Source organism: Orbicella franksi, chromosome 15 (genome assembly GCF_964199315.1).
Source record: "Orbicella franksi chromosome 15, jaOrbFran1.1, whole genome shotgun sequence".
In the NCBI taxonomy this organism is placed as follows: domain Eukaryota; kingdom Metazoa; phylum Cnidaria; class Anthozoa; order Scleractinia; family Merulinidae; genus Orbicella; species Orbicella franksi.
Window position 1 is genome coordinate 19,911,444 of NC_138159.1, and position 60,948 is coordinate 19,972,391.

A 60,948-nucleotide genomic window follows, 5' to 3' on the forward strand; every position below is an offset into this window, starting at 1 on the left:
TTTTAATAACACTAGAAATTAATTCTCACAGCAGAATAGACCATTGATTTTTTGTATTTGTGTTATTAGACTGGAACTACGTTGCAATGGAGGTTTGTGTGGGGGAATATTGTTGAAAAGAGATGAATGTCATTTGCATTTGAAAAGACTCCCCACATTAGCTGCAACTGTGACCTTCTTCCATTCCAATACTAAGAGTACAAAAATGGCATATTGAGAGGCTAGGATATTGTGAGTAACTCAGAATTATTTAAACAATGGAAGTATTGTCTGACTACTATTTATATCACAACTACAAAGATCTCATGAATACCCAAGTTACTGTGGCAAGAAATTTAACAATAAACAGTGATGCACTGTAGAAATTGAATACCATAAAATATGCAGTACTTCAACAGGCAAACTGTTGTTGTAATGATTTTCATGTAATCACTGACATTTTTGCTGCTAGTCAACCTTAGAGAGAAAGGCCTTTTCCCCCAAAAAATATTTCAAGGCATGTAGGGTAAAATGGATAGAGTCTGCATAGGAGCCAGTTTCTGTAGCATGAAGCAACTAGGAGTATTTCTACTCACCCCTGCATGAGATGCTAGTCCATTGCAGGGTTACCCCCAGCATTAGGTTTGCCAGTACCCATTTATACACCTGAGTGGAGAGAGGTACTGTGAGAGTAAGGACACAAGACAATCTCCTTGGCCAGGGCTCTAATCCAGACCGCTCGATCCGTAGACGAATACACTAACAATGAGGCCACCGCACCTCCCACTTAGGATATGTAGGACCAGTCACTAAATAATATTGTTTTATTTTTGCCCAAGGTTCAGGTGAAACTAATCCATCAATGACAGCTGATGACTTGCTGTTCGGATCCCCGACCAGAGAGGACAAAGCAACAGAGAGCAAGTCAGACCTGGATATATTGAATGAGATCCTTGGCTCAAATGGCTCTTCTGCTATGCAAGGCGCAGAAAACGACAACAGTTTCAGCAAGACGTGGAAGGACATGTTTGGCGATGAGCCACTTGAGACCGCTCAACCAAATCAGGAGCCGAACCAGTCGTGGTCTAAAGGAGGGACCAATTTTATGATGCCATCTGACCTCCTAAACAGCATGGCCAAGTTTGACCCATTTGGGGAGGTACCCTCAGGTGCCCCACCTCAGCAAAGCTCAGCCATGCCTTCAAAGTCATTAGGGCTGCTTAATACTCCACCAGCTGCAGGAGGTAAGCGTCCACATAATCTTCCGCCATCGCAAGCTAAACAGGCTCCAATTCTTCCAGGAAAGGGAAGTGAAAAGGGAAAAGCGAAAGGGAAAAAGGGTGCAGACATTTCCGCTTGGTTCAGCTTGTTTTCTGACTTGGATCCTCTGGCTAACCCTGACGCCATAGACAAACAGAACAAGAAGAGTGAAGAGGATAGACAATGCTGAATGAGACTTAAATTTAATCTTAGAATTAATTTATCTTGGACAGTTTTAAGACTTGCATTGTTGACCTCTATATTGTCAGATTTAGACTGTAGAGAATGGGTACAGATGTAACTAAGGGCAAGGGCGATGGGTTTGCTGTCAATAATCATTGAAACCCTAATGCAATAAGCAGGTGTACTGTACATCACCGCTCACTGATGCACTATTATTTTTGTTTTGTATGTTATGAAGACGATATCTGGACTGAGAAATTGGTCAGTGACAATATTTGTGCATGTTAAATTTTCTGGGGTTGTTCTTATCATGTAATCAGTATTTAAAAGACATAGGAACTAGCCAGTGTTATAAAAATGCAAATTGTAAGTGGACTTAAAGTAAAAATAAATCCTCATAAAAGTAAAACAGGTAAAAGGTGATATCAAAGTTATTGTAAGTTATTCAGGGTCACATATTGTTAAGTACGTTTTCTAAATGTTTGTCACATGTACATAATAGTCACGACTAAACTAGCCTGTGAACAGGCTCTGGCTAGACCGACTGCGGCTGGTAGGGCCGAGAAGGAACTCGCGGAGAGGGAAGTGACCGAGTGGCTGTTCACAGACTACAACTAAACCTTCTTAATACAGACACAGTTACAGTTACAAGTGTAATGGATGTCTGCATTGTAGAGGTGTCTGTGTTATGAAAAGTCGTCGTGTTAAGCAAGGTCAGACTGCACTTCTTGAGAAGATATTTTGTCATGTTTTAGGTGTGGACCCAAGGTTTTAACTACTATATCACTCGTGGATGCAAATTAATTGTCGTTATCATTTGGTTTGCTTTTGTGGCAGACGATTGAGAATCTTTATGGATATTGGGATGGCTTGTTCTTACGACCAGGAAAAAAGATGTTTCCTCAACTGAATACACTAGTAGGGTGCATGGCCAGAAAATTCATGAGTTGGAAATAATTGTGTAAATATAATCAAATTAGAAAAAATGCTATTGCCAAAAATAAGCAAGTTTACAAAGTTTGGTGATGTGTTAGATAATAAACAGTTTCTTAAGTTCCTGAGAGATCATAGAGTGGAAAGTGACCAGTTGAGCGGGAGCAATGTCTATGTAAAATCTGGTGTGATGTATCTTCCCTACTTTGCTTTCCACAATTGAGTGTTTTTGCCTGGTTATAATCTCAAGCCCTGTCCTGTTCATCTTGGGAAGTACTAGTCAAAAAAGTGTTAAATTGTACAGCACTAGAATTTGAAATGTTCAAGCTTAAATATATAGGTAAAACTCTGAGTGGCAGTTGATGGCTAAAATCAATAAGTGCTTTAGCTTGCTAAGATTACTATACCAGCCATGTTTTTACAGGTAATTAAGTAAATTTTAGACTGGTATTGGCTTGACATTGGAAGCAAGCCGATACTTACTTTTGTCTGCATATATCTGAAATTGTTTTGTGTCAGGACAATTTCTCTTTTACACTGTAGTTTTGGTTATATATTTCGTTCAAGAAATTAATTTATATAAGTTAAAAGTTATTTAACTTAAAAGGGAAGAGGTTTCTCTTGTTGTAGGTTTAACGTTTGACAGTTTCACAGTTAAGAGAGTCGCGTGATGGGTGCGTTGCGTGACGACCCTGGTAACGGCCGTGAAAGCCTCGGGGGGAAAGCGACAGATTTAGAGTAATTGATCTTATTATGACTTGAATTCATGGAAGTAATAGTTTCAATAAACTAATACAAAACAGTACTGTGTAAGAACTTTACCTGAAGTCCCTTATCCCTCATCTCATATTTTACTGAACCTTGTTGAACTTTCTCCTCGCTGATAACTTGCCAGAGATAGCCTACGTAGGTTTGCCAGTTGAGGTTGAGATTAGTTGTTGCTATTTGGTAAAGCATAGAGACCAAAGAGCCGCGCCAATGTATAACTGATATGTGTTTTGTGCCGTTTAACATAAACCTGTCACTGAAATGAGGTTATGGTGTTATGGTGTTTGCCATTTTGCACTGGCCCAAGTTCGAAGGATGGACAAGGCTGTCCTCTGGACAGATCACTATTTATCCAGCGGATTTCAAAGTTTCTTTTCGTATTTTAGAAGTAGAACGAACAATACACTGGAGAGTGACTTATCCGATCCACCCTTTAAATATTAGCCTGAAGTATGGGACATCAATTTTTCAGAGGAAATTATCTGACGATTTGCTTTCTTCTTTCTCAACGACACTCTTTCTTTTTTATAAATACATTTTATAAGAATATTGAGGCTGAAATTTGCGAAATTTTCAGAATATTTTTGGATCTTAGGCCTCGTCCACACTACGCAGGAGAAATTTGAAAACACACCTTTTTTGACGGTTAGACCAACCGTCCATACTAATCCGTCGCGAAAACGGGGCTTTTCGGTAACTCGCTTCAAACCGGAGGAACTTGAAACACTTCCTTTTTGATGAAGAACTGGGAATTTTGTTACAGTTCTGCAACCAGTTCTGGAACAGTGCGAGCAGAATGAAGTTAACTGGGCGTGGTTTCAGATATTCTGGGAATGTCGCTGAATTTTCCGGGAATTTTCACAAGCCTGATATTCTTTTGGGAACGGAGTCAAGAGAAAAGATGAGGCCTTACATGGAAATAATTCTTTTTTCCAAGGGACGATTTTTGAAACAATCAAGGTTAGTGAAAATAGACGTCTTATATTTGTACTCGACATTCGAACTCTTGAGCAAATGGTTTAATTCTGAACACAACCGCTGGTAAACTCGGCTCTAGGGAATAAAGGGGAATGGAAAAGCAAAACAAATTATTGCTACGGTACGTAATCATTCATCAGACTCAAGCCAAAAAGTTTAATGGGTCGAAGATACCTAAATTTGACAGCGAATGTGGATCATATATGCTGCATGGTTTTAAGAGGGTTGATAAAAGCATCTTTAACTGAGACCTACATTTCCTAGGTAATAACTGAGAACCCGCCCTCCCCAGCTCCCTCCTTTGTAGTTTAGCTGTCTTATTAATCGTAATCGTGATTTTCGCACAAAGTTCGGGTATGCAACTTGCTTTAGGAAATTACAGGAATGGTTGTTATCCTTGCACTGTTTCTGGTTGCTTTAAATATGTTAAACTGAGCTTGAAAGTATTTTTAGCTAAACGATAATTATCAGTGATTTACATCTCGCCATCTGCATTTTCCTAGTGCAATTAGTTAAGCTTAATACGAACGCATTATCTGTCAATATATATATATATATATATATATATATATATATATATATATATATATATATAATTTGCTATTTTTGAGGAAGTCAAATTAGTCCATCCTGTAACCAAACTAGCTCCAAACTGTAGCAGACGAAGGACTTAAAGGACCACAGAGGGAACTAAAAAAGCTTACTCACTCCATGTGCATGCCTGAAGTCCTGATAAGTTGTAATATTACATATTTTAAATGCCTATAACAGGATGATATCGATGTATTTATTCTAGATGTGCACTGATACCTGCACTAAAGAGGAAGACTAACTACACGTGGGAAGGGGAACATATTAAAACAGTGTTCCGTTTGGCGTGCTCACGGCAGATTGATGATACAAAGGGCATTCAATCCGCGAGAGCTTGGAACAGGCTAAATAATTATAGAAAATAAGCGTTCTTATAAGAGCTCATGATTGATAATACACACAATACCTTAGGCTCCGGTTTTTTTGCAACTAGAGAATCGCTTATCTTTTAGCCCGGTATAAAAATGTTGTATTAGAAAACGAATAAATTCTATAATAAGTGTTGACTAGACAAAAGGCGGGGCAGAGGACTAACTACAGAGGTATTTCAGATATTTGAATGAGTTTACTTATTTCATTCCTTTTAAAATAACTAAAAATAGATTATCTCAGTTGCTCTCCAAGAAGACCTAATGATACAGTTATATTCTCAGAAAAATTTAAAAAATCGTTTTCAAACTGTTATCAACTGTGTCACCCCATCGGCGGTCTTGCTACATCGCCCAGCAGGGTTCGAAACCAGTTGCTGGTCGAAACACAGAATAGTTAAGCGAAAAAAAGCTACTTTCCTACTTTTTTTAGTTGCGGTACTGATCAAACCTACTCATATGAAGATTAGTGTTTCACAAAATTACATTTTTAGAAATTAATTAATGCTTTATCATGCAAGATAGCCATTCCAGGAATTTTTTTACATGTTTAATGAGCCGAGCAGAAAACCTGACAGGTGCCAAAGCCCACCTCTTTTACTGGGAAAAAACGGATGTTATAAGTCCCTATATAAGTGTCAAAATTTTCCGCTGTCCTTCCATAGGATCGACACCTCGGGTTTTCCACAGAGCGCGCGCCAATGATGATGATGCTATATTACACTCTCGTTTTTATATCCCTTGCAAACGCTTGTGTCACTGGTTTGGTCTTCAAGCCCAACTGCACGGTGCAGACATTTTCTTGTCCTTGCGATCAGAGCAGCGGATTTGGAGCAACAGATCTTGGAAAAGTGAGTTTCACTAGTTGCGTGACCGATGGAAGCCATTCCAAAGAAGCCTTGTGCTCGAGTGAAGACATTAGAGCAAAATGTCACGAAATGCAAGGTTTGTAGCAAGATCATGCGTGATTTTTCGCACAACTCTTGTTCTTCTTCCTTTTTTAATCCTTCTAATAAGCTGCATGAATCCTGTGGGTTTAGTTCTACCTTCTAAATTGCACCTTGGTTCAACATGTCTCCTCGACTGCTGTCTCTTGTTCGCAAACAAATTTGATTTTCCGCGAAACCTGTTTGCAAGAAAATCGTTGCCCAAACAATCAACAGCTACTGTATGCGGCTATGCAATAACCTATGCAAATGTGATCATCTTCTAATTTCTTGTAGAACATGGGAAACCAGTTTTTACTCGGTAAATATTGATTTTCAGTTTCGCCAACTGTGGCAATTTCCATGTCGGGTTAAAATGTGGGGATTTAATGAAAGTCGGTGACTTTTGTAATTTTCTTTAACGGATTGGTCTGGAAAAAGTTGCACCTGTCTTCGTAATTAACCCATTTAGCGTAAAAATAGAATATATAAACTTCAGATCGACGAAGATTACCAAAGGGCCACCGAAGATTCCTAAGTTGAACCGAGAACTTCGGATCACCTGAAGATGTCGGAAGATTAACGACCACTCTCGAAGACTTCGAATCACTGTAATCGGAATGACAGGGTAAATTTCTGGTAACTCCCTGATTTTACCATTAACTCTTTTATTTTCTGTTGTTCTGCAGTAAAACAAGCACATCAGCCTTTTATTGAAAGCTTTGGTCTTCAGGAGAACGACATCGGCTACCTTGAAAGCCAGATCAACCTTACCTGCAAGATGAAAAACGCCCAAGCCGCCATTTTCCTCAAGTCTGGCGTAGCAGTGAGAGAAGGCGGTCGATATAAGTACATACATGTAAACTCTGCGCATAAGCGACTCGACAGTAATTTTGAAATCACGAATATCACCAAAGATGACGAGGGAAACTACACTTGCTATGCTTATAACAATGGTATTCTGACCTCCGCAAAGTATTCCTTGAAAACAGGTTTGTGACTCTGACTTCGGTAAAGTCATTCCTAATTACTATCAGTCGTTGTCTTCTTTCACCTAGATTGTTGGTGAAAATCACAGAAAGAGTTCCCACCTAGCCAGTCTTAATCCAAGTTGTCAGAACTGATCTGCCCCAGACTCTAAAGGCGGCGGCCAAAATAAATCGAGGAAATTGTAAGGCACTGGGTAGAGTACTTTTACTGTTTCTCTCCCCAGTTTTTCTTTTCTTTCTTTTTTAAGCACGGCGCGTTATGCCCTGCACTCTAACAACCTGGATAAGAGCCACGAGGGGTGGGGCAGGGACTAAGCTTACAAAAGGTCTTCATGTTTATCTACTTTGTCAAAAAACTACAAAAATCTTTGAAGGGAGTAGAAGTACTCCGGCTAATTTAAACTTACATGTAAATAGGTTGAGTGAGTCGCTATAATGTCATTAGGCCAGAGGGAGTGTGCTTTAGACTCTTCTAGCTGATGGTTTTCATTCTTCTCATTACTTGGCTGCTCGACCATTTACTAATATGGTAAGGAAAAATCAGGTATCGATTAAACTTGTCAACTACTATGTTTAATAGTCTTACACATCTCTTTTAGTGCCTTGTCCTGCTGGCTATTTTTGTCCTTTGTTTTCAAACAAAGCGTTACCTTGTGAAGCAGGGACATACAGAGAACAGTCCAGCAACTTGACCCACAAATGTACCCCTTGTCCTAAGCCTTTCACCCTGCAAGGAGGATGGAAGACTGGGTCTAAGTCAGTGAGCGATTGTTTCACAGGTGAGGCTTGTAGTTCAAAGTTGCTGTTTTGTTGTTAGCGTGCAAGACTACTGAAACTATTCTTTTCGGGTTAAAATGTAAGGATTTAATGACAGTTGGTGACTTGTAATTTTCTTTAACGGATTGGTCTTGAAAAAGTTGCACTTGTCTTCGTAATTAACCCCTTTTAGCATAAAAATTGAAGATATAATGTTGAGATCGACGAAGATTACCAAAGGGCCACCGAAGATTCCTAAGTTGAACCGAGAACTTCGGATCACCCGAAGATGTCGGAAGATTAACGACCACTCTCGAAGACTTCGAATCACTGTAATCGGAACGACAGGGAAAATTCCTAATAAATCCTTGATTTTACCATTAACTCTTTTATTTTCTGTTGTTCTGCAGTAAAACAAGCACATCAGCCTTTTATTGAAAGCTTTGGTCTTCAGGAGAACGACATCGCCTACTTTGGAAGCCAGATCAACCTTACCTGTAAGATGAAAAACGCCCAAGCCGCCATTTTCCTCAAGTCTGGCGTAGCAGTGAGAGAAGGCGGTCGATATAACTACATACATGTTAACTCTGCACATAAGCGACTCGACAGCAATCTTGAAATCACGAATATAACCAAAGATGACGTATATATATATATATATATATATATATATATATATATATATATTTATACATATATATATATATATATATATATATATATATATATATATATTTATTGTTGCTGCTGTTGCTGTTGCTGTGGTTGTTGTTGTATATATATATATATATATATATATATATATATATATATATATAAAACGGTTATAAAATGCCTCAAGCCAACAAAGAATGCCACTGCGTCAGGAGGATCAATGAAGATTCACAGTCCAAGCCTCACCGCAAAAATGAATTTAAAAAACGTTTGATAAAGCAAGGACGGACAACTTCTGACGGTAAAAAAAGTTAAAAAGTTAAAAATTTAATAGAAAAACGTTTCGGTCTTAGACCTTCATCAGTTACAAGAGAAAAAGGACGAAAACTAAGTTTAAATACGGTTACAGTGTGGGAGATTACGTAACGAAATGAAAAATACAATATTGTGCTATTAATACATCGTGATTAATACAATACAGAAAGAAAATGCAAAACGAGAAATACAATGCTGTACTATAAATTGCGTCATACAGGGTGATAATTAATAGACCAAACGAAAAGAATACAATACTGTGCATAAATTACATTATACAGCGTGATAATTGCAGAACTAGGTTAAATTCAACCTAAAAACTAAAAGAGTTAAAATAGATAAAACGGACTCTTGCAATGCGGTAAATATAACGGGAAAAATAGTTTGCAAAGATAAGCAGTTGAAAAAAAAAAAAAAAAAAAAAAAAAAAAAGAAACCTACGTTTACGCTGGACAAGGTTAATAACAAAATCCCAAATCGAGGCCTTTGGAGCATTAAAGGGTTGACAAACAACAAAATCCCTGGAGGGGCCCTTAAACAATAAGCTGTAATAAGATCCCAGGCAGGGCCTTTGAGCATACCTAACACCCAAAAAGCTGACAAAATCCAAGGAAGGGCCTTTGAACTGCCTTATGGCGCGAACGCCATAATATTATATATATATATATATATATATATATATATATATATATATATATAATCGAGAATATATGTAGCAAATAACTGTGGTCACTTGGTCGCAATTTAGTGTTGACAAACTACATGGCCTTTCGAGGAGAGTGGGCTCCTGGTCTTTTCCATTGCTTGGATTGGAATGTACTTCACTCATTTGTTTTTATACCCTCTCCCTTACCTTGAAGAAAATAAAAGAGCGACTTGAAGTCATTGTCCGGTTTGTCCTCGTAATTAACGTGCACCTCTAACTCATTCCCATACAAACTCCTCAGTTCCTTTACGCATGCGTACATCAGTGGCATGGAGGTGCCTCCATCTGCACAACCATACTCAGCGATGGTGAATGTATCACCGACCTTCACAGGAATGGACTTGACAGACTCGATGGTTCGAGGAGAAATAAATTTTATGCTTTCCTCGGAAATAGAGAATTTCGACGTGAAGTAGCCAGCTCCTGAACCGATGCACTCTGTCTGTGTGAACGAATAATATGGACAAGAGAGTTAGACAGCGTCCACACCACGCCAAACAAATTAATTTGAAAACGCAGGTTTATTTTAAGGTTACCGTGCACAGTAATCCGTCACGAAAGCGGGACTTTTCGAAAACGCTCTTCAAACTCGAGGAATTTGAAAACGCCCGCGGCCTTTAACGCTGAATTTCATTTTCTAGTGGTAAAACCGTATTTTATGAGCGAACGCAACTTTGAGTTCTTAATGAATTTTTAATTATCACTTGCGGTATTTCTTATTGTTATTAATGGTACAACAAAAGATTAATTAACTCTTGAACTAAACAAAGAGTTCTTTTTTACGAAACTTTGTTACGATATTGTATCGCGGAATAAATTGGTGTAAGGTATGACTTTTCATGATCTTTATTTACGAGGTTCACGGCAAACTAGTTGTGTAGTGGTGAAGACCTCGTCCATCGTTTTTATGCACGCGAATTTGACGCGATCATGCTTGAACGAAGCCGCCAGCTGACCCAGATATTTTATGCTGATTAGCATGCCTACTATGCGTGTCGGGAAGGGAACCAAGTAGGTGAGCACCTGTACCGCGGCCTTTAGCGGGTTAAATTTGTTCGTAGACTTATTTTCCGTAGTTGATATTGGATCCAGTCCCACCACAAGACATGAAGACATGTTTGCATAAGCATAAGCATAAGCATAAGCATACACGAAAAAATTTAAGCCAATCAGCGAGCACTTTACGTAATATATCAAATACGAGAGGCAGTGTTTCATCGGGATATCCAAACACCGAGACTGAAGAGAGTTGAAAATACGACGCGAGATTCGAGGTGTTTGCGGCCGATGAAATACTGTCTCGAGTGTTTGGTATATCTTCTTAATCGAAACAAAAATTCAGGAGTAAACGGAGAAGCAAAATCGTCAAATTCTATGCTAATTAAGACTGGGTATCCAAGCCTCCTTCACAGCTGTGTTTTTCTATGTTTTCGCTTGAAGAATTATTTATGAGTTTGAGAAGCTTATGTCAACATGTCCTATCTGAACATAAGCATAAGAATGAGCATAAGACGAGCGCTTACGCTTATGCTTATGTCGCGGCTGTCCTCACTAGCGCATTAAGCCTCTTATGCTTATGTTTGTGCTCATGCTTGAGAGGGTTTACCGCACTAGTAACTGGTCCATAGAAAGAGCAGTCGGCAACCAATATCAATTAACTCATCGCATCGCAGAATAAGCTGGTGTAAGTTATGCTCTTCGCCTATCAGTGGCTTACGGCAAAATAGTATTGTAATGGCTAACAAATCGGCCCTCGTTTTTATACACGCTAATTTTGAGATGGTACGCAATCCAAAGAAGCCACCTGGTGACACAGGCAAGTTCTGCTCATACCGACTAGCGTGCCTAGTATGCGTGTCAGGAATGACAACAAAATATCATGCAAAATGATAGAATAGTATAGAGCGATATTAAAAGGCATAAGAACCCGTACTGTGGGCTTTGATGGGCTGACATTGTTTGAAAACGTGGCCGTTGTTGATGTTGGATCCAGTCCCACCACATTTACTGCCGCTTGGTCACTTGCCATGCTTCAATCGTTGTTTGTTGTTCTGATTTGACAGCTGATTTCTGTAGGAAGGGAAGAAAGCCGATATACACTGTGATCCTGATGTCTGAACTAGCGAGAGTATACGACGTATCTATTAGCTGTGTGCCTGAGTCAGGACAATGATCAGGTGCTGTTTAGATGCTTGGTTCGCTCAACCACAGAAATAATTTATGTGTCTGACTGCAATACAACTTGGTACGCGTCGAGGCGTTCAGCCTAGGCACAGTCAGACGACATCGTACTCGTCCCAGGGCGCTTATCCACTATTTGAAGAGGAAAGTGCCCTGGAGACGAGATTAGGACGTCGTTCTACATGCTATTTACACAGTCGGAGCAATCTCGGCTAGATTTCAAATTGTTATCATTTTAAGTTTTGACTCATAAGGTTGCAATATTCCTCTTGAGGCTCTAATCCAAGACTCCCCATTTTTACTTTTAGGCCACTATGGGCCAAATAGATGTGCCGAGTAATGTTTATTATTATTATTATTATTATTATTATTATTTTATTATTATTATTATTATTATTACTATTATTATTATTATTAAGGAACTATTTCTTAGGAGATTAAATGTTCGTTTACACCGGGCGTACACTCGCCAACTATCCTTTGGTTATTGAAGGGAATTCCAATGTGTGGTGATCTTCGATCAAGAGTTAGCCAGGAGCGGCGGAACTGAAGAATTGAAAAGAAAGACTCGGTCTAGTTTTTAGAAGATATTTTTTTCGAGCAGAATTTGATAGATATATTTGGCGTTTCAGACGTCTCACAGAGAAACGTTCTACACCCATTTACTGCTAACTAGAGAATGTGCTGTTTGACACTAAGGTTGCAGATTTTACAGATTGCAGTTGTATCTCCCTATGCAACTAGTCCTGTTTAAATTCTGCAAGCAAAACAAGCAAAGCATTTGAAATGTGTTGAAAGGTATCATATCTTCACCATATGCCTATTGAGCCATGAATTGTTTATGCCAAAAAAAACAACATTTACTTTATACCAAAAAGGAAATAACGAGGTTTACATAAATTTTGAAGCTTAAAAATAAAGCATTAGCTGCCTATAGCAACCATACGGCTTATAGGATACAATGAATAAAATTACGGTCATGTGTATTAAATATAAACCAAAAGTAACTTAATAAATAAAGATATAAACATATACAACAAAGTTAAAAGCTAATATTGCAACAAGGCAAGAAAAATAATAATAATAACTGATGAACGAGGAGCGGTTTTTGATATTTCAAAGTTCCCAAAATGTCACTCGCTATATTTAATTTATCCCAAATACCTCTAGAAACCGTGCTATTTCCTATACAAATGCAGCCTATATTGTTAACAATGATTATAAAATAACCTAGATGCCATGTGCACGTAGTGGGACTGGATTCAACATCGATAACGGCGACGTTTTCAAACAATGTCAGTCCACCAAAGCCCACAGAAGAGGTTCTTATCCCTTTTAATACAGCTCTATTTATTTATTCACCATGTAAGTCCGAATTCAAATTTTGCCATTTTGCTTGCATGATGTGGTTATTCCCGACACGCATACTAGGCACGCTAGTCGGTATGGGCAGAACTTCCCTGTGTCAGCAGGCGGCTTCTTTGGATTATGTACCATCTCAAAATTCGCGTGAATAAAAACGAGGGACGAATTCTTCACCACTAGAGTACTATTCTTCCGTAAGCCAAATAGGTAAAGAACAAAACAAATCACAACTTGCACCAACTTATTCCGCAATAAGATATGGTGAGAAAGTTTCCTTAGAAAAGGCAACTCCTTGTTCAGTTTAAGAGTTAATAAATATTAGTTGCAGAACGCTCTTTCTATGGGTTTACTGGTGCGATCAGGGGTGAGAGATTCTCGTCCATATCAACTTACTTTTCTCTCGTAAGTTCTCGCGCGTTTAGAGATGCGCCACACTCGTGTTTTAGGTGCAGGGATCCCAACCAATGCTTACCCAACTTTTTAAAGATGCTACTTTTAGCCCTCCCTCAAATCTACATACGTATATCTCATTTGTGGAACACTGTCGATTTGGACAGTGCTTGGGTGAGAGATTCTCGCCCATATCAACTTTCTTTTCTCTCGTAAGCTCTCGCGCGTTTAGAGATGCGCCACACTCGCGTTTTAGGTGCGGGAATCCCAACCAATGCTTACCTAACTTTTTAAAGAGCTAAGCTACTTTTAGCCCTCCCCCAAATCTACACACGTGTATTTCATTTGTGGAAGTCTTTCAATTTGGACAGTGCTTGGGTGAGAGATTCTCGCCCATATCAACTTTCTTTTCTGTAGTAAGTTCTCGCGCGTTTAGAGATGCGCCCCACTCGCGGTTTTGGTGTCAGGATCTCAAACTATGCTTACTGGAGTTTCTAAAGATGGTATATTAAGCCCTTTCTCAAATCTACACACGTGTATTTCCTTGTGGTAGTCTGTCGCTTTGGGCAATGCTTGGGTTAGAGCATCTCACCCATTGATATTTTCTTTCAATCGCGTGTTTTCGCGCGTTTAAAGATGCGCCACACTCGCGATTTCGGTGTCGGCATTTCAAACTATGCTTACTGGACTTTTTTTGACGATGGTAGATTTGGCCCTTTCTCAAATCTACAGACGTGCATTTCACTTGTGGAAGTCTATCAATTTGGCAGAGTTTGGGTTAGAGATTCTTGCCCCCTATTAACTTCCTTTTCTCTCGTAAGCTCTCGCGCGTTTAGAGATGCCCCACACTCGCGTTTTAGGTGCAGGGATTCCAACCAATGCTTACCTAACTTTTAAAATATACTACTTTTAGTCCTTCCCCAAATCTACACACGTGTATTTCACTTATGGAAGTCCAGCGATTTGGACAGTGCTTGGGTAAGAGATTCTCGCCGCTATTAACTTTTTTTCTTCTTGTAAGTTCTCGCGCGTTTAGAGATACGCTATACTCGCGTTTCAGGTACTGGGATCCCAATCAATGCTTTTCTAACGTTTTAAAGATGCTACTTTTAGCCCTCTCCAAAAGCTATATATGTGTATTACACTTGTGAAAGTCTAGCGATTTGGATAGTGCTTGAGTGAGAGATTCTTGCCCCTATCAACTTTCTTTTCTCTCGTAAGTGCTCGCGCGTTTAGAGATGCTCCACACCCGCGATTTCGGTGTCGGCATCTCAAACTATGCTTACTGGACTTTTTGAAGATGCTAGATTTGGCACTTTCTCAAATCTAACGTCGTGTATTTCACTTGTGGAAGAATATCGATTTGGACAGTGTTTGGGTTGGAGATTCTCGCCCATATCAACTTCTTTTCTCTCGTAAGCTCTCGCGCGTTTAGAGATGCGCCACACTCGCGTTTCAGGTGCAGGAATCCCAACCAATGGTTACCTAACTTTTAAAATATGTTACTTTTAGTCCTTCCCCAAATCTACACGTGTATTTTACTTATGGAAGTCCAGCGATTTGGACAGTGCTTGGGTAAGCGATTCTCGCCCCTATTAACTTTCTTTCCTCTTGTAAGTTCTCGCGCGTTTAGAGATGCGCCATACTCGCGGTTTTGATGTCAGGATTTCAAACTATGCTTACTGGACTTTTTAGAGAAGCTGGATTTGGCCCTTTCTTAAATCTACACACGTGTATTTCACTTGTGGTAGTCTGTCGTTTTGGACAATGCTTGGGTTGGAGACTTTCACCCATTTATATATTTTTTTTTTTCTTGCATGTTTTTGCGCGTTAAGAGATGCGCCACACTCGCGATTTCGGTGTCGGCATCTCAAACTATGCTCACTTGACTTTGTGAAGATGCTAGATTTGGCCCTTTCTTAAAGCTACACACGTATATTTCACTTGTGGAAGTCTATTGATTTGGACAATGTTTGGGTAAGAGATTCTCGCCTATATTAACTTTTTCTTCGTTACTAAGTTCTCGCGCGTTTAGAGATGCGGCCTACCCGCGGATCCCAAAGTATGCTTACGGGGCTCTTCAAAAACGCTAGGTTTGACCCTCCACCAAATCTACAGAAAGGTATTACATTTGTGGAAGTCTATCGATTTTGACAGTGCTTAGGTTTGAGATTCTCGCCCAAATCAACTTTCTTTTCTCTCGTAAGGTTTCGCGCGTTTAGAGATGCGCCACTTTCACGTTTTAGGTGCGGGGATCCCCACCAATGGTTACCTAACTTTTTAAAGATGCTACTTTTAGCCCTCTCCCAAATCTACACACGTGTATTTCACTTGTGGAAGTCTTTCGATTTGGACAGTGCTCAAAGTCGCGGAGAGCGGGCGACTTTGGCGTGATTGTATCCAACTTTGGGTCGATTTCCAGGATTTTGGGCGATATTTCTGAGTCCCAGGGACTCTAAACTAATTGGAGAAGACTTTGGTTTTTAGTGAAATGGAGAGAGGAAATATTTTTGAACTCCTGATTATGAGTAGTCTGGCCGAAATATAGCCACTTAGTGACTAGAAAGTCGCCGAGACCGGGCTACGCGCAACGTGATTTTGACCAACTTTGGGTCGATTTCCAGGAATTTGGGTGAGGTTTCCGAGTCCCAGGACTCTAAACTAATTTGAGAAGACTTTGGTTTTCAGTGAAATGGACAGAAAAAATGTTTGAACGCTTGGTTATTAGCAGTCTGCCCGAAATATAGCCACTTAGTGACTAGAAATTCGCTGAGACCGGGCTACGCGCAACGTGATTTTGACCAACTTTGGGTCGATTTCCAGGAATTTGGGTGAGGTTTCCGAGTCCCGGGACTCTAAACTAATTTGAGAAGACTTTGGTTTTCAGTGAAATGGACAGAAAAAATGTTTGAACGCTTGGTTATTAGCAGTCTGCCCGAAATATAGCCACTTAGTGACTAGAAATTCGCTGAGACCGGGCTACGCGCAACGTGATTTTGACCAACTTTAGGTCGATTTCCAGGAACTTGGGCGATATTTCCGAGTCCCAGGGACTCTAAACTAATTCGAGCAAACACGCGAGTGAAAAAAGGATATAAATGGCCGAGAATCTCTAACCCAGGCATTGTCCAAAGCGACAGATTTCCACAAGTGAAATACACGTGTGTAGATTTGAGAAAGGGCCAAATCTAGCATCTTTATGAAGTCCAGTAAACATAGTTTAAGATCCCGACATCAAAACCGCGAGTGGGACGCATCTCTAAACGCGCGAGAACTTAGTAACGAAGAGAAAGTTAATATAGGCGAGAATCTCTTACCCAAACATTGTCCAAATCAATAGACTTCCACAAGTGAAATATACATGTGTAGATTTAAGGGAGGGCCAAAAGTAGCATCTTTAAGAGTTAAGTAACCATTGGTAGGGATCCCCACACCTAAAACGCGAGTGTGGCGAATCTCTATACGCGCGAGAGCTCACGAGACAAAAGAAAGTTAATATGGGCGAGAATCTCCAACCCATACACTGTCCAAATCGATAGACTTCCATACGCGTGTGTAGATTTGAGAAAGGGCCAAATCTAGCATCTTCAAAACGTTCAGTAAGCATAGTTTGAGATGCCGACACCGAAATCGCGAGTGTGGCGGATCTCTAAACGCGCGAAAACACGCGAGTGAAAAAAGAAATAAATGGGCGAGAATCTCCAACCCAAGCATTGTTCAAAGCGAAAGCCTACCAAAAGTGAAATACACGTGTGTAGATTTGAGAAAGGGCTAAATGGTAGCATCTTTAAAAGGTCCAGTAAGCATAGTTTGAGATCCCGACACCAAAAACGCGAGTGGGGCGCATCTCTAAACGCGCGAGAGCTTACGAGAGAAAACGAAGTTGATATGGGCGAGAATCTCCAACCCAAGCACTGTCCAAATCGATAGATTTCCACAAGTGAAATACACCTGTGTAGATTTGGGGGAGGGCTAAAAGTAGCATCTTTAAAAAGTTAGGTGACCATTGGTTGGGATTCCCGCACCTAAATCGCGACGGTGGCGCATCTCTAAACGCGCGAGAACTGACGAGTGAAAAGAAAGTTGATATGGGCGAGAATCTCTCACCAACACGCTGTCCAAATCGATAGACTTCCACAAGTTAAATACACGTGTGTAGATGTGGGGGAGGTCTAAAAGTTGCATCTTTAAAAAGTTAGGTAAGCAATGGTTGGGATCCCCGCACCTAAAAAGCGCGTGTGGCGCATCTCTAAACGCGCGAGAACTTACGAGAGAAAAGAAAATTGATATGGGCTAGAATCTCCAACCTAAGCATTGTCCAAATCGATAGACTTCCACAAGTAAAAAATACACATGTGTAAATTCAAGAGAGGGCCAAAACTAGCATCTTTAAAGAGCCCCGTAAGCATACTTTGAGATCCCTACACCAAGAACGCGAGTGTGGCGCATCTCTAAACGCGCGAGAACTTACGAGAGAAAAGAAATTCGATATGGGCGAGAATCTTTTACCCAAGCACTGTCCAAATCGAAAGACTCCCACAAGTAAAAAATACACATGTGTAAATTCAAGAGAGGGCCAAAACTAGCATCTTTAAAAAGCCCGGTGAGCATAGTTTAAGATCCCGACACCAAAAGCGTGTGCCACATAGCTAAACGCGCGAGAAAAGACAAAGGAAAAGTAAATTGACATCGTTAAAAACATCCACCTAAGCACTGTTCAAATCGATAACCTTCCACAAGTGAAATACACGTTGGAGATTTGGAAGAGGGCTAAAACTAGCATCTTTAAAAAGCGAGGTAAGCAAAGTTTGGGATCCCCACATCTAAAACTCGAGTGTGCCGCCTCGCTTAACGTGCGAGAACACGCGGGAGAAAAGAAAATTGACATAAGAAAGCATATCTAACCCAAGCACTGTCCAAATCGATAGACCTCCACAAGTGAAATACACTTGTGTAGATTTGGGGGAGGAACAAAACTAGCATTTTTAAAGAGCCCCGTAAGCATAGTTTGGGCTCCCCACACAAAAAAACGCGAGTGTGCCGCATCGATAACCGCGCGAAAACACGCGAGTGAAAAAAAAGATATAAATGGGCGAGAATCTTTAACCGAAGCATTGTCCAAAGCGACAGACTTCCACAAGTGAAATACACGTGTGTGGATTTGGGGGAGGGCTAAAAGTAGCATCTTTAAAAAGTTAAGTAAGCATGGGTTAAGATCCCCGCGCCTACATCGCGAGAGTGGCGCATCTCTAAACGCGCGAAAACTTGCGAGAGAAAAGAAAGTTGGTATGGGCGGGAATCTCCAACCTAAGCATTGTCCAAATCGATAGACTTCCACAAGTGAAATGCGTTTGTGTAGATTTTGTGGAGGGCCAAAACTAGCATTTTTAAAGAGCCCCGTAAGCATACTTTGAGATCCCCACACGAAAAACGCGAGTGTGGCGCATCTCTAAACGCGCGAAAACTTACTAGAGAAAAGAAAGTTGATATGGGCGAGAATCTCTCACCAAAGCACTGTCCAAATCGAAAGACTTCCACAAGTAAAATACTTGTGTGTAGATTTGGGGGAGGGCTAAAAGTAGCATCTTTAAAAAGTTAGGTAAGCATTGGTTGGGATCCTCGCACGTAAAACGCGAGTGTGGCGCATCTCTAAACGAGCAAGAGGTTACGAGAGAAAAGAAAGTTGATAGGGGGCGAGAATCTCTCACCTAAGCACTGTCCAAATCGACAGACTTCCACAAGTGAAATACACGTGTGTAGATTTGGGGGAGGGCTAAAAGTAGCCTCTTTAAAAAGTTAGCTAAGCGTTGGTTTGGATCCCCGCACCTAAAACGGGAGTGTGGCGTATCTCTAAACGCGCGAGAGCTTACGAGAGAAAAGAAAGTTGATATGGGCAAGAATCTCCAACCCATACACTGTGCAAATCGATAGTCTTCCAGAAGTGAAATACGTGTGTGTAGATTTGGGGGAGGGCTAAAAGTAGCCTCTTTAAAAAGTTAGGTAAGCATTGGTTTGGATGCTCGCACGTAAAACGCGAGTGTGGCGCATCTCTAAACGCGCGAGAACTTACGATAGAAAAGAAAGTTGATATGGGTGAGAATGTCTCACCCCATGAGGGGACGCAAATGACTTGTACTGTAAGTATATCTACCCGGTGTTTTTTTTGTTTTTTGTTTTAATTCTATGAGAAAAGGGCTGTATTCCTCTAAGGCTGTGGATGTAATTCGTAAAAACACTGAGTTCTTATAGATCGTTAAGGAATTCTTCGTTCCAGTTCAAATTTATGTTGCTGGCACATCGGTGGGCAGTTTATATGTGGACCGTGATGTAAGATACCTTAAACTATTTTCACTGTTCATGATGCACTGCTACGTTAGTCTGCTTTATAAATATTTAACTGCTTAGGTCGAGTTTTTAATTTCAATGTGATTAAACGTTCTTTTTATTCGTTCCTGTTAAAAATGATGCAAAGTTGTCAATTTTAGTAATTTCAATTTGAAGAAAAGGTCCTGTTAGTACCTTCTTTTTACTTGATGAAAATTTTGCGGGGTTTGTTTTACCAGGGCGCTTCATGACGCCTCCTGGAATAAGCTATACCTTCCCTAGTTGAATCGTCATCAGTTTAGCGTACGTTATTCAGGTTATTGATTGGAGAAATAATTATACTTTTGAACCTTAGTTCCTCTTTTTTCAGGGGATGGGGGCTGGGCTCACTTCTTTCGGAGGTCGTTACTTACGGACTTTAACGATTCATTGCGTGTACGAGCCATTGGTCAAGCGATTGGCCAAGCCATTGGTAGCCGTGCATGGTCTCCTAAAGTACTGACAATCTATCTTAGATGTGTGATTGTGCAATATTTTCTACACAATAACTTCAATTGCCGAGCATGATAATACTGCACGTGGCTCCCACTGCCAACGACATACTCAGAGATCATCTGGGTTTTCATTATTCCTAAGATCGGTTTAAAGTGCACCTAGCCCCCAAATTTTTTTTTCGCTAAAACGAATGTACTTGTTATTTGAAATAGTTCTGCGAAAAAAATTTTTGGATTCCGTGAAATCCTCGATTTTCTGTGCCCCGACGAAATCTCGAAAATAGCTCCAAAACACCGCCATTTTGTTTCACGACCGAGTTTGAGGAGAATGGGTCCAACGGCTCTTGTGACGTCTACCCAGGAAGGTTCGATATTTCACGTCCTCTCATTTCCTTCAGGATTGTGCAATACACATTCGAAAAGTGCGCAGAAACGCCTTCCAGAGGTGCTATCGGCCGTTGCAGTAATATTCCAGATTTAAAGAAAGATATACTGTACAATTTACTGACGATGATCGGCTAATGGTACAATAAAGACGTAAACGACGGTTGATTTTGTCGAACCGAAACAAGCGAACTGAATCTGTGAGAACCATTAAAGAATTCTCACTGGAATTTGTTCCGCAGACTTTCGAACGCTAGTTTCATAAATTTTCTGCTTAAAGCTAACCAGAAATTTTTAGAAATACTACCGACAACCTATATCTTACAATCCCGCAGTATTTATAACATAACCGGCAAAGTTGTGTGATCCGATCATGATCAAGAAGCGTATTAACTGATATGTAAATAGGTCGCAACTGTACGCCGCTAACCAACACTTATTTCTCTTTCGATTTAGATAAAAGTAGAAAATTAATCCTTTAGAATTACATCATAACAAAATTGTTAGACTCACAGAGTTTTTCGAAGGTTTGGAAATCAGCAGTGCGACAGAGATTCTGTGCGATAGCGTCGAAAATATCACCGCGGAACATTATCTGCGGACCGCTTAGGGAACACATCCTTTTCGCTTATCCGACGAATTTCACTGCAAACTTTCAGAACAATTTACATTGGTTATTTGGAGTTACGACTTAAAACGTGTGACAATGTGAAATCGGTAATTGTATGAAATGTTTCCTTCCACCTTGTTCTCGCAGCTTCAAAAATACAGGTCCAAACAGTACGATTTTCAATCGATCGAAGCCAAAGTTCTGGAGGTCATCAAGCAGGGGCACCCAACGGATGGTTTCGGTAAATTATCTGTTCGGAAGGCCTCTAATCCCCTCTGATTTTCTTAAGAGAATTGTCAACTCGAACTTTCGTGATATGAGAAATTTAATGTCTGTTGTTTTCGGATCGTAAAAAAATGTTGTTTTGGGTACCGAAAAAAGGTCAGCTATCACTTTCGGAAAGGCGATAAGACCTAAGGTTTTCGGGGAACGGACAAAAAAGCCTTAATAAATTCGAGAATACCCAAGTTTCCCTAGAATAACCGAACAGATAAAATTTTTTTAGCGCAACCTAAAATTAACTTACAGAGCTTTAAAAGTACTCCAGATAGCCTAAAACAGCGTTTAAAAGCATTCGAGAGAAAATGGTCGTTGGGTGCCCCTGATCAAGTCTCGAAAACTGTAACCGTACGTCGCTCTTATAAACATGAAGCATTCAACAGAAAGTAAAACACAAACTGGATTTAACAGAACAATCACACCTTGACAAAATACATTCTCGCTAAGGACAAATGTAAACGGGCTATAAACACGAGTGGGAATCTTATGTTTAGTTGACGAAATTACCATCCAAAGCAGTCCTTGAGTTTTCTTTCCTGCTTTTCGTTTGCCTGCTCCTCCACTTCGTATCTAGCTTTCCATTCCTAATATACAAGCAGCTCGTCCGCAAAGAAGTCTTCCCCTTCGTCGCTTGAAATATTGTAAATTGCTCTCAAAGCTCTAAGCAGTGAGTTCACAGTTGTCGAACGTGCTCGATCGAAGTTTATTTTTGTCTTCCAAATTGAAACTTAACTCTGACTCCAGTGACGAAACAAAATGATTCTGAGACAAAGCTTGGACGTTTTAGTCCCAAAATACATCGGAACGATTAGTTTTGTTTTCCATTTTCTCCAGCAAATACAGAGAGCTGACTGAGGCGCCATTGTGTTTGGTTCTTGGGTAGACGTCATCAGGAACGCCGCCCCAGACTCCCTAAAACGCGGTCGTGAAACACTTAATCGCGACTTTGAAAGGGCATAGAAAATCGAGGATTCAACCAAATTCAAAAATTTCTTCGCCCAAATGCTTCAAATAAAGCCTAGATTCGTTTCAGCGAAAAAAAAAATTGGGGTTAGGTGCACTTTAAGATTAATTAATCGAACGCTCCTTTATGCCCGGAGAAGTATCTGGATGCAAGCTCGGAGTTTATTGTGATGGCTTTCATTGGGTTAACAAGACATTTACGTCTGCTCGCCGCGCTCAACATCCATTCAAAGGCATTTTGGTATCTTTAAGTTCAGTTCGTAGATCTGAACTTGGTTCAGGGGGAGAAGCAAAGGAAGGTTCATGTTGTGTAATTCGTTCATCATTGCGGGATTACTTGATTTATCGGTATTCCCCGGTTTTGTCTGCTCACGTTTTTTCCTGCCCAAGTCTTTCTTCACGTGTGTTTAGACGTGATTCGATAGATAATGACCTTACTGTTTTGTTCCAGATTATTGGCGTCGGTGGAGTCCGCCATCATTTGAAAACATCGGGAATGACTCGAACGCACTATTTACTTTTAAAGCGCTATTATTATCGTGACTTCATTTTAAAACTTTTCTCATATTCCATCGGCCCTTTCTGGTTTATTTTTTATTTAATATCATCGACATGTCACGGAAACAGATTATGACGCCTTCCCTGGCCGCAAGACGAAGAACCCTGGTGAGAGCATGTAAGGAATGCTAGGAAAATTTCCTACCATTTCTCTGCGGTACTTACAGTAGAAGCCCCGTGCGTCCCGTCATGAACCCACATGGGATGTGGGGAGAACACAAGACAAGCTTGTAAATCACGAACCGTCAATAGTGCTAGTTCTCGGAATTCTCTAATTCTCTCGTCGTGCTGCCATATCAGGAACCGTGTGTTAAGATATATTAAAAAATGCTTTTGACCAATCAGAGCGCGCGTAGTATCTCAGTTATTTTCGAAACGCTAATTAAAAATAGGCTGCGTTTGCTTAGCATATAGCACGGTTTCTGGGGGTATTTAAGATAAATTAAATACAGCGAGTGCGGTTCAGAGCCACCTTAAATTTTCAAAACTTTAAGGTGGCTCTGAACCCCATGTACAGATTTTTTTAAAAACTTCGCCAAAAGTTGCGTCTTATCATGCTTATCAAAATTTGATAATATAAAAAATTCACCGCGCCGTTTATAGTAAATTATAAGTCCCTAGAGCTATAATGAGAGGGTGTTTTTAGCAGATCATACTGCTGCTATGATAACCTATTGTGTCAAGAAAATTATAACAAAGTGTTCACCAATGATTGGGCAGTTTTTTGACACCATGATTCGGTAGCATCCAGTTATAAAGAGTGGTTACAGTGGTCCATCAAAATCTAAGCGCGGGAAACTGTTTTGAGCCACCTTAGTAAGCACCCTGGGAGGAGTTTAATGACGTCCGACTGGTTAGCCTGCTACACGCCAGACGCTCTCTCGTCGCGCAATCTTCCGAAGCATTTGTGTAGGAGGTTAGCTGTCCGTAGGCTGAACGACTCGACGCGTACCAAGTTGTATTGCAGTCAGACACATTATTTCCGCGGTTGAGCGAACCAGGCATCTCTGCAGGACCTGATCACTGTTCTGACTCAGGCACACAGTTAGCAGATACACCGTAAACTCTCGCTAGTTCAGGCAACACGATCACAGTGTATATCGGCGTTCTTCCCTTGCTACAAGAATCAGCTGTCGAATCAGAACAACAAACAACGATTAAAGCATGGCAAGTGTCCAAGCGGCAGTGGATGTGGTGGGACTGGATCCAAAATCAACAACGGCCACGTTTTCAAACAATGTCAGCCCATCAAAGCCCACAGTAAAGGTTCTTATCTCTTTTAATATCGCTCTATACTATTCTGGTTGCGTTTTCACTAGGCCGATTAACTAGCTGAACATTCTTTCTGGGTGTTTGTTTACAGACCAACATTTGCTAGTTAAATGTGACATCTGTTTCCACTGGAAATTTAACCCAGAATTTAACCCGTTGACTCAGAAGATTCAAATTACAAAAGCGCGCAACTTTCAAAAATGGCTGACTTCTCTTGTTTTGATTCTAGCTATTTTTATACGAAGGAGATCGAGAAGGCATTTTTTCCAGAGAATGCGGTTAATGTCCCCAGAAATGAGGAAGATGCGACGAAATGTTGTAATGCAGGAACTCGTTCTGCACGGCGACGCCGTGTCATAGGTACGGTCCTGGCCGAGGAACAGGAAAATCTAACGGGACCGTAGGAATGGTAAACCGAAATAAATGAGAAGGACTGTTGAACTCGTTTGCCATTTTAAACGTTCTGTTTCGCAAACTGAACCGTGATAGGAGCGTCTGGTAAATACTATTGCCTGATTCTTTGGCAGGCGTCTGTCACTACGCACAATGTGATTGGCTGCGGCATTTACCAGGACAAGTTATACCATCTCGCGAGGTAGTATAACTTGGCGTGAATTTCCGGTCATACAGGCGAGATAATCGCGTATTTTCTGGTGAAAATAGCGTGCATTTTTAACTCGCTAAACTCAGGACGAACTGTTTTCAAAGTATTTCTGGACTTTTCCGACTTTATCTAGTCAAAATTGTCCTAGTGAAAACACAGCCTCTATCATTTTGCATGATGTGGTTATTCCCGACACGCATACTAGGCACGCTAGTCGGTATGAGCAAAACTTGCCTGTGTCACCAGGCAGCTTCCTTGGATTGCGTACCATCTCAAAATTAGCGTGTATAGAAACGAGGGACGAATTGTTAGTCATTACAATACTATTTTGCCGTAAGCGACTGATAAGCAAAGAGCATGACCAATCATATATAACTTTATACACCAACTTATTCCGTAATACGATATCGTGAGAAAGCTAAGAGTTAATTAATCTCGGTTGCCGACTGCTCTTTCTATATGGACCAGTTACTAGTGCGGTAAACCCACGCAAGCATAAACATAAGCATAAGCATAAGCATGAGCATAAGCTCTCTTCTTTTGCTTATGCTTATGCTCAGCGTTGATATAAGCTTAAAGTGCTCGCTGATTGGCTCATAGTCTTTCGCTTAGGCTTATGCTCTGTATGCTTATGCTTATGCCAACATGTCCTCACTGGACACAATGACGTCATAGGCATAAACATAAACATAAGAAGAACGCAAGGTTTTAATATTCTGCTTATGCTTTTGTCGCGGCCGTCCCCACTAGCGAATAAGCTTATTTTATGTTTATGCTTGCGTCTCTAGTGAGGACCGAGCTTAATTTTCACGTGTAAAGTGCTGCAATATCGGGAACCATATGTTAAGCACTGTACAATAAACAATACGTTTGTGACCAATCAGAGCGCGCGTGGTATCTCAATTATTTTATAAAGAGTTATTATAAATAGACTGCATTTGTTTAGGAAATAGCGCTGTTTCTAGGGGTATTTGAAATGAATTAAATACAGCGATTGCGGATATTTTGGGAAATTTGAATTATCAGGAGCCGGTGTTTATCCCAAATATCGCTCCTCGTTTATCACTTCACGGTTCACATTTGGTTTTTAGGTGAACAACACCTTCCACTAGTTTTGAAGTTTTGCTCGCAGAAATTAAGAAAAATTGCTGTGACCAGAGTTTTGGCGAGAGTCTTTGCATATTTACCTTCTTTCATTTCCCAGATTCTGGACTTTATCTATTGACCGGTTTTGATTTTGATTTTGATCTATTTTGAATTGCGTGACACTGAAAACCAGCAATAGGCAATTCTCAGTGTCAAACAGCACATTTCCAAGTTAGCCAAAAAACTATCAGAGAATGTTTCTTTTTTTTAGGAGGGGGTAGAGGGGAGGGTGGATAGTGTTAATGTCTACAGACGAGCCAAGTGGCCCATAAGGCTGGAGCTCATCCCGGTTTCTGTAGCATGAAGCGACTAGGAGTATTTCTACTCCCCCCTGGATGGGATGCTATCCATCACAGGGTTACTCCCAGCATTAAATTTGTCAGTACCCACTTATACACCTGGGTAGAGAGAGGCACAGTGAGAGTCTTGCTCATTGAAGAACACAACACGATGTCCCCGGCCAGGGCTCGAGTCCGGACCACTCGATCCGAAGTCAAGCGCACTAACTATGAGGCCACCGCACCTCCAACAGGACGTTTTAGATTAAGGGTTAATTAAAGAAAACTTTCTGGCGAACAATGTGGTAAGTTTCCCTCGGTGAAAAAAATTAAAAAGAAAGCGTTGAAACTGGGGACGAGATGCTTCGACGTTTATCGTCACCTTTTGCAGGAAAGTAAAGATCGTAGGCTAGCAACTAAATAAAGGCAGGCGCTCTCATAAGGGACGGCTGAAAAGAATTGAGAACTGTGACAGATAAATTCTGACAGAAAAAGTCAGATTATTCAAGGGAATCAGCGTTACTTGTTCATGACACTAGCCCAGTTTACAACCAAATCCGCGAAACAAAGCCAAAAGAAACGTGCACACGGATATGCAGCCCGGGTGGTTACTCAAACATAAAAAGGTCGGGACGGTTCGTCGTCTCGCTTAGGGGTATGAATCAAGGATTCTGCTCTCACTTAGGGTGTTCATGACGAAACTCCACTATTTTAGCCGTCAAAGTAATTTTAAGGGTCCACTCGAAGAAATAATAAAAGCTGCTGTCACTTCCGCTTAAATGGCATCTAAAGCTCGAGCGACGCCCGTAGAGGTCTAGGTCTCTTATAGTGGCTTAATTTAAATTTTCCGACTATGGTTGGCGAAATGGTGCAAAATTCACAAAGTTTATATTCATTCACATTTAATGTTGTTATTATTATTCACGAATATATTTATTCACATTCAACAACTAAATTTATATTCAAGAAATATATTAATTCACATTTAACGACGTATTTCGTATTCACGAATATATTTACTCACATTTACGGGATGTATTCATTCACATTCAACGGTTTATATTCATTCACATTCACGATCGAAATATTGGTTCAACACGGTGCAATATTCATTCAACATTTTCTGCGCACCGCCTTCGCGCATCATTAGGTCCCAGCTCACGCGCTATAATTTCCGAACGCAATATGGCGGACGAAGGAAGCCTTATTATATGAACGGGTAGAACAAACACCCAAGACCCCCAAACACAAATGTTACATTGGCAGGAGCTTTCGATCTCCTACAAGAGTGCGAACGGGAATGGAACACCGCGGAAGTAGGATTGAGAGAGAACATCCAAATAAGGCTCGAGTGTAGCTCTCCAGCAATTACTACCTTTTGTCAGTATCATTGCGCAGTACTGAATGAAATAGTGGGAAATATATGTCTTTTGCATGGAGAATGGATACGACACGACTCATCAAACTGCACAAACCTTGCAGTGTATTCTGTGACCAGCCCTGAGGTCTTCTTAACTCGATATTCAATATCGGAGGTAGTTCTTGGGGAGCGGGGTATGGCGCAGTGGTGAGAACCCTCGCCTACCACCAGTTTGACCCGGAGATGAGTTTGTTGTTGGTTCTCGCCGTGCTCCGAGGGTTTTCCTCCGGGTTCTCCAGTTTTCCTCCCCCACAGAAAAACAGCATCTCCAAATACCAATTCGACCAGGATAGAGGGTCTGAATGAAAACCCTCTCTTCCTCTCTAAGTAATTTATTTCTAATTTTTATTTTTCCTTCTGCAACAAAGATTGTCGGGTTTCACGTGGACAAAAAAAGTTCAAATGCTTCTTGAAACGTCGTATTGTGGAGTACGGGCTTCTTGTTGATTTCGGATGAGCAACTAGACAATCTCGTAGAACGTTTCTTGATGAGTGATCAGTCAACGGGATGAGAGAGGGAGAGTATTGGCCACGTTGACGCTGGAGACTCTAGAATCAGCTGGGCTGTCGTAAGACACCCTCACATTTTCACCCCTATGATCACTTCGCACCCTTGATGGCCACTAAAACCTTTGCGTTGCTAAGGGGAGCAAATCTAGGACAATACTACAGTTCTGTTATTAGCAGAACATTTAAACAAAAAAAAACAACAACAACAACAACGCTAATATAGTTTTTTTACATTGTTTTAGGAGTACCTTTTTAAAGATTAAAGATGCCACAAGCTATTTGGAGCAGCCACAGAATACGCTCTCCTAGAAATCACGACAGCCTAGCGGATTCTAGAGTTTCCAGGGTCAACGCGGTCAATACTCTCCCTGATTCCTTCCCGTTGAACTCTGAGACCTATAATGATCGAAGATGTCCGGTCACCAAGGAATACCCGAACAAAGTCCCATGATCACTCATAAAACGTTGTACGAGATTATCTACTTGCTCATCCGAAATCATCGAGCAGTCTGTTACCTTCTCTAGCCCATGTAATGTTTATGTTCAGTTGTGTATGTTTGGGGTCTTTTGTCTTTGTTCTACCCCTTCATATAATAGGCCTTCCTTCGTTCAGAATAGAGCGGGAGCTGGGACCTAATGATGCGCGAAGGCGGTGCGCAGAAAATGTTGAATGAATATTGCACCGTGTTGAACCAATATTTCGATCGTGAATGTGAATGAATATAAACCGTTGAATGTGAATGAATACATCCCGTAAATGTGAGTAAATATATTCGTGAATACGAAATACGTCGTTAAATGTGAATTAATATATTTCTTGAATATAAATTTAGTTGTTGAATGTGAATAAATATATTCGTGAATAATAATAACAACATTAAATGTGAATGAATATAAACTTTGTGAATTTTGCACCATTTCGCCAACCATATCCGACGAGCTTCCCCGGTCTTTTCATATGTGAGTTTTCCCTAGGGAGGTTCGCGTCACAAGTGGGCAGTACGTGAATGTCCGGTCATGATCGTGACTCCTTTCATTTATATTTTCTTCTCTTGACAGCTCTCAGTGGCAAGCATTCCAGCCAGGAGATAGGAGACATTTGTGAACGGGCTTTTTTGAACATTTGGAATCCGAGATACTGCGTTCCCCAGAGGATTATTTGGCCAGTTTTTGGAGCACATTTTTAGTTATTGACAAATCAAAAAACTGATATACACGGCTTTAGAGTAATTGTGAATTTGGGTACGGTTTAATATATAAATGAGGGTATCTAATGAGCTCATTATTTTCAAGGAGTATTCAAAAGCAATGTAAACGGCGTGACTACAAGTGTATAAGAGGGGGGCGTAAGGGTTTGCGGTGATGCGGTTTTGCGGTAATTTTCGTTTCAACTCGCGGTATTGCGGTTTCAAAACACTAAACGGTTTGCGGTTATTACAACCTTTAAGTCGCGGTTTTCGATGAAAAAAAATGTCTGCGGTGATAACACTCTTTAGAACGGTCGGCAGGCGGTCGGCATCCGGTTGTTTTGCAAGCGCGAGCCAAGTGTTTTGTTTTACAACGCATCAGGATTCATTATATCAGCTTACAATTTAACTCTGTGGTTTGCAATTACGGCCTTTCCCAGTTAATACTTAATGTGATTAACCGCTTTGGTCGTTTTGGCCAATGATGCGTCGATTTCTTGAAATTCCATGCCGGATGTTAGCAACCTCTTTCCCAGGGTCTCTCATCTTACCGCCCCCTGGAGCGAGCGAAGAGAGACACTGGTTGGGTCTGGTCACGTGTCTCCCAGAATCTCATCTGGGAGATGACAATTAAATTATTGAAAGAATGGGCGGCCTAGTAGGAATTATGTCTATACTTAGCCCACAGGAGTGCGGGATGTGTTGTCACCAAAGTAAACCAAGAACGATATGATCGCATGATGTTCTGCGGCAATGTCCGGCGCTAATATTCTGCAAACGCCAAGGAAAACTTATCCATCATCTGATAGCGGAAATCCAAGTCGCTGAAGGTTGTATGGTTCAGTGAAGGACGTTACATATTGTAAAAGTTCCTCAAGAACGTGAATGGAGAATTGCACACCGCGGCCGAGGCTGTGTATGGAAGATGTTTGACTCATCTTTACCTCAGAATAAAGTATAGGTCTTGTTACCGGCGATTAAATAATTTTAGAGAATTCAGGGCCTTTAAATTGATCACTGAAAGCCAAAGTCACTTCGAAAGGAGCAAAAGGGTGAAAAGATTTATTGAAGTTTCACCGTGCCGTCGGCGCCCCAAACTTTGCAGAGCGCGAAGGATACAACGAACTCGTCGCGGTATGCATTTCGCCGTTGTTGCTGATAAAATGGATTTATCTTCGACCAAAAGGAGGCTAGAAAATGAAAAATATAATTTTTATGGTGTCGTTAATAAATTAGTGTACGTGACGCCAACGGTTTGAGAGAATTGTGCACATTTTCATTTAATTTTCGATTTCTCGACCTTTCTTTGCTTCAAGCATGTTTCTGAGGGGCACTTTTTATGCCGTGTTATTAGAAGAAATGGAAATTATAAGTAGAGCGGAGTCGCTTGATTATGTTACAGCATATTTTTAGAGGTCGTAGGTCTGCATGGTTTCCGCTCTTAACTACACATCGCTTCTCAGGGTTTGACACCTCTGTAATTTGCCATGCCGTGCTTATACTTTGTTTAGGTTCGTTTCTATTGCAAGATATGTTTTAAGACTCTAAGTATTGGCTCTCCAGGTACAAAGATTAAAATATTCCGTGAACATATTGCTTACTTGCATTCTATATTGTGACACCGCAGGTGACGCCGGGCCCGGCTATTTGATTAGAACTGTTTGCAAGCACAGTGCGTTACACGAATATCATATTTATCTTCGTCCAGCTTTTCTTCAGAAACTGCCGTAGCTTTACTTTGGGAAAGCTATACGTTTTCCTAGAGACGTTTTTATGTTTTTTGCATCAATTTGATTGAGTGCATTCAAAGGAGAAACAACAATTACTACGGGATGAAATTGCGCTGCTCGACGTCCACAGTTGAAATATGACTGACTTTCCATAAATCCAGTGGGTAAGACGGCAACACTGAAAATCACGACCTCTAAATTGCCTCGAGACAGACTTGCTTAACCTTTAGGTAAACGTTGGAACAGATATTATTCGAAATTTCAGCCTGAAAGCTAAGTATTGATAAACGCCGCGGGTAATGTGGCGGTCGCAGCCCGCGACAAAGCTCAACGCGACAAACTGCTGATTACAGAGGACCCCTCCCTGATGTTCTCGATTGTCAAAGCGGCACGTGACCAGACCCAACCAGGGTCTCTCTTCGCTCGTTCCAGGGGGCGGTAACATGAGAGACCCTGGGAACGAGGTTGGGATGTTAGCTCGTACAGCCGTAGAGCCTCGTGTTCTCGTTGCTTTGATTATTCAATGCGCGACAATGGCAACTGAAGTCGTCGAGGTCGCCGAGGTTGCAACTGAAAGCGAAGAGGACGTAGTAATTAATTGCGAGGCAATCGTCTATGGAGAAGGAAAGGAAGGGGAGAATTTCAGAAAAAAGAACAAGTTTCGTTGTAAGGTAAACAATCGTCTTCTCCACTCAACGTGAACTCTTTTTACGAGACAAGAAGGTCACAATTCCAGAAGTAACATTTATTCCGCGTTCCACAACTAGCACAGGGTCGTCCAAGGTAATCAGTCACCCAATGCAAGATGTACAGGATCAGTGACAGAGTTTTTCAAAGTCACGGGAGATATCAGTACTCGTTCAAGTACATGACCCACATACTTGGCATTTGGTTAGTAGTAAACAGAGTATAATAGTATAGTACAATATACCGTTAGCGTTATAATGGTATGTTTAATATTAACGTACAATGTTATCAGAATATATCACAAGTCTTGCTGACGTCAGCTTTCATATTGTGGCCCCTATATACGTGCGGTATATACGTGCGGTTTCGGTATTCGAGAAAAAAATCCGATGCGGTTTGCGATTTTTGGCGTATTTCTGTGCGATTTTGCGGTTTTTGGGCCCCCCTTAGGTCCCCCAAACTGCTTTATGTAATAAATCTGTTTGTTGTTGTCTATGATCTTGAGTCTTGTCTACGAAGTAGATGCTCAACTGCGAGGTTTCAGGGGTTTTTGGGGATATTTCGGTGAACAAATTAACGGGATACAGGACATTTTGGGGGAACATTAATGGGATATCCGATATTTAGAACAGATATCCCGGGATGTCGAGTAGGAGAAGTGATAATTTTTGAAATTGGAATTAATGAGTTACTGAATATTTAAGCCAAACATGCAAGGAATAATCAGGCACCACCCCCCATAAATCAATTCCGGAATGTTGATGTCTGAACTCGCCATTCCAGGTTCTTGGTCAGAAGGACGATCTAAAAAGCAAGCAGGTGAAACTAAAGCAGGAAAATAGGATAAAGGAAAATATACCAAGCAGTTATTCTTCGAGGCCCCGTTGAATACGAGGTGGTCCGACTGTTTGTAACAACTAAACGACTCGCTGCGTGAAGTTGTATTATATAGTCAGACACATTATTTGTACAGTTGGGCAAACCAGGCATCAATGACTGTTCTGACTCACGCACACAGTTAATAGATAAACCGCATACTCTGGCTAGTTCAGACATCAGGATCATAGCGCATAGCGGGATTCATATCAACAAAAATTTGCAGCCTTGAATAGCTAAGCGTATGACACAATAAACTTGTATTGTATTGTTGTGACAGTTTTACGTCTATTACGCATGCGCGCTGCTTAGTAAATGAAATCTCGAACTCGCAGTCGTATTCGGTGTCGGAATTAAACGTGTCGAATTATTTCTGCGGTTGAACGAACCAAACACCTGATCAGTGTTCTGACTCAGGCACATAGCCAATAGATACACTGTATACTCTCACTAGTTCAGACATCAGGATCACAGTGTCTATTGGCGTTCTTACTTTATAGAATCAGCTGTGAATCAGGACAACGAACAACGATTGCTAGCATGGCAAGCGTCCAAGCGGTAGTACATGAGGTGGGACTGGATCCAATATCAACAACGGCAAATAAGTCTACGAACAAATTTAACTCATCAAAGGATGCAGTACAGGTGCTCACCTCTCTTACTATCGTTCTTTCCTATTCTATGATTTTGCATGATGTAACTTCATTCCCGACACGCATACTAGGCATGCTAATCAGCATAAAATGTCAGTGTCAGCTTGCGGCTTCATTCAAGCACGATCATCAAATTCGCATGCATAAAAACGAGGGACGAAGTCTTCACCACCACCATACTGTTTTGCCGTGAGCCACGTAGATAAAGATCAGGGACCGTTCATTTTTTATGAGGGAGGAGGGGCTGGTGGGATTTGGGAAGCACCATTTAAAAATGGCATGACCCCCCCTCAGCTTACCAATTTTTTCACATGGCCCCCCCTTATAGCGGTCATTTTTTGGGATGACCCCCCCCCAAAAAAAAAAATTGAACAAACAATATTTAGATTTCAACTTTTTAATATTTCTCTATTATCCCCCTACTTCACGTTATTGTGCTCACTATGAAGACAATATTTACAATCTCTATACGACAGAGAGCTGTTGTTTAAAAAACAAATCAAAAGAAAGAGAAGTCAATAATTATTTCGGATCTCCTAGTTATGGCTCGCCCTGAGCGTGTGGCATTTGGCCTCTCATTGGCGTCTTCCTCGTCTGAATTGATGAATGCAAGAATGACGTCACTTGAGTCATCTTCTCCCCCAGAGTCAATGGCATCACTGTCATACTCATCATTGTCACTTTCATCCGTTTCACTGCTGTCAGCACTTGCCCTGTTGTCATTTTGTGTCAATGTCCTGGCATTTCTCAGTGTTGGTTGGCCAGCTCTGAGAGGACTCTTCTGCTGCAAGCATGAATGTCTTACAATTGCCTTTACTTTCTCACTCTTGCTGCTTTTCAAATGCTGCTTCAGCCCGTGGTGGTTTGAGTACTTGTTTAGTTCTGGAACACGTAGCTTTTTAAGCTTGGTTAGATCTTCGCACAACTCAGTCCAAGGATAATCCTCCTCCCTACTTAACTTTGCCTTTTCTTCTGCTCTCTTTTTCCTTTTAAATTTCAGCACATCAAGATGCTGAAGATAATCCACCACAAACTTCGATTTGACAATAAACTTATCTGCAAATAGAGCAACGCTCTCTGGGTCAGATAAAACCAGCCTACCACTTCCATGCTCTTTCTTCTTTATATTGTTAATCCAATCGGGGAAAGAGCGCATTACTACATGAGCATCATGAAAGAGGCTCATTCCAAAATGCGCAATAATGGCAAAAGCGACGAGTCGTTTAAGAAAAGGTTTACAGCTGAACGATCCAGGCAGTTTGACATCTTACATGCAAAAGAAGCAATTTTTCTAGGTGCGGATGGCTGTTCAGAAAGGGCGAGTGAGTTTTCCATGCAAGGGTACCAGTTGAAGCCCAGTGATGGAAGAAAACTGAACTTTTCCATCAAAGAGCACAGAGCAATGGTGGAAAAGTTGAATGTCATATTGAAAGATGTAAAGGAACACGATTCCACACTCTTTCAGTCCAATGGGCTTGCTTTAAAGCAGGGCGAAGAATTTGCCCACAGTTTTAATGTAAAACAGATCAAATGTACAGAAGCTAAGTTGACGAAGGTCACGCAGGACATGGAAGCACTAGAAAATAAGAAGAGTAATTATAACAGCATATTCAAAGGCATACTCAAACAGCACATCAACAAAAGGAGAAGGAAAAAAGAAAACCGCAGAAAGTCAAATGAAAGAAAGAGGAAGCGGACTGAAAACAACGTCCAACGAGTTTATGGAATCTGTGTTTGAAACCCGCTAGGAAATGATCTTCCACAATGCCTTGTGTACCCTCCTAGAACGGCCGTCCCGGAAGAGTGTCTTAAAGTTGAGGATGTTGCCACGTCGATATTTAGAAGAGATGGGCCATACATCGCACAGCTCTTGGAAGGGAATTATTTCACCAATGCTGCAAGAAGCAGAATCACCACCAACCTTGAGCGGGAAGTCAGAGATTATGTTTACACCTTCATGTACCCTGAAAAGTACACTTTGACGGAAAGCATTGCTACTTCTTGCAGCATTGGTGAAAGAGACTCCCATAGCAGCACAAGCGGCGACGAAGAACTCGACGACAGCGGAGATGAATATCAGTGCCAGTGAAAGTTGCATTCGAAAATAACAGTGTTAAATACTTCTTTTCAGTAGCTACAAATGCTTTTTGTCGCCAAACGTTTTTTTAAAACAGAAGGAAAGTTTGTAATAAATTGATATCCTGCCTTCTATGTTTATTCTATAGCAATTTTTTTGATATTCAAACATTATGCCATTTTAAAGTTTTACTAAAATATTTCACGTGACCCCCCCTTTTTCCCTTATTTTTTTGGGATGGCCCCCCCTCGAAAGCCATTTTTTTTCACATGGCCCCCCCCCAAATCCCACCAGCCCCCCCTACCTTATAAAAGATGAACGGTCCCTCATGACAAATCATACTTTACACCAATTTATTCCGCGATACGATTCCGTGACAAAGTTTCTTTGAAAAGGAACTCTTTGTTCAGTTCAAGAGTTAATTCATCTTTTGCTGCCACAATTTAAATAACAATAAGGTTGTATTCGTGCAGGAAATACCGCAAGTGCTTCGTTAAAAACTTAATGTTTTGTTCGTTCGTGAAATATTGTTTTTACCTCTCAATAATAAAATTCTCCGTTAAAAGCCGACATTTTCAAACTCTTCCGGTTTGAAGGGCGTTTTCGAAAAGCTCTGTTTTCGTGACAGTTTAAAGCTGTGTTTTCAAATTTCTCCGACGTAGTGTGGACGCTGCCTAACTCTCTTGTCCATATTATTCGTTCACACAGACAGAGTACATCGGTTCAGGAGCTGGCTACTTCACGTCGAAATTCTCTTTTTCCGAGGAAAGCATAAAATTTATTTGTCCTCGAGCCATCGAGTCTGTCAAGTCCATTCCCGTGAAGGTCGGTGATACATTCACCATCGCTGATTATGGTTGTGCAGATGGAAGCACCTCCATGCAACTGATGTACGCATGCGTAAGGGAGCTGAGGAGCTTGTATGGGAATGCGTTAGAAGTGCACATTAATTACGAAGACAAACCGGACAATGACTTCAAGTCGCTCTTTTATTTTCTACAAGGTAAGGGAAAGGCTATAAAATCGAATAAGTAAGGCATAGGAGTTATAACCTTTTAGATGGACGGTGCCAGCTTTTTACGACCTTTACTGCGACTAAAATATGGGATGAAGTGGCTTTGATTCTTGTTCTACATTTTTAATTCTTCATTCAGAGAGGAAATGTACCATTAAATTGTCTTTACGAAGAACGACGACCTCACAACAACGAGCTCTATTTTCCTTTGTTCTCACAGACATATTTTTACAGATATTTCATATTAATAGAGTTAAAGTTAAGTTGAGAGTTAAAAAGGGCAGGCAGGCAGGTGTAAAGATATATTAATACAAGTTTCAGGTCGAGACATAGATACACACCCACACACAAACCAATACACATGCAACACAAACCACGTAGTGAGCGCTAAATAAGTACTCTATTAGAACATTTGGCAATGCTATCGAATAGAAGGAAAGTAGAGCAAATAGAACCTAATGGAAAGAAAAACTAAAAAAAAAAGACAAAACAAAACAAAAACTCCGTAGCTTTCAAACGCAATTCTGCTTTGTTTGTAGGTTCACTTCCAGTTCCAACCAGCTACCTCACTGATTTTCCAGATGTTTATGTGTCTGCGACGGGAACTAACTTCTACGATCAGTGTTTTCCCAGTGGGTTTGTTAACTTCGGATTTTGCTTCTTTGCGGCTCAGTGGCTGAGCCAAAAGCCTTGCAACTTGACAAAAGCAGTCCTGCATTGTTTATCTGAAGTCGCGGATGAGAGAAACGAGTTCGGTAAACAAGCCGAGAAGGACTGGGAACGGTTTGTGTTGATGAGAGCAAGAGAACTATCGAGAGGTAAGACAACAACATTGTGAAAAAAAACTTGCAGTGAGGGATAACATTTGCCAATGGTAGCAAGGCTCTTCTAAATGAATGAGGTTACTGAACTTACTCATCGCCACTCTTTTTAGTGCAGAGTGCACTACTGGGATAATTTGGGTGTTCGCCTTTCGTTATCAATTAATTAAGGACGTTCGAGTATTTTTTCCTGCGCATCCTTACTGCGTACGCAAATTCACATGCCACCTCATCCATCGAGCGCGCGCTAAGTAATAAAATGAGCAACGATAGGGCAGCTGGCCATTGCTATAGCTTTGCCTACATTTAACGATCTTGGACGTTCGGTGACCCCTATTTTTCTTTTGATGGATCATTTTCTCTACCGATTTTCTACGTTTAGCGAAAAAATGAAGAAAATCTATCTGGTAGAAGTTCAGTGAATTGTTTGCAAAATGCATCATTGAATTCCGTTCTTTTTCATCTCTTCGTTTATCTGCGCGGCGGTTTCAAATGCCTCTTGAATGGTTAAGTTTTGTGAAAACGTTGGCAGCATTTGGAATTATTGACGCAACAGACCCACTTCTTCAAAATATGACTGAGATCGTTTGCCTCCGTTGGCTCACCTTCGATATTTTTAGCGGAGCTCTCCCGGCCTGAAGAGCCGCCAAGCGGAGCCCCATAACCATATAGGAAAGAAAGGAAACCCTTGAATTGATTTTTTCATGGTTATCATGGCTAGCGGTACTGCTCGTGGGCGCGTACGCACGACGACGACGGAGTCGCGCAAGATAGGGGCCATACTCCAGCTAATAGGATGACAGAGACATGCACCCTAGGTTTATAGCGTCCTTCTTTGATTATTGGACATCCATGTTATGGTCAATCGACACCTGTCAAACAAGGTTTCCGCTGACCAATATCACGTGACCATATCGAGGGCTCAAGTTTAGAGTTCATCGAGGATACGTGTTTTTTTGCAGTTGACCGCTGACCAAAAGCTAGTTTGCGATTGGATCTCGGGCTCATGTCAGGTTACCCTGTTGTAAAGAATGCCGGGTTGTTAACGCTAACCCAGGATTACAAAAACATATTTTAAAACTAGAGGTATTATATGAGTTCGATGTACGTTTTCACACGAAAGTGGGGAAGTCCAATTGTCATGTTTTACTGACTGTACAAAACACGCATCGGCGGGCGCTCTTATTCATCGACAACAGACGTATTGGATTTTTACATAAACAAAACTGAGCAGCATCTACAGACATAAACTTTATTGTGACGTATTGGGCCTTGATAAAACATCAAGCGTTGCTTACAATTCAGGCGAAACTCAAACTTGCAATTATTTTTTTTTTACTCTTCTGTCGAGATAGACTCTGGGGAAATCCTGGTAAGCGTGTGGCAAGAAAAGGGAAACTTTGAAGTCCTGAAACACTGCTATATCAAAATGTATCCAACTAGTTTTTTGCTGTTTTCTGGAAAAGCTGTTAATTTTCAACATGTGTGAAACTTAGAGTGGAGTAATGTGGAACTCTTGTAAAAGAAGCAGCGGCACGAAACTTGGTCAGTGATATCATAAAGCGGCACATAACTAAATTCGACACTGTCTTACTTCACTCAGACTGAAGCAGCTTACGACGAAAATACTGAAGTAAAATTCCCACAGACATGAACGTATTGAGTTGTGGGCCAAAAGCTTCAAACATTTCGGGAATTTCGGACTCCATCTCCCCGCGTTACATCCGCAAAAATCCTCGCAGCATTTACGCGCGTGTGCCGCACGGGTTGGCGCAATTTGTTCTAAAAATAGAAAAATTGTCCCATATCATAGGGACAGCCTCAATACTAGAAATGGCGCGCGCTTACGGTCTCCGTCCCCTATTAAGGCTCCTGCTAACGTTTAACAAATTGACGTCAGTTTTTTATGCGTCTGTCCTCTTATTGATGATGAATTGCGTCATAACATTGCTAAAGTGGCTGTGGCTCGTGGTTCCGCAGAAAACTTGACGAAATTTACCATCAATAGGAGGACAGACGCATGAAAAAACTGACGTCAATTTGTTTTTTACAATAACAAGACCCCAAAATGGTCAAATGCCGGGAATAAATGAGGGGAAAAGACGCCATAAACTTGCCGTAAACCAAGATAAGTGAATGTTATTCAAAATGACGCGAACATTGTCAAATAGCTTTTCTCGCTTTTTGATTGGCTACTTAAAAAAGTCCATAAAATCTCATTGGTTAAAAAGTTGACAGTTTGACAGCTGAAAATTGAACTTAAAAGCTTGCATAAATGTTGCATAAATTGAAATTTCGTCCGTCTGTACTCTAATTGACGATAAAAATGAGCCAATCAGCGCGCGAGAAATTAGACAGTTATTGTAAAATACCTCTTTTACAATATTACAAAGTTATATATAATTTTCCAGAAAACCGTGGCACTCCTTGTGGTACTAGTCTCTTAAGAACAACGGCAATTTGCTCTAAACGCATACCCGGATTAGTTAACGTTAGAGTCGACTTTATATAACGTGGAAGATACATTTTATATGGGATCGCACACAAACGTTGAGCGCTTTCCTTGTGGCAGAACACATATAAGACGCATGCGTTGTAGCATCTACCGGGCTTCGCCGTATTTTATATGTCGTGTGATTTTACCGGGAATAGAGGGTATGCACGCACGTGCTCAGCAACAATGCAAATTTATTGGAACAAAAGAAAGTGTTAACATAAGAAAAGAGTTGAACTCCCACAGAATTGGTTTGGTACACCAACATGGCCGCCGTTTCATTGTTTTGGAACACCAATATGGCTGCCATGACGTCATAGTTATATTGCGGGAAACGTGACTTCTCCCTTTTTATTGCAAAGAACGCTTCTGTGACTGTGTATCTTTTGGTTCGGTTCAAGAAATGTAGTCTTCTTTTATAACTTGCAAGTTATTGTGTTTGCTTATTCATCGTATTATTGAATTTAACTGAAATGAACGAAAAACAAAACGCCACAGTAAAATTCAAAGCTGTCTTGACAAACGACAATTGTAAGCACTTCGCACTATCTAAGATTGTTTCACTTGTTCTGGATTATTTCAATATCAAAGGAGGAAGACTGGCTCTGATTGCTCCCGTGAGTGAAGTAGATTACAACAACAGCACCAACATCGAAAAAAGGACCAATTTTGTGAGGAATACGTCCTCGTTGTCTCCACTCTACAGTGCAATGTATAAGGTTTGGGAGGGCATGGCAAAAGACAACATCATCACAAAGGTAATATGAAGTATTTACAACACAACCTTATAAATCACATCCAGTTTGAATGTTCCTCTTTTAAATTATCCAACTTTTGAAAGTAGAATGATAACGACCGCTGCAGAACACACCCGATAGGAAATTCGTAGTATATTTTGAGCAGGGCATAAGGGAAATACAGAATCGGGTTTTCTTTTTGTACATATAGGAAGTGGAAGGGGAGAGAAAGGTATGATAGTTTGCAAGTATTAATTAATGAATATAAGTAATAGTAATTGGACCGAGTGGAGTACAATTCAGGGAGTAATCGCGCGAATAATTTCAAAATCGGACGAGCGCGAAGCGCGAGGCCGATTTGAAGTTACGAACACGATACTCCCAGAATTGTACGACACGAGGTCCAATTACTAATTAATCGTATCTATAACAAATTTCGGAATTGAGAATATCTTTTGAGAGCTTCTTTTGAGCGAAAACGTCTGTAGCGCGTTTCACAAGTTTTGAAAACTGTAGGAAACATTGGAAAGAAAGACAATAAAACGCGCGTAATTGACGTGCGAATCACGTGGCCAATTACAAAAAATTCCAATTGGATACCTGTAATTGGACACCCACGTGATCACGCGCCGATTACGGGGCAAATAGGCGCTCGGAGAACCAATTACGATCGTTATAGATACGATTAACTTCTTAATCAAAACTATCACAAAATTTTCGAACGTGATTGGCTATCAGCAGCCCGATTTGAGCATTAATTGGACACTGTACGCGTCATGCTTGTAATTAGACATTGTAATAGGACAGTGTACGTGTCATGCCTGTTTAACTGGACAGTACGCGTCAGTTTTGCGCGCGCTGTTGCGGTGCACTTTGTTGAGTAAACTACTGTGTTTTTCAGCATTGATAACGACGTTTAATCGTTCAGCGCTCAGTCGATGGTTTGTTCGTTTCTCGATTTTTGACGTAGTTTTGATTAATTGGTAACAGGGCTTCGCGTCGTCCAATTCAGTCTGTAATCATACTCGTGATTGACAAATCGGACTCCCGCTTCGCGGTCGTCCGATTTTTTGTTAATCACTCGTATGAATACAGACCGAATTGGACTCCACTCAGTCCTATTACCCTTATTAATAGATAGGAAAAAAAAAATCGATTCAATATCAGGTTCTTGATCGTTTATACCATAATTGTTTTTCTTCCACAGTACGAACTGAAGGAAATGACGCTCCCGGAATATTTCAGAACGCAGGAGGAACTTACAAAGCCATTCATGTCAGACGATTCTCCAGTCCGAAAAGCTGGCTTGACACTTGTTTCAGTGGAAATAAAAGAGTTCCCGTTGCCAGAAAAGAAGCTTTTGCTAGAAACTGGAGACGCCAAAAAAGCTGCGAGATTTATGACTGAGCAAACTCGCGCTTGGAGTAATTCCATGTTTTTATCAAGTAAGTCGAATGGTAAATTAGATATGAGGAGTATTTTGGTGTTAAAAAACAGTCGTCCTGAATTGCAAATAATCAGTGCAAAGAAAACATGTACGAAAACATCTTCCAATATAATAGTCTGGCTCAATCAAAACAAGTCTACATGTTATCTATGTAATGAGTTTGCAAGCTTTGGCCATGCTTTGAACACATTTTATGTTAAGGCCAGCTCCACGGGCGAGCAGGATGAATCAAATCCCGTGCTGTGATTGGTTACCCGAAGGGGCAAGATGGAGCAGCCTGAACTGGCCGCTCGGGATTACCCGCTGTTTCCCGCAAGAAAATTGTGTTCTTTCTACCGATACAATGAATCCTTTATTGACTAAGCTTATTTCAGGTCATAGCCGCCATATCGACATCACGCTTCGTCAGTAGCCCATATTTCTTATATGGCCGTGTCCTGCAAGGACTGGGAACTACCAAAGTTACGAACATGATTATGAGCTAACTGATCAATAGTGACTGCCATTTTGTCTGTTCGAACTTAATTTTAGCCGAGCGGTCTCTGTCATTTTAAATTCCACCATTTTGCACTGATTTGAGATAAATTGACATGCTCTTACTTAATCAGAATACAGAAATTGTTGCTGGGAATTGAACCATGCATGAAATAGAACTGTATGCTATTTGCATCCTGTCTGAGAGCACGTCAATTAATATCCGACACCGTCCACATTGCGCCGGAGAAATTTGAAAATGCATCTTTATTTCTTCGGTTAGGTCTACCGTCCACACGAATCCGTAACTGGAAAACGGAGTTTCCTTGACCGAGTTTTCTTCAAACACAAATCCAGAATGACCGCAGATTGTTGCGTTTTCAAATTTCTCCGGTGTGATGTGGACGGGGCCTCAAACAGTGCAAAAAGTTGAAATTCCGTACACACTAAACAGGAGGAATGCTGCGCCTGGGTGGTACTGTGATGAGACGAGTTTAATTTCTTTTTCCTCTCTAGCGACATAAAAATCGGCTGGCCACGATTAAGGCCGATATTTCTTTTTCCTCCCCGCACTTAATATAAAGACTCCGATACAAGTCATTATCACATTCTCATACTTTATTTTCTCTTGACAGCCCTTGATGGCCAGCCTTATTCTCCTGAACAGAAAAAGGATATTCTGAACCAATATTTCTATCGTTTAGAGGAAGAGCTGTTGAGTTCTCCAGAATATTACATACTACTCACGATGTGGAATGCATTCATTATTATCGAAAAGTCATAGTCTGTGAAATTAGGACTATTTATAAGGATTGCTTCTGGATCATTCAAGCTATACGCAAGAATTTGGAGAGCCCAAAAGGCGCGCACACGTTACTAGTGTTGCTAGAATATTTTTCAAATATTGAGGTATTGATACACATCAACCATGCTACATTTATTACATCAATCGTGTTTTAGTATAAATCTACTAGCATTCTATCGTAAAAGTCGTTCTCTTATTGGCTACCCTATTCGCTATCTATTCTGTTGTACACCGAGTTGTACAACTGTAGCGTGTAATCTGGCCGTGTGCGGTTGTTAACAAAATGGCGGTCGTTTCCTTGGTTTTCAAAGTGTCCGATTAGAAGATTTAGGCCAAGACTAGTAAATTTATACTTGAACGACTAGTAGATTTATATAATTTCAATGCGTAATAGAAATCTCCAGCCTATAATCTAATAGTTGTCAAATAAAACACGAGTGGAAGTTTGTTAGAACGACAAACGTTGTAGGTTTTAAAAAGATATAAACATTACCATTTAGTAAATCATCATCTGTCGTTTTCGAAGTGCTATCTTTGCCTAAGAGGTAAGCATCCCCGTTCTTTTTATATGATGGTTTCCCCGGGTCGACTAGAAAAGAGCATATATGTGTATATTTTGCGTCTGAAATTGGGGGGGGGGGGGGGGGATAGAAGTATCAGCATTTTGCGATATCCTTTTCTTAAGTAGTACAATTACAACCTTGCCGACCCTGAGAGATTACTCGCGTTTAGTTTTACCTTTTCAATGCCAACCTGGAAAGTCATTTAAAAAGAAAGTACCTCAAAAGCATAGTTAACTACGGTCAAAAGTAGAGAGAGAGTAGACAGCCATATTATAGGAAAGAAAGTTTTGTTTAATTTTGAAACACATGTTAGCACTGTCCCTCCGGACTGGCTATACCTCCAATTCTATCAGATGAAATTTTTCTACCTAAATTTGACTCTGTTTGGAGAAAAAGTCACGCGGGTTGTGTCACGTGATCTGTTTGGCTTTTTGTCGTGGGATCTTTGTAGTATATATTAAGTTTGGCTCTTCGGAGATTTTATATTGTTGTTTAGTTTTTAACGGATATTCACAGTTATGAAAAGTGAAGTTGTTTTGCTCTTGTTTGCTAGAGTTAAGTGATAACGAGCTATTAATTTGCCTATCTCATAATCCCGCCATTGTTTATATCATATAACTGACTCCTTTGCTGTGGATAGTTCATACGTCAAGAATGCTGGTTCATAGTAACTCTACGATGCAAATGAAGTAAAGTTTGCTTGCGTTATTTTTTTAATAAAGCAGTCCTAAGAAAATACGCGTGCTCATTGGTTAAACATCGTGTTTCTCAGTATTAAACAGTTAGATTTTGAGCTCGAGGTTTCTATCGCGTGATTGCGCCCTCGTGTCACGCATAGAAATCGAGTCGTTCAAAACTTTATCTTACTCCTCTTCATAGAGACTTCGAAAAAGCCAAGAAGCAGCCGTAATTTTGTTAACAAGGGCACACTGGTACGCTATTTACAATCTATCACAGAATAGATAGTGAGTAGCTTAGCCAATCAGAGAACGGCATTCGTGATAGAGCGCTAGCAGATTTATACTAAAACTCGATAGAAACACAGTACATGTTTTCTATTTCTTAATCGTATAGTGCAGTAGAACCCCGTTAATCAGGTCACCACACCCTCTATAATTAAGCGGACACCAGTTTGAGTCCCAAACTTTTCTTCCCACATTTGCTGTAAACTAAACCTGTATTCAGCGGACACCTCTGTTAAGCGGACGCCGACACCAATATTAAGCCATTTTGTTGAACAAAACCTGCAATAAGCGGACACTTCAAGGGCATTTTACCTCTAAAAGTTCAGCTGAGACTCCTTTAACATTGTTCAGCGATGTCGTTTAAAGCTAAGTGATTATTCTAGATTGATGCATTGACTGACTGGACATTGTGCTATGAGGAGTCTTTGATCTTACACTGTGTTACACTGTGTTACAAAAGCGTTAATAATAACTACTTAATAACCTCGACCGTTCGGTCGTTACGGGAAAATCTCAAACTGAGGCCTTGCCGTATTGACCGAGCGATAGCGAGGTCAATACGGTAGGCCGAGGTTTGAGATTTTCCCGTAACGACCGAACGGTCGAGGTTATTAAGTTGTTTATTATATGGCTCATCAATAAAGAGAAAAATCATTCGAGCGGAAGTCGTCAATTTACATCCGGCGATGCGCGCGTTTACCGATTCATTCATCGTCTCAAACCTAGGGTAAAACTACACAGTCAGTGAATTTCACCACTGTATTACGTATTCCGTTAAAAACACTCATTTCTTTACGGAAAAGTCACTGTCACAGCCTCAAAAACGTATTTTAGTATCGTGGTACCACAAGTTGATAGGGAAGTTTTTCCGACTTTTGGGGCGAAACGTCAACGCATATAGAAAAGACAGCAAGTGCTTCAAAATTGTCCAAACCAACCGTCTTTCGGTGAAAGAAAATACTAATGCTTCAGAATGCACTGCTCAAAATAAGCTTAACTCGATCTTCGCATTCGCTTTCGACAACATATCTTCGCCTTCTTCATTCTGGGATTTATGGATGAACATTTCAAGCCTTGTGAACGTCTGCAGTTATCAGAAACACTGCTACCGACAGAAACCGCCCGATTGTTTACATCTGATGATCCTGGAAGCTGATTTACACTTGCTTGTGTCAAAGCGAGGGAATCTATTTGACGAGAACTTTGACGGAGTTCAATACTTCGGTAATTGCTGTGACTAAGATGATAACTTATAAGTTTCTTTGTGGTGTTCTGCTCAGGATGCATGGCAGATCTGCCGATGGTGTTTTTTACTTGGCGATTTTAGCTTTACTTAAGACTAGGCAAACTTTGATAGTTTTTCACTAGTGCCCGCCAAGGTTACCGACTGGTAAGTCATCTATATAAATTTTATTAAAGAAATATCTCTAAACTTTTAGCTACTGATATTCTCGTACTGATTTTAATCGGCTTTCATCGCTTCAATGCGCTTGAATTTTCAGAACCGAGCTCTTCCTAATTTGCATAATCCGTAATCGGCCCGTGAGCATTACGGGAGAATAATGCCCTACAATTCAGTGACAATTAACCAATCAGAGCGCGCGTTATATCGGCCACAAGCCAAAGCCATATAATAATTAACTATTATTGCACAACATATATATAGTAGACCTGTTTTGAGCGGACACCCTGTATTAACTGGACACTAATGAGGGTCCCAAGGGTGTCCGCCTAATACAGGTTTCACTGTATACTAATTAATCTTTGGTTGCCACATTACTAATAAAAAGGCTAGACTAAGAGTAATCCCACTTTCGCTTAATACTTCGAGCGTGAAGAGAAAAAAACAATTCAAAGCGCGAGAAAAAATGGCTGCGCTAGACCTTGGAGCGAGAACGAGCTTCTCATCCCTAGATTTAGCGCGGCCAATTTTTGTTTTTTTTTTTGGGAGGGGGGGGGGGGCTTTTTTTTGCATCACCCTCGATGGACTAAGCGAAAGAGGGACCACTTGTAGTCTACAATAAGGTTACATTTATCTATACTGCATAGGAGGGTAATTATTTTTTCAGATTTTTTCTTATTCGCAAGATAATCCGTCTCAAAGTACGTGTTACCATGTGAGTTTCGTAGATGTTTCCCAGGCGCCGCTTAAGATGTTCACAAGAGTGAAATTGACTTCACTTGATTGGCTAATTCTAGATATTTCTGAGATTTTTCTGAAGCCCGGACGTTTTCGATGCGACGGCAAATCGGGCGAAATGGCGTCCTTGACGAGACGAAGACGGCAGAGAGAGGCGTTTTGAGTTCTCGTTCGCATACCTGATCGTGTAAATTTACTGTCGGTAGCCGTCCCAGCTCGTACTGTCCTGATATCTCAATAATAAGGCCCATATGGGGGATTAACTCTCTTTTTCATATATATTTGTGCTGATTTGTGCCCACAGACCGAGTTCTTCGGTTCAGGAGCTGGCTACTTCACTTCGAAGTTCTTTATGTCCGAGGAAAGCATAAAATTTATTTCTCCTAGAGCCATCGAGTCTGTCAAGTCCATTCCTGTGAAGGTCGGTGATACATTCACCATCGCTGAGTATGGTTGTGCAGATGGAGGCACCCCTTTGCCACTGATGTACGCATGTGTAAAGAAACTGAGGAGTTTGTATGGGAATGACTTAGAGGTGCATATTAATTACGAAGACAAACCAGAAAGTGACTTCAAGTTGCTCTTTTATTTTCTTCAAGGTAAGGGCAAGGTTATGAAAACAACTAAATATAGCACATTTTAATTCAAGGAATGGGAAAGACAAAGTGCCCAGGTCCCTCGAAAGACCAGGTAGGCCATAAAGTTTTGAAAATTTAAGGTGGTTCTTCACCTTATGAATAGGAATTTTTTAAACTTTACCAAAAGTTGCATCTTAGCTTTCTTATCAAAATTTGGCAAATATTAAAACATTTCACCGTGCCGTTTTTGAATTATAAGCCCTTAAAGCTATAATTAAGGTTGCTTTTTGCAGGTCATATTGTTGCTATGGTAACCTATTATGTCACGATAATGATACCAACCAGTTCTCCAACAATTGGGCAGTTTTTTGATACCATGATTGAAGCATCAACTGATAAAGTGTTGTTATAATGACCCATCAAAATATAAGTCTTCGAAAGCGCAGAAACTGTTTTGAGCCACCTTAATTGCACTTTGATCAATTTGGTATAAAACGACCTCGATGATTGTGCTGCATTCTCGATTCTTCAGTAAGTTACTATGATTATCAGTTGAGTAAGGCCCGACGAAAGTTTGGTGACCAGGTTTTAACGTTCAACTTGTGTTGTTGTCATGGGCATCTGGCTCCGTTTCCAGTTGCAACTTGTCGGCCTTTGACGTCATTGGCAGCAAAGCGCGCGAAATTGCCGGGACGATATTGTTACCATTGGAAACGGGGAAAGTTGCCCGTGGCAACACCGTGATTTCAGTGCAAAACTTTGTCACCAAAGCTCTTTCTTTAACCTTTTTGTAGCCAATTTCTTCGATAACTAGATTTTATATTTCTGCTACGTTCGCAGAGGGGAAATGTATCAATAAAGTATTTTTAAGGAGAAAACATGTACACACGTACGCCCGGTGACCTCAACTGAAATCCAAGGACTGCACTAACCATTACGCCACAGCGCATCCTCAAAGCAAAATCCGTGATTAACGTTCATTTTACAAATGCAATTCAAGGATCTTTGTTTGTAGGTTTACTTTCAGCTCCATCCAGCTACCGCACCGATGGAAATACTCGTAGTCTGCCCGTTTATTAATTTTGATTCATTATTTTACCTTTTATTACTGTATGTATCGTGGCATCATATCACATCAGCGCACAGGTTTGTTTGTGTGCGTGTGACACAGGCGCATGTGTCTGGCAAGCGGGTGAAACTAAAGCAGGAAAATAGGATAAAGGGAAATATAACAAGCAGTTATTCTTCGAGGCCCCGTTGAATACGAGGTGGTCCGACTGTTTGTAACAACTAATTAAACGACTCGCTGCGTGAAGTTGTATTATAATGTCAGACACATTTGTGCAGTTGGGCAAACCAGGCATCAATGACTGTTCTGACTCACGCACACAGTTAATAGATAAACCGTATACTTTGGCTAGTTCAGACATCAGGATTACAGTGCATAGCGGCATTCATATCATCAAAATTTGCAGCCTTGAATAGCTAAGCGTATGACACAATAAACTTGTATTGTATTGTACTGCATTGTTGTATTGCTATGACAGTTTTACGTTTATGACGCATGCGTGCTGCTCAGTAAATAAAATCTCGAACTCGCAGTCGTATTCGGTGTCGGAATTAAACGTGTCGAATTATTTCTGCGTTTGAACGAACCAAAGACCTGATCAGTGTTCTGACTCAGGCACATAGCCAATAGATACACCGTATACTCTCCCTTGTTCAGACATCAGGATCACAGTGTATATTGGCGTTCTTACTTTATAGAATCAGCTGTGAATCAGGACAACGAACAACGATTGCTAGCATGGCAAGCGTCCAAGCGGTAGTACATGGGGTGGGACTGGATCCAACATCAACAACGGCAAATAAGTCTACGAACAAATTTTACCCGCCAAAGGCCGCGGTACAGGTGCTCACCTCTCTTACTATCTTTCTTTCCTATTCTATCATTTTGCATGATGTAACTTCATTCCCGACACGCATACTAGGCATGGTAATCAGCATAAAATGTCTGTGTCAGCTTGCGGCTTCATTCAAGCACGATCATCAAATTCGCATGCATAAAAACGAGGGACGAAGTCTTCACCACCGCAATACTATTTTGCCGTGAGCCACGTAGATAAAGATCATGACAAATCATACTTTACACCAATTTATTTCGCGATATGATGCCTTGACAAAGTTTCTTTGAAAAGGAACTCTTTGTTCAGTTCAAGAGTTAATTCATCTTTTGCTGCCACAATTTAAATAACAATAAGGTTGTATTCGTGCAGGAAATACCGAAAGTGCTTCGTTAAAATCTCAATGTTTTGTTCGCTCGTGAAATATTGTTTTTACCTCTCAATAATAAAATTCTCCGTTAAAAGCCGACATTTTCAAACTCTTCCGGTTTGAAGAGCGTTTTCGAAAAGCTCTGTTTTCGTGACGGTTTAAAGCTGTGTTTTCAAATTTCTCCGACGTAGTGTGGACGCTGTCTAACTCTCTTGTCCATATATATTCGTTTACACAGACAGAGTACATCGGTTCAGGAGCTGGCTACTTCACGTCGAAATTCTCTATGTCCGAGGAAAGCATAAAATTTATTTCTCCTCGAGCCATCGAGTCTGTCAAGTCCATTCCTGTGAAGGTCGGTGATACATTCACCATCGCTGATTATGGTTGTGCAGATGGAGGCACCTCCATGCCACTGATGTACGCATGCGTAAGGGAACTGAGGAGTTTGTATGGGAATGAGTTACAGGTGCACATTAATTACGAAGACAAACCGGACAATGATTTCAAGTCGCTCTTTTATTTTCTACAAGGTAAGGGAAAGGCTATAAAATCGAATAAGTAGGGAATAGGAGTTATAACCATTTAGATGGACGGTGCCAGCTTTTTACGACCTTTACTGCGACTAAAATATGGAATGAAGTGGCTTTGATTCTTGTTCTGCATTTTTAATTCTTCATTCAGAGAGGAAATGTACCATTAAATTGTCTTTACGAAGAACGACGACCTCACAACAACGAGCTCTATTTTCCTTTGTTCTCACAGATATATTTTTACAGATATTTCATATTAATAGAGTTAAAGTTAAGTTGAGAGTTAAAAAGGGCAGGCAGGCAGGTGTAAAGATATATTAATACAAGTTTCAGGTCGAGACATAGATACACACCCACACACAAACCAATACACATGCAACACAAACCACGTAGTGAGCGCTAAATAAGTACTCTATTAGAACATTTGGCAATGCTATCGAATAGAAGGAAAGTAGAGCAAATAGAACCTAATGGAAAGAAAAACTAAAAAAAAAAAAGACAAAACAAAACAAAAACTCCATAACTTTCAAACGCAATTCAATGATCTGCTTTGTTTGTAGGTTCACTTCCAGCTCCAACCAGCTACCTCACCGATTTTCCAGATGTTTATGTGTCTGCGACGGGAACTAACTTCTACGATCAGTGTTTTCCCAGTGGGTTTGTTAACTTCGGATTTTGCTTCTTTGCGGCTCAGTGGCTGAGCCAAAAGCCTTGCAACTTGACAAAAGCAGTCCTGCATTGTTTATCTGAAGTCGCGGATGAGAGAAACGAGTTCGGTAAACAAGCCGAGAAGGACTGGGAACGGTTTCTGTTGATGAGAGCAAGAGAACTATCGAGAGGTAAGACAACAACATTGTGAAAAAAAACTTGCAGTGAGGGATAACATTTGCCAATGGTAGCAAGGCTCTTATAAATGAATGAGGTTACTGAACTTACTCATCGCCACTCTTTTTAGTGCAGAGTGCACTACCGGGATAATTTGGGTGTTCGCCTTTCGTTATCAATTAAGTAAGGACGTTCGAGTATTTTTTTTTTGCGCATCCTTACTGCGTACGCAAATTCACATGCCACCTCATCCATCGAGCGCGCGCTAAGTAATAAAATGAGCAATGATAGGCCAGCTGGCCATTGCTATAGCTTTGCCTACATTTAACGATCTTGGACGTTCGGTGACCCCTATTTTTCTTTTGATGGATCATTTTCTCTACCGATTTTCTACGTTTAGCGAAAAAATGAAGAAAATCTATCTGGTAGAAGTTCAGTGAATTGTTTGCAAAATGCATCATCGAATTCCGTTCTTTTTCAGCTCTTCGTTTATCTGCGCGGCGGTTTCAAATGCCTCTTGAATGGTTAAGCTTTGTGAAAACGTTGGCAGCATTTGGAATTATTTACGCAATAGACCCACTTCTTCAAAATATGACTGAGATCGTTTGCCTCCGTTGGCTCACCTTCGATATTTTTAGCGGAGCTCTCCCGGCCTGAAGAGCCGCCAAGCGGAGCCCCATACCCATATAGGAAAGAAAGGAAACCCATGAATTGATTTTTTCATGGTTATCATGGCTAGCGGTACTGCTCGTGGGCGCGTACGCACGACGACGACGGAGTCGTGCAAGATAGGGGCCATACTCCAGCTAATAGGATGACAGAGACATGCACCCTAGGTTTATAGCGTCCTTCTTTGATTATTGGACATCCATGTTATGGTCAATCGACACCTGTCAAACAAGGTATCCACTGACTAATATCACGTGACTATATCGAGGGCTCAAGTTTAGAGCTCATCGAGGATAAGTGTTTTTTGCAGTTGACCGCTGACCAAAAGCTAGTTTGCGATTGGATCTCGGGCTCATGTCAGGTTACCCTATTGTAAACAATGCCGGGTTGTTAACGCTAACCCAGGATTACAAAAACATATTTAAAAGCTAGAGGTATTATATGAGTTCGATGTACTTTTTCACACGAAACTGAGTGGGGAAGTCCAAGTTGTCATGTTTTACTGACTGTACAAAACACACATCGGCGGGCGCTGTTATTCATCGACAACAGACGTATTGGATTTTTACACAAACAAAACTGAGCAGCATCTACAGACTTAAACTTTACTGTCACTTATTGGGCCCTGATAAAACACCAAGCATTGCTTACAATTCAGGCGAAACGCAAAGTTGCAATTATTTTTTTTTTTTTACTGTTCGGTCGAGATAGACTCTGGCGAAATCCTGGTAAGCGTGTGGCAAGAAAAGGGAAACTTTGAAGTCCTGAAACACTGCTATATCAAAATGTATCCAACTAGTTTTTTGCTGTTTTCTGGAAAAGCTGTTAATTTTCAACATGTGTGAAACTTAGAGTGGAGTAATGTGGAACTCTTGTAAAAGAAGCAGCGGAACGCAACTTGGTCAGTGATATCATAAAGCGGCACATAACTAAATTCGACACTGTCTTACTTCACTCAGACTGAAGCAGCTTACGACGAAAATACTGGAGTAAAATTCCAACAGACATGAACGTATTGAGTTGTGGGCCAAAAGCTTCAAACATTTCGGGAATTTCGGACTCCATCTCCCCGCGCTACATCCGCAAAAATCCTCGCAGCATTTACGCGCGTGTGCCGCACGGGTTGGCGCAATTTGTTCTAAAAATAGAAAAATTGTCCCATGTCATACGGACAGCCCCAATACTAGAAATGGCGCGCGCTTACGGTCTCCGTCCCCTATTAAGGCTCCTGCTAACGTTTAACAAATTGACGTCAGTTTTTTTTATGCGTCTGTCCTCTTATTGATGATAAATTGCATCATAACATTGCCGAAGTGGCTGTGGCTCGTGGTTCCGTAGTAAACTTGACGAAATTTACTATCAATAGGAGGACAGACGCATAAAAAAACTAACGTCAATTTGTTTTTTACAATAACAAGACCCCAAAATGGTCAAATGCCGGGAATAAATGAGGGGAAAAGACGCCGTAAACTTGCCGTAAACCAAGATAAGTGAATGTTATTCAAAATGACGCGAACATTGTCAAATAGCTTTTCTCGCTTTTTGATTGGCTACTTAAAAAAAGTCCATAAAATCTCATTGGTTAAAAAGTTGACAGTTTGACAGCTGAAAATTGAACTTAAAAGCTTGCATAAATGTTGCATAAATTGAAATTTCGTCCGTCTGTACTCTTATTGACGATAAAAATGAGCCAATCAGCGCGCAATAATATTACAAAGTTATATATAATTTTCCGGAAAACCGTGGCACTCTTAAGAACAAAGGCAATTTGCTCTAAACGCATACGCGGATTAGTTAACGTTAGAGTCGACTTTATAAAACGTGGAAGATACATTTTATATGGGATCGCACACAAACGTTGAGTGCTTTCCTTGTGGCAGAACACATATAGGACGCATGCGTTGTAGCATCTACCGGGCTTCGCCGTATTTTATATGTCGTGTGATTTTCCCAGGGATAGAGCGTATACACGCACGTGCTCAGCAACAATGCAAATTTATTGGAACAAAAGAAAGTGTTAACATAAGAGAAGAGTTGAACTCCCACAGAATTGGTTTGGTACACCAACATGGCCGCCGTTTCATTGTTTTGGAACACCAATATGGCTTCCATGACGTCATAGTTATATTGCGGGAAACGTGACTTCTCCCTTTTTATTGCAAAGAACGCTTCTGTGACTGTGTATCTTCTGGTTCGGTTCAAGAAATGTAGTCTTCTTTTATAACTTGCAAGTTATTGTGTTTGCTTATTCATCGTATTATTGAATTTAACTGAAATGAACGAAAAACAAAACGCCACAGTAAAATTCAAAGCTGTCTTGACAAACGACAATTGTAAGCGTTTCGCACTATCTAAGATTGTTTCACTTGTTCTGGATTATTTCAATATCAAAGGAGGAAGACTGGCTCTGATTGCTCCCGTGAGTGAAGTAGATTACAACAACAGCACCAACATCGCAAAAAGGACCAATTTTGTGAGGAATACGTCCTCGTTGTCTCCACTCTACAGTGCAATGTATAAGGTTTGGGAGGGCATGGCAAAAGACAACATCATCACAAAGGTAATATGAAGTATTTACAACACAACCTTATAAATCACATCCAGTTTGAATGTTCCTCTTTTAAATTATCCAACTTTTGAAAGTAGAATGATAACGACCGCTGCAGAACACATCCGATAGGAAATTCGTAGTATATTTTGAGCAGGGCATAGGGAAATACAGAATCGGGTTTTCTTTTTGTACATATAGGAAGTGGAAGGGGAGAGAAAGGTATGATAGTTTGCAAGTATTAATTAATGAATATAAGTAATAGTAATTGGACCGAGTGGAGTACAATTCAGAGAGTAATCGCGCGAATAATTTCAAAATCGGACGAGCGCGAAGCGCGAGGCTGATTTGAAGTTACGAACACGATACTCCCAGAATTGTACGACACGAGGTCCAATTACTAATTAATCGTATCTATAACAAATTTCGGAATTAAAAATATCTTTTGAGAACTTCTTTTGAGCGAAAACGTCTGTAGCGCGTTTCACAAGTTTTGAAAACTGTAGGAAACATTGGAAAGAAAGACAATAAAACGCGCGTAATTGACGTGCGAATCACGTGGCCAATTACAAAAAATTCCAATTGGATACCTGTAATTGGACACCCACGTGATCACGCGCCGATTACGGGGCAAATAGGCGCGCGGAGAACCAATTACGATCGTTATAGATACGATTAACTTCTTAATCAAAACTATCACAAAATTTTCGAACGTGATTGGCTATCAGCAGCCCGATTTGAGCATTAATTGGACACTGTACGCGTCATGCTTGTAATTAGACATTGTAATAGGACAGTGTACGTGTCATGCCTGTTTAACTGGACAGTACGCGTCAGTTTTGCGCGCGCTGTTGCGGTGCACTTTGTCGAGTAAACTGCTGTGTTTTTCAGCATTGATAACGACGTTTAATCGTTCAGCGCTCAATCGATGGTTTGTTCGTTTCTCGATTTTTGTCATAGTTTTGATTAATTGGTAACAGGGCTTCGCGTCGTCCAATTCAGTCTGTAATCATACTCGTGATTGACAAATCGGACTCCCGCTTCGCGGTCGTCCGATTTTGTTAATCACTCGTATGAATACAGACCGAATTGGACTCCACTCAGTCTTATTACCCTTATTAATAGATAGGAAAAAAAATCGATTCAATATCAGGTTTTTGATCGTTTACACCATAATTGTTTTTCTTCCACAGTACGAACTGAAGGAAATGACGCTCCCGGAATATTTCAGAACGCAGGAGGAACTTACAAAGCCATTCATGTCAGACGATTCTCCAGTCCGAAAAGCTGGCTTGACACTTGTTTCAGTGGAAATAAAAGAGTTCCCGTTGCCAGAAAAGAAGCTTTTGCTAGAAACTGGAGACGCCAAAATAGCTGCGAGATTTATGACTGAGCAAACTCGCGCTTGGAGTAATTCCATGTTTTTATCAAGTAAGTCGAATGGTAAATTAGATATGAGGAATATTTTGGTGTTAAAAAACAGTCGTCCTGAATTGCAAATAATCAGTGCAAAGAAAACATGTACGAAAACATCTTCCAATATAATAGTCTGGCTCAATCAAAACAAGTCTACATGTTATCTATGTAATGAGTTTGCAAGCTTTGGCCATGCTTTGAACACATTTTATGTTAAGGCCAGCTCCACGGGCGAGCAGGATGAATCAAATCCCGTGCTGTGATTGGTTACCCGAAGGGGCAAGATGGAGCAGCCTGAACTGGCCGCTCGGGATTACCCGCTGTTTCCCGCAAGAAAATTGTGTTCTTTCTACCGATACAATGAATCCTTTATTGACTAAGCTTATTTCAGGTCATAGCCGCCATATCGACATCACGCTTCGTCAGTAGCCCATATTTCTTATATGGCCGTGTCCTGCAAGGACTGGGAACTACCAAAGTTACGAACATGATTATGAGCTAACTGATCAATATTGACCGCCATTTTGTCTGTTCGAACTTAATTTTGGCCGAGCGGTCTCTGTCAATCATTTTAAATTCCACCATTTTGCAATGATTTGAGATTAATTGACATGCTCTTACTTAATTAATCAGAATACAGAAATTGTTGCTGGGAATTGAACCATGCATGAAATAGAACTGTATGCTGTTTGCATCCTGTCTGAGAGCACGTCAATTAATATCCGACACCGTCCACATTGCGCCGGAGAAATTTGAAAACGCATCTTTATTTCTTCGGTTAGGCCTACCGTCCACACTAATCCGTAACCGGAAAACGGAGTTTCCCTGACCGAGTTTTCCTCAAACACAAATCCAGAATGACCGCAGATTGTTGCGTTTTCAAATTTCTCCGGTGTGATGTGGACGGGGCCTCAAACAGTGCAAAAAGTTGAAATTCCGTACACACTAAACAGGAGGAATGCTGCGCCTGGGTGGTACTGTGATGAGACGAGTTTAATTTCTTTTTCCTCTCTAGCGACATAAAAATCGGCTGGCCACGATTAAGGCCGATATTTCTTTTTCCTCCCCGCACTTAATATAAAGACTCCGATACAAGTCATTATCACATTCTCATACTTTATTTTCTCTTGACAGCCCTTGATGGTCAGCCTTATTCTCCTGAACAGAAAAAGGATATTCTGAACCAATATTTCTATCGTTTAGAGGAAGAGCTGTTGAGTTCTCCAGAGTATTACATACTACTCACGCTGTGGAATGCATTCGTTATTATCGAAAAGTCATAGTCTGTGAAATTAGGACTATTTATAAGGATTGCTTCTGGATCATTCGAGCTATACGCAGGAATTTGGAGAGCCCAAAAGGCGCGCACACGTTGCTAGTGTTGCTAGAATATTTTTCAAATATTGAGGTATTGATACACATCAACCATGCTACATTTATTACATCAATCGTGTTTTAGTATAAATCTACTAGCATTCTATCGTAAAAGTCGTTCTCTTATTGGCTACCCTATTCGCTATCTATTCTGTTGTACACCGAGTTGTACAACTGTAGCGTGTAATCTGGCCGTGTGCGGTTGTTAACAAAATGGCGGTCGTTTCCTTGGTTTTCAAAGTGTCCGATTAGAAGATTTAGGCCAAGACTAGTAAATTTATACTTGAACGACTAGTAGATTTATATAATTTCAATGCGTAATAGAAATCTCCAGCCTATAATCTAATAGTTGTTAAATAAAACACGAGTGGAAGTTTGTTAGAACGACAAACGTTGTAGGTTTTAAAAAGATATAAACATTACCATTTAGTAAATCATCATCTGTCGTTTTCGAAGTGCTATCTTTGCCTAAGAGGTAAGCATCCCCGTTCTTTTTATATGATGGTTTCCCCGGGTCGACTAGAAAAGAGCATATATGTGCATATTTTGCGTCTGAAATTTGGGGTGGCGGGGGGGGGGGGGGGGGGGGGGCGGGGAGAAGATAGAAGTACCAGCATTTTGCGATATCCTTTTCTTAAGTAGTACAATTACAACCTTGCCGACCCTGAGAGATTACTCGCGTTTAGTTTTACCTTTTCAATGCCAACCTGGAAAGTCATTTAAAAAGAAAGTACCTCAAAAGCATAGTTAACTACGGTCAAAAGTAGAGAGAGAGTAGACAGCCATATTATAGGAAAGAAAGTTTTGTTTAATTTTGAAACACATGTTAGCACTGTCCCTCCGGACTGGCTATACCTCCAATTCTATCAGGTGAAATTTTTTACCTATATTTGACTCTGTTTGGAGAAAAAGTCACGCCGGTTGTGTCACGTGATCTGTTTGGCTTTTTGTCGTGGGATCTTTGTAGTATAAATTAAGTTTGGCTCTTCGGAGATTTTATATTGTTTTTTAGTTTTTAACGGGTACAAAGATTCACAGTTATGAAAAGTGAAGTTGCTTTGCTCTTGTTTGCTCGAGTTAAGTGATAAGGAGCTATTATGCTTATCACTTAATCCCGCCATTGTTTATATCATATAACTGACTCCTTTGCTGTAGATAGTTCATGCGTCAAGACTGGTTCATAGTAACTCTACGATGTAAATGAAGTGAAGTTCGCTTGCGTTATTTTGTTTAATAAAGCAGTTCTAAGAAAATACGCGTGCTGATTGGTTAAAAATCGTGTTTCTCAGTACAGTCGAACCTCCGGTTGCGACCACCTCTCGTAAGCGACCAGTTTTCAAAAATACCAAAAGTTCCCAAGTCAAATCACTGTATTTGGAACCTCTTGTAAGCGACCAGTTTTCCAAAATACTAAAAGTTCCCAAGTTAAATCACTATATTTGGAACCTCTTGTAAGAGACCATCTCTCGTAAGCGACCGCGACCACTTTTAGAGCTAACATTTTGAAATTTTCCTTTGTTTTTAACCTCCCGTAAGCGACCACTTGACAGATAGTGGAGCGAAAAATGGATAATAAGGTGTTGTAACATTATCGTATGTTTGGCTAGCACGAGGCGGAAATTTCCCCAATGGGAAGAATCGGAATTTTTTTCTCGAAATTGACTTTTACATGAATAAAACATTGCATCGGCATTAGCGCATGGGTTAAGTGTCGGCAGTTACCATATTCTAATGAGGAAAAATTTTGACCCATTATGGTCTAAACTCTCGTAAGCGACCACCTCCCATAAGCGACCATCTAGGCTTGACATTTTGGGTGGTCGCTTACGGAAGGGTGGACTGTATCAAACAATTAGATTATGAGCTCGAGATTTCTATCGCGTGATTACGCCCTCGTCAACTATCACGCATAGAAATCGAGAACGAATAAATCGAGTCGTTGAAAACTTTATCTAACTCCTCTCCATAGAGACTTCGAAAAAGCCAAGAAGCGGCCGTAATTTTGTTAACAAGGGCACACTGCTACGCTATTCACAATCTATCACAGAATAGATAGTGAGTAGCGTAGCTAATCAGAGAACGGCATTCGTGGTAGAACGCTAGTAGATTTATACTAAAACTCGATAGAAACACCGTCCGTGTTTTCTATTTCTTAATCGTATAGTGCAGTGGAACCCCATTTATCAGATCACTACACCCTCTACAATTAAGCGGACACCAGCTTGAGTCTCAGAATTTTCTTCCCACAATTGCTGTGAAATAAACCTGCATTCAGCGGACATCTCTGTTAAGTGGACGCCGACACCAATATTAAGCCAATTTGTTACACAAAACCTGCAATAAGCGGACACTTCAAGGGCATTTTACTTCTAAAAGTTCAGCCGAGACTCCTTTAACATTGTTCAGCGATGTCGTTTTAAAGCTAAGTGATTATTCTAGATTGATGCTGACTGACTGGACGTTGTGCTATGAGCAGTTTTTGATCTTACAATGTTTTACACTGTGTTACAAAAGGGTTAATAATTAACTATTATTGCACAACATATAAGAACCTGTTTTGAGAGGACACCCTGTATTAAGCGGACACTAGTGAGAGTCCCAAGGGTGTCCGCTTAATACAGGTTTCATTGTATACTAATTAATCTTTGGTTGCCACATTAATAACAAAAAGGCTAGGCTAAGAGTAGTCCCACTTTCGCTTAATACGTCGAGCGTGAAGAGAAAAAACAATTCAAAGCGCGAGAAAAAATGGCTGCGCTAAACCTTGCAGCGAAAACGGGCTTCTCAACCCCAGATTTAGCACGGTCATTTTTTTTTTTTTCTCTCACGCTTCTTTTTTTTGCGCATCACGCTCGACGGACTAAGCGAAAGAGGGACCACTCGCAGTCTACAATGAGGTTACATTTATCTACACCGCATGGGAGGGTATAGCCTGCGAACGCAGACGTATTTCCGGCTGTCACTTAATTCCGCCGAAAAATAACGTCTGCGAACCCGAGCCAGGAAACTATTTCTGTGACGTAATGACTTTTGTTTCTCCTTGACCAATCAGGTTCCATGATAGAATGAAACTCGAGTGCTCCTCGCAGCGAATACCTCGCGCAGTAGTTCTGGGGTTATTTGAGCTACGTCACAGAAATCGTTTTTTGGTTCGGGTTCGCAGACGTTATTTTCCAGCGGAATCAAGTGACAGCCGGAAATACGTCTGCGTTCGCAGGCTAGGGAGGGTAATAATTTTTCCAGATTTTTTCTTATTCGCAAGATAATCCGCCACAAGGTATATGTTACTATGTGTGTTTCGTAGATGTTTCCTTGGCGCCGCTTAAGATGTCCATGAGAGAGAAACTGACTTCACTTGATTGGCTAACTCTAGACATTCCTGATATTTTTCTGAAGTCCGGACGTTTTCGATACGACGGCAAATTGGGCTGAATGCCGTCCGACGGCAGCCGGAGAAGCCCGTTCGGCTTGTGTTGTTGTCATCGGCAACTGGCTCCGTTTCCAGTTGCAACTTGTCGGCCTATGACGTCATTGGCAGCAAGGCGTGCGAAATTGCCGGGGACAATATTGTTACCATTTAAAACGAGGAAAGTTGCCCGTGGCAACACCGTGATTTTAAGTCCAAAACTACGTCACCAAAGCTTTGTCGTCAACCTTTTTGTAGCCAATTTCTTCGATAGCTAGATTTTATATTTCTGTTACGTTCGCAGAGGGGAAATGTAAGTAAGTAAGTAAGTAAGTAAGTAAGTAAGTAAGTAAGTAAGACTTTATTTTATGAGGGTAACATTTGACAGTAACAAAACTGATAACCTAATGGCCCTCAAAAATTAAAATTTGAAAAAGAAAGAAATAGTAACAATCGTAACAATATTAAAA

The 60,948-nt window shown here is 40.7% G+C and overlaps 5 protein-coding genes across 7 annotated transcripts in view; all 5 read left to right on the forward strand.

Moving 5' to 3' along the window:
* The window catches only part of LOC145469583 (islet cell autoantigen 1-like), a 9,488-nt gene extending 8,058 nt beyond the window's left edge, over positions 1–1,430 (forward strand). Inside the window, 1 exon segment of the mRNA XM_081453340.1 lies at positions 819–1,430. Within this exon segment, the coding sequence (XP_081309466.1) occupies positions 819–1,429 (611 nt within the window). The 3' untranslated portion in view covers position 1,430.
* A 3,988-nt stretch (positions 1,431–5,418) lies between these two features.
* On the forward strand, positions 5,419–9,833 carry LOC145469290 (uncharacterized). Its single transcript, XM_081452972.1, has 5 exons — positions 5,419–6,005; positions 6,676–6,978; positions 7,575–7,754; positions 8,142–8,278; positions 9,648–9,833. The coding sequence occupies exons 1-5, from the start codon at positions 5,762–5,764 to the stop codon at positions 9,831–9,833; spliced, it is 1,050 nt and encodes a 349-aa protein (XP_081309098.1). The 5' UTR covers positions 5,419–5,761.
* A 23,371-nt stretch (positions 9,834–33,204) lies between these two features.
* LOC145469576 (uncharacterized) lies at positions 33,205–44,516 on the forward strand. Its single transcript, XM_081453328.1, has 6 exons — positions 33,205–33,309; positions 36,103–36,397; positions 36,949–37,227; positions 40,316–40,482; positions 41,669–41,906; positions 43,018–44,516. Exons 1-6 carry the CDS (start codon positions 33,205–33,207, stop codon positions 43,164–43,166), a joined length of 1,233 nt encoding a protein of 410 aa, XP_081309454.1. The 3' UTR covers positions 43,167–44,516.
* Positions 44,517–46,674: 2,158 nt separating this feature from the next.
* On the forward strand, positions 46,675–48,513 carry LOC145469291 (uncharacterized). Its single transcript, XM_081452973.1, has 2 exons — positions 46,675–47,454; positions 48,449–48,513. The coding sequence occupies exons 1-2, from the start codon at positions 47,208–47,210 to the stop codon at positions 48,511–48,513; spliced, it is 312 nt and encodes a 103-aa protein (XP_081309099.1). The 5' UTR covers positions 46,675–47,207.
* Positions 48,514–49,036: 523 nt separating this feature from the next.
* On the forward strand, positions 49,037–57,608 carry LOC145469904 (uncharacterized). 3 transcript variants are annotated; one of them, XM_081453716.1, is made up of 6 exons: positions 49,037–49,345; positions 49,946–50,240; positions 50,801–51,079; positions 54,128–54,294; positions 55,476–55,713; positions 56,833–57,608. In XM_081453716.1, exons 1-6 carry the CDS (start codon positions 49,241–49,243, stop codon positions 56,979–56,981), a joined length of 1,233 nt encoding a protein of 410 aa, XP_081309842.1. In that variant the 5' UTR covers positions 49,037–49,240; the 3' UTR covers positions 56,982–57,608. The 3 variants fall into 3 exon arrangements, with proteins under 3 accessions (XP_081309842.1, XP_081309843.1, XP_081309844.1); XM_081453717.1 differs by having other exon boundaries at positions 55,488–55,713; XM_081453718.1 differs by having other exon boundaries at positions 49,255–49,345; positions 49,950–50,240.
* The last annotated feature ends 3,340 nt before the right edge of the window (positions 57,609–60,948 follow it).

Bases quoted from the DNA above. Each gene is read 5' to 3' on its own strand.
- LOC145469576 (XM_081453328.1), top strand. From the start codon at position 33,205: ATGGCAAGCGTCCAAGCGGTAGTACATGAGGTGGGACTGGATCCAATA. The intron at 36,398-36,948 runs GTAAGGGAAAGG...CTTTGTTTGTAG, and splicing joins GCTCTTTTATTTTCTACAAG to GTTCACTTCCAGTTCCAACC. The intron at 40,483-41,668 runs GTAATATGAAGT...TTTCTTCCACAG, and splicing joins AAGACAACATCATCACAAAG to TACGAACTGAAGGAAATGAC.
- LOC145469291 (XM_081452973.1), top strand. From the start codon at position 47,208: ATGTCCGAGGAAAGCATAAAATTTATTTCTCCTAGAGCCATCGAGTCT. The intron at 47,455-48,448 runs GTAAGGGCAAGG...CTTTGTTTGTAG, and splicing joins GCTCTTTTATTTTCTTCAAG to GTTTACTTTCAGCTCCATCC.
- LOC145469290 (XM_081452972.1), top strand. From the start codon at position 5,762: ATGATGATGATGCTATATTACACTCTCGTTTTTATATCCCTTGCAAAC. The intron at 6,006-6,675 runs GTTTGTAGCAAG...GTTGTTCTGCAG, and splicing joins AAAATGTCACGAAATGCAAG to TAAAACAAGCACATCAGCCT. The intron at 7,755-8,141 runs GTGAGGCTTGTA...GTTGTTCTGCAG, and splicing joins AGTGAGCGATTGTTTCACAG to TAAAACAAGCACATCAGCCT.
- LOC145469904 (XM_081453716.1), top strand. From the start codon at position 49,241: ATGGCAAGCGTCCAAGCGGTAGTACATGGGGTGGGACTGGATCCAACA. The intron at 51,080-54,127 runs GTAAGACAACAA...TCAATATCAAAG, and splicing joins AGCAAGAGAACTATCGAGAG to GAGGAAGACTGGCTCTGATT. The intron at 54,295-55,475 runs GTAATATGAAGT...TTTCTTCCACAG, and splicing joins AAGACAACATCATCACAAAG to TACGAACTGAAGGAAATGAC.